Source organism: Oncorhynchus tshawytscha, linkage group LG12 (genome assembly GCF_018296145.1).
Source record: "Oncorhynchus tshawytscha isolate Ot180627B linkage group LG12, Otsh_v2.0, whole genome shotgun sequence".
Classification (NCBI taxonomy): domain Eukaryota; kingdom Metazoa; phylum Chordata; class Actinopteri; order Salmoniformes; family Salmonidae; genus Oncorhynchus; species Oncorhynchus tshawytscha.
Genome location: NC_056440.1, coordinates 47781254 through 47849761, shown reverse-complemented (window position 1 = coordinate 47849761; position 68508 = coordinate 47781254). Strand labels below are relative to the sequence as shown.

Here is a 68508-nt window from a genome sequence, read left to right as displayed (position 1 = left end):
TCGGTGATTGGTCAACAGTAGGGATTCGTCATTAAAGTCTTTGTCATTCAACGAGAGAAGACTCGTTTTCATGTACATTTTTTCATTGAAAAATACTGCACCAAACATCTTAGTTCGTTGTAAAATTGCGTGACTAAGTGAAAGATTTCTTGAGTTATCTTAGGTTAATTCTGTTACGTCCTGACCATAGAGAGCCCTTGTTTCTATGGTGTAGTAGGTTAGGGCGTGACTAGGGGGTGTTCTAGTTTATATTTTCTATGTTGGTGTTTTGTATGGTTCCCAATTAGAGGCAGCTGGAAAATCGCTGTCTCTAATTGGGGATCATATTTAAGTAGACATTTTTCCCACCTGTGTTTGTGGGCCATTGTTTGTGTTTAGTTGCCTGTGCGCACTTCATGACTTCATGTTTCATTATTGGTTTATTGTTTTGTTTGTTTCATGGAGATTAAAACTTCTTGGTGACTAGGGGGCAGTATTGAGAAGCTTGGAGGAATAAGGTGCCCAGAGTAAACCTCCTGCTACTCAGCCATAAAAGCTTGAATATGCATATACATAGTATATTTGGATAGAAAACACTCTGCCGTTTCTACAACTGTTTGAATGATGTCTGTGAGTATAACAGAACTCATATGGCAGGTGAAAACCTGAGAAAGAAATCCAACCAGGAAGTGGGAAATCTGAGGTTGGTCGATTTTCAACTCCGCCCCTATTGAAGATACAGTGGGATATTGGTCATGTTGCACTTCCTAAGGCTTCCACTAGATGTCAACAGTCTTTAGAAACTTGTTTGAGGCTTCTACTGTAAAGGAGGGGCTCATAAGGGCTCTTTGAGTCAGTGGTCTGGCAGAGTGCCACAGGCTCGTGACGTGCGGTCATGTGAGAGGTAGCTGCCTTTCCATTGCATTTCTGAAGACAACGGAATTCCCCGGGTTGGAACATTATTGAAGATTTATGTTAAAAACATCCTAAAGATTGATTCTATACATCGTTTGACATGTTTCTACGGACTGTAGCGGAACTTTTTGACATTTCGTCTGCTCCTAGTGAACGCGCTTTGTGGCTTTGGATTCGTTTACAAAACGTGCTAACAAAAGTAGCTATTTGGACATAAATGATGGACATTATCGAACAAATCAAACATTTATTGTGGAACTGGGATTCCTGGGAGTGCATTCTGATGAAGATCATCAAAGGTAAGTGAATATTTATAATGCTGTTTCTGACTAATGTTGACTACACAATATGGCGGATATCTTTTTGGCTGGTTTGGACTCTGAGCGCCGTACTCAGATTATTGCATGGTTTGCTTTTTCCGTAAAGTTTTTTAAAATCTGACACAGCCGTTGCATTAAGGAGAAGTTTATCTAAATTTCCATGTATAATAGTTGTATCTTTTATCAATGTTTATTATGAATATTTCTGTGAATTGATGTGGCTCTCTGCAAAATCACTGCATGTTTTGGAACTACTGAACATAACAAGCCAATGTAAAATGAGATTTTTGGATATAAATATGCACTTTATCGAACAAAACATACATGTATTGTGTTACATGAAGTCCTATGAGTGTCATCTGTCGAAGATCATCAAAGGTTAGTGATTCATTTTATCTATATTTCTGCTTTTTGTGACTCCACTCTTTGGCTGGAAAAATGGCTGTGTTTTTCTGTGACTTGGTGGTGACCTAACATAATCGTTCGTGGTGCTTTCGCTGTAAAGCCTTTTTGAAATCAGATACTGTGGCTGGATTAACGAGAATTGTATCTTTAAAATTATGTTAAACACTTGTATGCTTGAGGAATTTTAATTATGAGATTTTTGTTGTTTTTAATTTGGCGCCCTGCACTTTCACTGGCTGTTGGCGGGGTGGGATGCTACCGTCCCGAATATCCAGACAGGTTAAAAATATGTGGAACTATACTCATGCTGCACCTTGGTCTGCTCATTACGATGATCGTGACAGAATATTCCACCAACAAAGGACCAAGCAGCATGTGACAGAGGTAAAGGAGTTTTGGACCTGGGAAGATGGGAGGTTGTGAGACCCTTCCTTGGAAGGAGACACCAAGGAAGGTGGAAGGACAGCGACGACGCCGGGACCGCGGCCACAGACGGAGCAGCGGATAGTGGAAGAGCGGGTCATCAGTCCGGTGCCATCTGTGACGGCTCCACGCACCAGATCTCCAGTGCACCTCCCCAGGCCGGTATGTCCTGTGCCGGTTCCTCACACTCGCCATGAGGAGCGTTTCGTCAGTCCGCTGCCAAAGAAACCCCAAGATTCTTTTGGAGGCACATGGAGCTGGCGGCTGGGCCACGGGAAGAGCCAGAGACCGTCAGGGTGGCAATGGAGAAGTTGGGAGAGAGAGAGATGTTGTGCAAGTGTGTTCTGCTCAACATTCGACCAGAAGATCCGGTTAGCAGTCTGGTGTAACCTGTGCCGGCTCCACACATCAGATTTCCAGTCCGGTACACCTGTGCCTCCTCCCCGCACTCGCCCTGAGGTGCATGTCACCAGTGCATGTCACCAGTGCCACTTGTACCGGCTCAACACATCAGATCTCCAGTGCACCTCCCCAGTCCGGTACATCCTCTGCCTCCTCCCCGCACTCGCCCTGAGGTGCATGTCACCAGTCCGGTGCCACTTATACAACTTGAAGTTAATATAATGCCATTGTTAAGTGAGAAAACCACTCTGGAAAAGGGGGCTCCTTCGGATGTGAGCATGAAAAATATTTGAATTCCCTGTCTAGTGATATTAAGAACCCTTTTAAAGTAGAGAAGTGTAGGCTGGAGGTCTCTGATGGGTTTATTAAGAGTCATCCGTTGGAAAGAACTGATTGATTAGCAATCAGGGGCCAATCTCGGGTGCAGAAGCATAGTAAGATGATCAGAACCTGATAAGCTTCTATGTGGTACACTACTATCATCATATTAGGGATATCTAGGTGAAATGTCCAACGTTTTCCTGAAATATCAGGACATGTGTAATTAGGGAAATATATGTGAAATATCAATTTCTCTTGAAAGCAGGACATGTTACTTTTACTTTTTTGTTTCCTTAATCACAAGATTATGAGAATCTACTGTCTGAAGCAATATCTCTTGATCCAAGGACTGTTCTTGAAATGATACAAGATCACCGATGAAGTGTTCAGTAGAAGTCCTTATCAATCAGAGGAACGAAAGAAGAATTCCTCACTAGCGGCAGACTGTCATAACATAATTTCTAATAGTTATCTATGTGGGACGGATACCAGTGTGTAAGAGCTGGCCACTTTTAAAGGACTTGGTGAATGATTACCTTGCCAATAGGATGATTGAATATTATTGTCTTGTAGACAATTCTTTTTTTGTGTGAGTTTCCTACCAAATACAGAATGTGGTAGGAATCGTAAGGGACATCGTCATTACACCTGTTAATACTTGTTTTCTTTAACTTTGTTGGAAATCTATTTCTTATTGTAACATCAAGTTTTTTATAGAAATGCAAGGTGTTTAATGTGAATGATTTTATGCTTACTGCTAATGTTTTTTATTCGGTCAATTTTGTCATGTTTTTTATTGTTTTCTAAAAATACATTTTAAGTATATATATATTTTAAATGGTCTAGGGGGAGTGTAAGAATATTTCCAAGATAAATACACAAAGCAGAGTACGAGAGGTCAAGAGGACAAGAAGTCAATAGAAATAGTTGTTTTTCTGTAATATCAATGGGTCAGAGACAAGGAATTGTAATTGTCAACCACAGGCTAGGACTGAGTTATAAAACTACATCCTATCCCTTTGTTCTGTGGAGAGAATCACTGAGGAGATAATCACCAAGGACAGGGGAGCATGAACATCTACCATCTACCACCCTGCATGATTTGTTCTCTTTGAATAAACCTATTTTCCTCCCCCTGATTTGCTTTGGGGTCTGTGTTATTGAATAATAACATCAACTGCTAACACGTCACGTTAACATTAGCTAAAGTTCACCAAATATGTTTTTACCTAAATCAGGGGTTTCCTCATCGTCTGATTCATTTTCAGAGTCAGAGAAAGTCAGCTTGGCACTAGCTTTGTCGATAGCGCCTGATAAAATCAGGACAGCAATGTTATTGAGAGCAATAGCAACTTATTTGCAGTTCTCCATGACTAATGTTATATCTTATTACTTTTTTTTAGTATAAAGGATTATCTATGCATATCGAGCAACTCATTTTATAGACACAAGATGCTACACCGCAGACCAATCTGAAACTCATCTCTCGGCAGGTCCACCCCACTCATTATCTCAGCCTTTTTCTTATGCTATACCAACTAGGCTCGTAATATAACAACTTTATTCGCATTTACAGACGGCAGAAAAGTTTGTTATTAAGGCACATGAAAGTTGACATGTTCGAGAAGGTATTTTTGCCAAAAAACGCATTTTGATTTAAAAAAAATTGTTTACGTTCAAATGGCTCTCCTGTGAAGTCGTGACTTGCAACATATGCCTAGTTTCCTGAAATGGGTCACATTTGGAGAGTTTCTCCCATTCTTCTCTGCAGATCCTCTCAAGCTGTCAGGTTGGATGGGAAGTGTTGCTGCACAGCTCTTCACGTCTCTCCGGAGATGTTAGATCGAGTTCAAGTCCGGGCTCTGGCTGGGCCACTCAAGGAATTTCAGACTTGTCCGAAAGCCACTTTTGCGTTGTCTTGGCTGTGTGCTAGGGTCGTTGTCCTGTTAGAAGGTCAACCTTCGCCCCAGTCTGAGGTCCTGAGCACGCTGGAGCAGGCATTCAACAAGGATTTCTCTGCACTACTTTTGTGAGGAAGGAAAAAAAATACATGTTTTATTGCATTTCCTACAGCACCCTCATCAGCCCTACTTCCCGCAGCTATTCGAAGGGCACTATGGTAGACGGGGGAAACCCTTTTCATGCAGAAATTACGTCGATACAGAAATGGCTTTTCTGTGGGCGGTTAGGAGAACTTAAGCAGCAGGTTAGGATAATTAACATTGCAGGTTAAAAGAGTGGCCGTGTTCAATACCATCAAAATGACTGCAGATGACTGCCGACCGACTGATCTACAAATCACCTTGCATCATAAATAACTAATCATTTTTATTTGTAGAACAGTCAGTCACAATATACCCATGATATATTGCGGTTTTGATCGTAAATCATCACACATTTGTGGCCAGCTGAAGCAAAATGCTAATTAAAAGCACCACAAATTTCGACCATAGTAGAACATCATGTCGGAGGATAACAACACAGACAAATTAATCAAGTTAAGGGTGATTCATTTGAATACAGAACCATTGTTTGGATATTGGATTTGGTTATTAAAACACCACACATTTTTGGCCAGCTGAAGCCAAATGGTTATTAAAAGCAGCAACGAGGGGGTGCAGTTTTGTTTAAAAGATTTGACCACTTTGCAGAAGTTAGCTGGATTACCACCACTCTCAGATACACAATTCAAGAAATATGTTGATTTTGCTTTTCTAACCAGAGATAGAAATATATTTCTCATTGTCTGAAAGACTGCCAATCAGACGTAGAATCAGTCAGTCTTAACCCACGCTACATTTATTTCCTTTAATTTAAGACAATTCAAGCGTAAACCAAGGATTATATCTGTTTTTTACCCATATATTTTTGTACAGAACATGTTATCTTCAACAAATTAAATTGGGAAACAATTAAGGGCCTGATCAGAGTCAGTGATGTTTGGCACAATCCACCAGACACTCAACCCCAGCTCAGACACAAAATATTGCTAATTAAAATAAAAAAATGTCTATTTGTAACACTGCATGAGTGAGATTTAGGTATCTAAACACCTCTTATGCAGGAAACGGGACAATGGTCACTGAACTCATTAGCAAATATCCCATTGGCTGTACAATTATGAGGAGCATTTGTTAGAATAATATCTAAAAGAGTAGATTTTGTTAGGGTGTTTAAAGTTGGAGCGAGTTGGTTTAGTTATCAGCTGAGATAGATTTAGCTCAGAGGTGGTAATGGATACAGAAACATTTAAATGGCTCTTTATGTCAACTTTGTCATACTAAAAACATTATAATCAGTCAGAGACACACCAGAGTCCGGCATAGACTCCTTTGACCAAGATTCAGTTATAACCAGAATGTCCATGTTGGTACAGAAGAAAGATACAATACAAATTATTTTCCCCAAAGCTGCAGCTGTGGGATTTCAGATCAGACAGTCTCTTTAAAGAACATGCCATGCTCAGCAGGTAGCTATTAGAAAATACCATGGGGTTGGCTTGAATTGGAATAGATACAAGACTGCCTAGAACCAAACTATTAGGCTGAACCACTGAACCCATAATTCCTCCCTGGCTTATTAATTTGTAATTTCAAACAATATATTCAAAGTGCTGCCCACTATATTCCAACTATTGAATTATAATAATCTTTCTATTTCCATGATTCAAACAGTTCACCAATAAACTAGGCCTAGATTGTTTGCCCATATTTACCAGTCAGCTCTACATGGCACAATGTGGAGATGATAACAAAAGTGTAGTAAATGCAGAAATGGATGAAAATGCAGCAAATTACTTTTAGTTGAAGTTATATGGTTTTATTCTGTTCAATCAGAATGTATAAAGCCCCACTGAAATCACTTATAATGTATTTGTTGCCACCCTAGGGTAATTTAGAACTTTTATTATTCAAAAACATAAAATACTGTAAAACTGTCAAAAATGTGATATGATATTTTGGCCATATTGCCCAGCCCTAGGTCAAAGACTCAATCATGTACACTCTTACTTTAGTTGTGGCTGCTTTGTATGATGTATTGTTGTCTCTACCTTCTTAACCTTTGTTTGTGCAATGTTTTGGTGCTGCTACCATGTTCTGTTGCTGCCTTATTTTGATGTCTTAGGTCCCTCTTTATGTAGTGCTGTGTCTCTCTTGTTGTGATGTGTGTTTTGTCCTATATTTATATTGCATTTATTTTTTTCATCCCAGGCCCCCATCCCCGCAGGAGGCCTTTTGCCATTTGGTAGGCTGTCATTGTAAATAATATATTTGTTCTTAACTGACTTGCCTAGTTAAATAAAGGTTAAATAAAATAAAGACATTGCATGTATCAACCAATGGTTGAGTGCCACGTCATCGACTGACAGATTGCTGTAACATAAACTGATAAGTAAAATACCTATCCAGTCGTTGTACGATCTTGCATGCATCAGCAACGTCTGGGCAGAGGAATGCGCCCATAGGTTGCATAGCACATTATCAACTGGGTAATTTACTGACAGAATTCTTTAACATATTTTATTGACCCTGGGTTTATAAGCGCGGATATCGACTCTGCCACTTGAGCATGCTTTTGAGGCACAGTCGATAGCGCACTGGACTTCGGGCTAGAAGGTCGAGGGTTCGAGACTGTTTCATTACAATGTGATGTGGTTAGCTGATGCGTAAAAACCTTACTTTTTTAAATTAACAACAAATCAATACAGGAAGTACATGTGGGAAAGGAAGTATATATTAATAATATACAGGGCTAGGGGTTACATACATACTTATTATTTCAACAGCTTTTTTGTTAGTAGAGTATTTAATTGTCTTAAAATACAGTTCAATTTATTTTTGTAAGGTAATTGTACATTTACATTTGTGAATATGAAATTTGGCCAAAATAATTAAATGAATTACATAAAAATGTTTCAGCTTATTTCTATCGTAGGTAAAGAATCCAAGATGTACATATCTCCACAATTGTGTAAGATCTTCATAAATGTGTTCAATTATAAATCTACTGATGTCTTGCCACAGTTTTCTTGCATAAATACAATGCCAAAGAAGATGCAACACTGTTTCTGGGTGGCCATCACAAAATAAACTATTTGAGTTGATGTTTTCCTTAAACTTCTTTATGCCTAAAATACCTATTCAGGCGTTGTAGAATCTGGTATGCGTCAGAAACGCCTGGGCAACGAATGTGCCCAACACTCAACATCTGGTCTTGTTTGACGTCATTACTGCCGACAGTACAGGCGACTGCCAACTGACTGACCTACAAAGAACACTGCATCATAAATAACTACTCGTTATTATTTGTAGGTCAGGTACAGTCACAATTTACCCTTGATACATTACGGTTTTGATCCTTTCAAACACCGCCAGAGATAGAGCACGGCCTCTTTGTTCTCGAATTGAACAGGATGGACCCCAAGGCCCAACAAATGTCAGTCTTTTTCCTGCCTGTTTTCATAAAAACGGCGCAAATGTGATAAGTGAACCGGGCTCAATCCTACTAATATATTTTACTATGATATTGAAAGGTTTCGTGATGACAATCCTCAAATATTTTGAATTGTAATGTCTTCAAATATGTATAATTTTCATCAGGCTTTCGTTATAGGCCGTTCTTGTTTAGTTAGACACAATTTTTCCTTTGACAAGAACCGTAGCTAGTTTGCTAGGGTTTAAGTCACTATACGATTAATCTTTATTATCGTTTAGCTAAGTGATATATAACCTGGATGACTATTCACTTTTACACTCGCTGGCAAATAATGGTTGGGACGGTTTGCTAGCAAGCCAGGCTCTTTTAGCGAGCTAATTAAGTTAGCGTCGACGAGTTTTGCTACTCGGCGAACCTCCCCCCGCTTCATGTTCACATGAGGTCTCTCAACAACGCATTTCACTTAGCCAGTTTGCTTGCATTTAACAGTAACGAACCCCGAGACGAAGGGTCACGCTAATTAACGTTAGCAGCTCATTAGACCGGTGCATGTCCTGTGGCTATCTTGCTACTGCTGTAGCTAGGCAAGTACAGTAGCTAAGTGCTCAAGCATAGCACTCGATGCTGGCTAAAAATAACCAACTCTTTGTCCCCCATTCAGCACCCCACCAAAAGTGGTGAGCTCGCCTATTAGAGCCCGTCCACGACTTTACATACAACCAGTTGGGACTTTGTCGCTCTACATGGTCGATACAGCCAAGTCAGGACGATCGGAAGAGGTTGGAGGCACTGTATTTTGTGAGACGAACTGGCATGAGGCATCTCTCTCCGGCTGGGTGTCTTCAAGTCGGGTTACCAAAGTAAACGCATTCAACTGGCTTTTTTTGACCGAACATCAAGCGTCATCCATGGCGTTGGCCTGTCACCAGTAGCTTGTTCCCGGCAGGGAAAACATTAGCTATTTAACATTAACAATACTGTTAAAGGACACCCCCTTTGTTCTGATTGTAAACTGTGAAAGAAATCATTTAAAGTTATTCTACCACAGTGGAACATCATGTCGGAGGATAACAACGCAGACAAATTCATCAAGGTACTGTAATGTTGATTCATTTGAATACAGAACAATTGTTTGCATGTTGGATGTGCTGCTAATGTTGTCATAAGGCTAGGGCTGGGAATTGCCAGGGACCTCAGGATACTTAGGTACCGATAAGATATGTATTGCGATTCTCACGATTATAGCTATATGTATTGCGATTCGAGGTTCCAAACATATTGCTGCAGAAGGACACGAGAGGCATGAGAGAACGAGTTTATCAGACATGGAAATAAGTGTTGAAAACAAATTGGCTCCATATTTAAAAGGAACATTTAGAACCAGCTATTAAGGAAAAATACAGAAGTTTTGGTGCAGATAGCTAGCGCAAAAATAATAGGATATTGTCAAAATGATATGATACGATTTATCGTCAGAAATAATATCCGGATATGTAACTTATCAATTCCTCCTGTCACTACATAATGTATTGGAATGTCACTTGATAAGAGTCAGATTGAACTTCAAAGACTAATGTCAGTTGTTTATTTCTATTGCAGACACATTTCGTTCCTCATGGTATGATATTGTTGTTTAAGAAGAAATGTTTCATGCATAACATACTCTTTTCAAATTACACATCTGACATGTTTTGGAAAGTTTACTTTTTCTTTCATCTCACATGAAACTTTCCTGGTTTGGTTTTCCACTTAAAGGAACACTCCACCCAAAAGTATATTTTGGTATTTATTTTATTAGTCCATAGTTGACATAGTCCCAAAATATTTGGATCAAATCTGCAATCAAGTTTTGAAGATATGTAACTTAAAAATACAGAGATCATCCCTGTATGATGCTGCAAAATGCGTCATGACTCTTGCTGTCCCCAGTCCACCTGGCCGTGCTGCTGCTCCAGTTTCAACTGTTCTGCCTACGGCTATGGAACCCTGACCTGTTCACCGGACGTGCTATTTGTCCCAGACCTGCTGTTTTCAACTCTCTAGAGACAGCAGGAGCGGTAGAGATACTCTCAATGATCAGCTATGAAAATTTGACATTTACTCCTGAGGTTCTGACCTGTTGCACCCTCGACAACTACTGTGATTATTATTATTTGACCATGCTGGTCATTTATGAACATTTGAACATCTTGGCCATGTTCTGTTATAATCTCCACCCGGCACAGCCAGAAGAGGACTGGCCACCCCTCATAGCCTTTCTAGGGAGTTTTTCCTAGCCTGCATATTGCTTGCTGTTTGGGGTTTTAGGCTGGGTTTCTGTACAGAACTTTGAGATATCAGCTGATGTAAGAATACATTTGATATGATCATAAGGGTATGATTTCTGTATTTTGAAAGTTACTTTTGGTCATGTAGTGTATGTATCAACCTGCTCGTTGAACATCTCATTCCAAAATCATCAAATCAAATTGTATTTGTCACATGCGCCTAATACAACAGGTGTAGACCTTACAGTGAAATGCTTACTTACAAGCCCTACACCAACATTGCATTTCAAAAATAGAGTTAAGAAAATATTTACTAAATAAGCTAAAGTAAAAAATAAGTTACACAAAATAACAATAACGAGGCTATATACATGGGGTACCTGTACCTGGTCAATGTACAGGTTAGTCAAGGTAATTTGCACATAAAGGTAGGGGTAAAGTTACTATGCATAGATAATAAACCGCGAGTAGCAGCAGTGTAAAAACAAGGGGGGGGGGTGTCAGTCAATGTAAATAGTCCAGGTGGCCATTTTATTAATTGATCAGCAGTTTTATGGCTTGGGGGTAGAAGCTGATAAGGAGCCTTTTGGACCTAGACATGGCGCTCCGGTACTGCTTGCCGTCTGACCATTTTTTGGGCCTAACTCTGACACCACTTGGTATATCGGTCCAGGATGGCAGGAAGCTTGGCTCCAGTGATGTACTGGGCTGTACGCACTACCTTACGGTTAAATGCCGAGCAGTTGCCATACAAGGCGGTGATGCAACCGGTCAGGATGCTCTTGAGGGTGCAGCTGTAGAACTTTTGAGGATCTGGTAACCCATGACAAATCTTTTAATTCTCCTGAGGGGGAAAAGGTGTTTTGTGCCCGGTTCACGACTATCCTGGTGTGTTTGGACCATGATAGTTTGTTGGTGATGTGGACACCAAGGAACTTGAAACTCTTGACCCGCTTCACTACAGACCCATTGATGTTAATGGGGCCCTGTTCTGCCCTCCTTTTCCTGTAGTCCATGATGGAGGGAGAGGTTGTTGTCCTGGCACTACGCTGCCAGGTCTCTGACCTCCTCCCTATAGGCTGTCTTGTCGGTGATAAGGCCTACCACTGTTGTGTTGTCAGCAAACTTAATGATGGTGTTGGAGTCATGCTTGGCCACACAGTCATGGGTTAACAGGGAGTACAGGAAGGGACTAAGCACGCACCCCTGAGGGGTTCCAGTGTTGAGAATCAGCGTGGCAGATGTTGTTGCCTACCCTTACCATCTGAGAGTGGCCCGTCAGGAAGTCCATGATTCAGTTGCAGAGTGAGGTGTTTAGTCCCAGTGTCCTTAGCTTAGTGATGAGCTTTGTGGCCAATATGGTGTTGAGCTGTAGTCATTGAACAGCATTCTCACATAGATATTCCTTTTGTCCATGTGGGAAAAGGCAGCGTGGAGTGCGATTGAGATTGCGTCATCTGTGGATCTGTTGGGACGGTATGCGAATTGGAGTGGGTCTATGGTTTCCGGGATGATGGTGTTGATGTGAGTCATGATCAGCCTTTCAAAGCACTTCATGGCTACCAATGTGAGTGCTACAGGGCGATAGTTATTTTGGCAGGGCATTAATATGGAGTTAATCCCTCCTTTGCTGCTATAACAGCCTTCACTCTTCTGCGAAGGCTTTCCACTAGATATTGGAACATTGCTGCGAGGACTTGCTTCCATTCAGCCACGAGAGCATTAGTGAGGTCGGGCACTGATGTTGGCCAATTAGGCCTGGCTCACAGTTGGCATTCCAATTATCTCAAAGATGTTCAATGGGGTTGAGATCAGGTCTCTGTGCAGGCCAGTCAAGTTCTTCCACACCGATCTAGACCAAACCATTTCTGTATGGACCTCGCTTTATGCATGGGGGCATTGTCATACTGAAACAGGAAAAGGCCATCCCCAAACTGTTGCCACAAAGTTGGAAACACAGAATTGTCTAGAATGTCATTTTATGCTGTAGTGTTAAGATTTCCCTTCACTGGAACTAAGGGGCCTAGCCCATACCATGAAAAACAGCCCCAGACCGTTATTCTTCCTACACCAATTGTACAGTTGACACTATGCAGGGGGGCAGGTAGCGTTCTCTTGGAATCCACCAAACCCAAATTTGTCTGTCGGACTGCCAGATGGTGAACCGTAATTCATTACTCCAGAGAACGCGTTTCCACTTCTCCAAAGTCCAATGGTGGCGAGCTTTACACCACTCCACCGACGCTTGGCATTGCACATGGTGATCTTAGGCTTGTGCACAGCTTCTCGGCCATGTAAGCCTATTTCATGAAGCTCCCGACGAACAATTATTGTGCTGACATTCCTTCCAGGTGCAGTTTGGAACTCGGTAGTGAGTGTTGCAACTAAGGACAGATTATTTTTACGCACTTCAGCCCTCTGTGGTCCAGTTCTGTGAGCTTGTGATGCCTATCACTTCACGGCTGAGCCGTTGTTGCTCCTAGACATTTCCACTTCACTATCATAGGATGACTACCTTTCCAACAAGTCAATTCGTCAAATTTCTGCCATGCTAGAGTTGCCCAGGTCAACTGTAAAATAAAATAATAAAATAAACCGCTTTTACAGTTGACCTGGGCAACTCTAGCATGGCAGAAATTTGACGAATTGACTTGTTGGAAAGGTAGTCATCCTATGATTGTGCCGTGTTGAAAGTCACTGAGCTCTTCAGTAAGGCTATTCTACTGCCAATGTTTGTCTATGGAGATTGCATGGCGGTGTGCTCAAATTTATACACGTCAGCAACGGAATTTGCAGAAATAGCCGAATCCGCTCATTTCAAGGGGTGCCCACAATAACAATAATAATATGCCTGCAATAATAGTTAACATGGTTTTTGAATGACTATTGTCTATTTTTATTTCATTTTATTTCACCTTTATTTAACCAGGCAGGCCATTTGAGAGCAAGTTCTCATTTGCAACTGCGACCTGGCCAAGATAAAGGAAAGCAGTGTGACAGAAACAACAACAGAGTTACACATAAACAAACGTACAGTCAATAACACTAGAAACATCTATGTACAGTGTGTGCAAATGTAGAAGATTAGGGAGGTAAGGCAATAAATAGGCAATGGAGGTGAAATAATTACAAGTGATAGATGTGCAGATGATGATGTGCAAGTACAGATACTGGGGTGCAAAGGAGCAAGAAGATAAATATCAATATGGGGATGAGGTAGTTGAGTGTGCTATTTACAGATTGGCTGTGTACAGGTTAGAGGTCGACCGATTAATCGGATTGGCCGATTTCAAGTTTTCATAACAATCGGAAATCGGTATTTTTGGGCGCCGATTTGCCAATTTACATTTTTTTTTTTGTTATACGTTTATTTTTTCTAGGCAAGTCAGTTAAGAACACATTCTTATTTTCAATGACGGCCTAGGAACGATGGGTTAACTGCCTTGTTCAGGGGCAGAACGACAGATTTTCACCTTGTCGGCTCAGGGGATCCAATCTTGCAACCTTACAGTTAACTAGTCCAATGCAATAACGACCTGCCTCTCTCTCGTTGAGACTGCCTGTTACGCGAATGCAGTAAGCCAAGGTAAGTTGCTAGCTAGCATTTAAACTTATAAAAAACAATCAATCATAATCACTAGTTAACTACACATGGTTGATGATATTACTTGATATCTAGCGTGTCTTGCGTTGCATATAATCTCACTGAGCATACAAGTATCTAAGTATCTGACTGAGCGGTGGTAGGCAGAAGCAGGCACGTAAACATTCATTCAAACAGCACTTTCGTGCATTTTGACAGCAGCTCTTCGTTGTGCGTCAAGCATTGCGCTGTTTATGACCTCAAGCCTATCAACTCCCGAGATGAGACTCGTGTAACCGAAGTGAAATGGCTAGCTAGTTAGCGCGCGCTAATTGTCGTTGAATACGAGAAGGACGGAAGCTATACTGTTACACTGGCAATACTAAAGTGCCTATAAGAACATCCAATAGTCAAAGGTTAATGAAATACAAATGGTATAGAGGGAAATAGTCCTATAATTCCTATAATAACTACAACCTAAAACTTTTTACCTGGGAATATTGAAGACTCATATTAAAAGGACCCACCAGCTTTCATATGTTCTCATGTTCTGAGCAAGGAACTGAAACGTTAGCTTTCTTACATAACACATATTGCACTTTTACTTTCTTCTCCAACACTTTGTTTTTGCATTATTTAAACCAAATTGAACGTTTCATTATTTACTTGAGGCTAAGTTGATTTTATTGATGTATTATATTAAGTTAAAATAAGTGTTCATTCAGTATTGTTGTAATTGTCATTATTACACAAAAAAAAACAACAGCTGATTAATCGGTATCAGCTTTTTTGGTCCTCCAATAATCGGTATCGGCGTTGAAAAATCATAGTCAGTCGACCTCTAGTACAGGTACAGTGCCCTACTCTGACAGCTGATGCTTAAAGTTAGAGATGGAGATACAAGACTCCAGCTTCAGTGCTTTTTGCAATTCTTTCAAATCATTGGCAGCAGAGAACTGGAAGGAAAGGCGGCCAGAGGATGACCAGTGAAATATACCTGCTGGAGCGCATGCTACGGGTGGGTGTTGCTATGATCTGAGATAAGGCGGGGCTTTACCTAGCAAAGACTTATAGATGACCTGGATCCAGTGGGGTTGGTGACGAATATGTAGCGAGGGCCAGCCAATGAGAGCATACAGGTTGCAATGGTGGGTAGCATATGGGGCTTTGGTAACAAAACGGATTTCAACCTGTGCATCCTGATCACGTCTGGTGTGGATGGACAAAATCAACATGCATGCGATTCCGACAATGAATCCACAGATGAAAGGTTAAACAGAGTTTGTTTCTAGTAATCTCTCCTCGCTCGCTTCTTCTTCTTTGGACTTTTATATGGAGGTTGGCAACCAACTTTAAGGTACATTACCGCTACCAACTGGACTGGAGTGTGGACGTCAGTTCATCTTTCAATCACCCACATTGGTAAAAACCAATGAGATGGGAAAGGCGGGACTTTAAGCGTGTCAAGCGTCACAAATATAATTAAAATAAGTTCTAAATATGCCTTCGGGGTAGTTCATGACCCTAAGGTGGCAACACATAAATTAAGGGATTTCAATATGTTTTTTTCCATTTATACTGTTCAGTCCAACTCCAAACAAAACCGTTTTTATCTATTTCTGCATTTACTGCACTTTTATTAATTATATAATTTCCACACTGTACATATTATTAGTTAAAATGATCAGTTAATTGAACTGTTGGAATCATTGAATATAATATAATTCTGTAGTTGGATTATAACGGGCAGCAGTGAGGAATTAATTAAAAAATATATATTTCATCTTTATTTAACCAGGTAGGCTAGTTGAGAACAAGTTCTCATTTGCAACTGCGACCTGGCCAAGATAAAGCATAGCAGTTCGACACATACAACAACACAGAGTTGCACATGAATTGAACAAAACATAGTCATACAATTAGAAAAAAAGAAAACAAAGTCTATATACAGTGAGTGCAAATTAGGTCATAAGGGAGTTAAGGCAATATATAGGCCATGGTGGCGAAGTAATTACAATATGGCAATTAAACACTGGAATGGTAGATGTGCAAAAGATGGATGTGCAAGCAGAGATACTGTGGTGCAAAAGGATCAAAATAAATAAATACAGTATGGGGATGAGGTAAATAGATGGGCTGTATACAGATAGGCTATGTACAGGTGCAGTGATCTGTGAGCTTCTCTGACAGCAGGTTCTTAAAGCTAGTGAGGGAGATGGGAATCTCCAGCTTCAGTGATTTTTTTTTTGCAGTTCGTTCCAGTCAGTGGCAGCAGAGAACTGGAAGGAAAGGCGACCAAAGGAGAAATTCGCTTTAGGGGTGACCAGTGAGATATACCTGCTGGAGCGTGTGCTACGAGTGGGTGCTGCTATGGTGACCATCGAGCTGAGATAGGGTGGGGCTTTACCTAGCAGAGACTTGAAGATAACCTTTAGCCAGTGGGTTTGGCGACGAGTATGAAGCAAGGGCCAGCCAACGAGAGCGTACAGGTCGTAGTGGTGGGTATTATATGGGGCTTTGGTGACAAAACGGATGGCACTGTGATAGACTGCATCCCGTTTGCTGAGTAGAGTGTTGGAGGCTATTTTATAGATGACATCGCCAAAATCAAGGATCGGTAGGATAGTCAGTTTTACAAGGGTATGTTTGGCAGCATGAGGGAAGGAAGCTTTGTTGCGAAATAGGAAGCCGATTCTAGATTTAATTTTTGATTGGAGATGCTTAATGTGAGTCTGGAAGGAGAGTTTACAGTCTAGCCAGACACCTAGGTATTTGTTGTTATCCACGTATTCTAAGTCAGAGCCGTCCAGAGTAGTGATGCTGGATGTGTGGGCAATGAACGGTTGAATAGCATGCATTTAGTTTTATTTGCATTTAAGAGCAGTTGGAGGCCACGGAAGGAGAGTTGTATGGCATTGAAGCTTGTCTGGAGGTTAGTTAACACAGTGTCCGAAGAAGGGCCAGAAGTATACAGAATGGTGTCGTCTGCGTAGAGGTGGATTAGAGAATCACCAGCAGCAAGAGCGACATCATTGATGTATACAGAAAAGAGAGTCTGCCCGAGAATTGAACCCTGTGGCACCCCCATAGAGACTGCCAGAGGTCCGGACAACAGGCCCTTTGATTTGACACACTGAGCTTTATCAGAGAAGTAGTTGGTGAACCAAGCGAGGCAATCATTTGAGAAACCAAGGCTGTTGAGTCTGCCAATAAGAATGTGGTGATTGACAGACTCGAAAGCCTTGGCCAGATCGATGAATACAGCTGCACAGTAATGTCTCTTATCGATGGCGGTTATGATATCGTTAAGGACCTTGAGCGTGGCTGAGGTGCACCCATGACCAGCTCGGAAACCAGATTGCATAGCGGAGAAGGTACGATGTGATTCAAAATGGTCAGTAATCCATTTATTTACTTGGCTTTCGAAGACCTTAGAGATGCAGGGTAGGATAGATATAGGTCTGCAGCAGTTTGGGTCTAGAGTGTCTCCCCCTTTGAAGAGGGGGATGACCGCGGCAGCTTTCCAATGTTTGGGAATCTCAGACGATACGAAAGAGAGGTTGAACAGGCTAGTAATAGGGGTTGCAACAATTTCTGCAGATAATTTTTAGAAAGATTGTCCAGATTGTCTAGCCCGGCTGATTTGTAGGGGGTCCAGATTTTGCAGCTCTTTCAGAACATCAGCTATCTGGATATGGGTGAAGGAGAAATGGTGGGGGCTTGGGCGGGTTGCTGTGGAGGGTGCCGGGCAGTTGACTGGGGTAGGGGTAGCCAGGTGGAAAGCATGGCCAGCCGTAGAGAAATGCTTATTGAAATTCTCAATTATAGTGGATTTGTCGGTTGTAACAGTGTGTCCTAGCCTCAGAGCAATGGGTAGCTGTGATGAGGTGCAATTATTCTCCATGGACTTTAGTGTTCCAGAACTTTTTGGAGTTTACTGCAGGATGCAAATTTCTGTTTAAAAAAGCTAGCCTTAGCTTTCCTAACTGCCTGTGTGTATTGGTTCCTAACTTCCCTGAAAAGTTGCATATCATTGGGGCTATTCGATGCTAATGCAGAACGCTACAGGATGTTTTTGTGCTGGTCAAGGGCAGACAGGTCTGGAGTGAACCAAGGGCTATATCTATTCCTGGTTCTACATTTTTGGAATGGGGCATGCTTATTCAAGATGGTAAGGAAAGCACTTTTAAAGAATTACCAGGCAACCTCTACTGACGGAATGAGGTCAATATCCTTCCAGGATACCCGGGCCAGGTCGATTAGAAAGGCCTGCTCGCTGAATTGTTTTAGGGAGCGTTTGACAGTGATGAGGGTTGGTCTTTTGACCGCATAACCATTACGGACGCAGGCAATGAGGCAGTGATCGCTGAGATCCTGGTTGAAGACAGCAGAGGTGTATTTAGAGGGCAGGTTGGTTAGGATGATATCTATGAGGGTGCCCGTTTTTATAGATTTGGGGTTGTACCTGGTAGGTGCATTGATAATTTCTGTGAGATTGAGGGCATCAAGCTTAGATTGTAGGATGGCCGGGGTGTTAAGCATGTCCCAGTTTAGGTCACATAACAGCACGAGCTCTGAAGATAGATGGGGGGGCAATCAATTCACATATGGTGTCCAGGGCACAGCTGGGGGCAGAAGGTGGTCTATAGCAAGCGGCAGCGGTGAGAGACTTGTTTCCGGAAAGGTGGATTTTTAAAGAAGCTCATTGTTTGGGCACAGACCTGGATAGTAAGACAGAACTCTGCAGGGTCTCTGCAGGTTATCAGTAGATTGCAACTCCGCCCCCTTTGGCAGTTCTATCTTGTCAGAAAATGTTATAGTTAGGGATGGAAATTTCAGGGTTTTTGGTCTTCCTAAGCCAGGATTCAGACACGGCTAGGACATCCGGGTTGGCAGAGCGTTCTAAAGCAGTGAATGAAACAAACTTAGGGAGGAGGCTTCTAATGTTAACATGCATGAAACCAAGGCTTTTATGGTTACAAAAGTCAACAAATGAGAGCTCCTGGGGAATGGGAGTGGAGCTAGCCACTGAAGGGCCTGGATTAACCTCTACACCACCAGAGGAACAGAGGAGAAGTGGGATAAGGGTACAGCTAAAGGATATAAGAACTGGTCGTCTAGTACATTCGGAACAGAGAGTAAACGGAGCAGGTTTCTGTGCATGGTAGAATAGTTAAGGCATAATGTACACACAGGTTTGGTAGGAGGTGAATACAGTGGAGGTAAACCTGTGCATTGAGTGACGATGAGAGATATTGTCTCTAGAAACATAATTTAATCCAGGTGAGGTCACCACGTTTGGAACTAAAGGGTTAGCTAAGGCGTATTGTGCAGGGCTAGAGGCTCTACAGTGAAATAAGGCAATAATCACTAACCAAAACAGTAATGGTCAAGGCATATTGACATTAGGGAGAGGCATGCGTAGCCGAGTGATCATAGGGGTCCAATGAGTAGCTCGGTGGGCTAGAGACACGGCGATTCAGACAGCTAGCGGGACGGGGCTAGCAAGCTAGCAGAAGGTCCTTAGAGGGACGTCGCGACGGAAGAAGTCTGTTGTAGCCCCCTCGTGCTGTTACGTCGGCAGAGTAGTCGTGATGGATCAGCAGGGCTCTGTGTGTTAAAAGGGTCCAGGCTAATTGACAAAATAGGTATAGTGGCCAAAGAATTTGTCCGATGGGCCTCTTCAGCTAACAGTCCGATATGCTCTAGACAGCTAGCGGGCCGCGGCTAGCAGATGGGCATTCAGGGGACGTCATGATGGAGGGGCCAGTTGAAAACCCCCCTCGGGCAGATTACGTCTGTAGTCCAGACGTGATGCATCAGCTGGGCTCAGTGTCGGCAGTGAAGGGGGTCCAGGCCAATTGGCAAAATAGGTATTGTAGCCCAAGAAGTGGCTGATGGACTTCTTCGGCTTTCCGGGAGATGGGCCTAGCAAAGGCTAGCTCCAGGCTAATTGGTTCTTGCTCCGGGACAGAGACGTTAGCCATGAGTGGCCACTCGGATAGCATCTAGCTAGCTGCGATGATCCAGGTGAAAAGGTTCAGAGCTTGCGGTAGGAATCCGGAGATATGGAGAAAAACAAGTCCGATTTGCTCTGGTTTGAGTCGCGCTGTGCAGACTGGAAAGAGTTGTCCGGGCTAAAGGTTAGCTGATGACCGCTAGCTGACTACTAGCTAGTAGTTAGTTAGCTGGCTAGCTTCTGTTGGGGGTTCCGGTTCAAAAGAAAAGAAAATAGCAGATCCATACCACATTGGGTGAGGTGAATTGCAGGAGAGTATGTTGAAGTTGAGGTTAAGAAAAATATAAAAAGATATACACGAGACGGGACAAGAGGAGGACAAAGGTGTCTGACTGCTACGCCATCTTGGATAAAAATTACAGAATAGGAACCAAAGTTTTCGTCAGTGTTTCCAGGTGACCCTAATTAGGTGTTAAGTTACATGTTTGCATACTTCATGTAGCTAGCTAGCCAATATATTCATCCTTATTCCTATCTGATTTGATACTGTTACACAAACATGCTTATCTAGGCCTACGTCAGCACTGGTACTAGGCGGTATTAGATAACTAAGTTTGCTCTGACTCTTAGTACACTTACCAAGCTAGCTAACTAGCGATTAACATTAGCAGCTAACAAATTATTTTAGCAACACCTTGCTAAGACAAACTAGCAAACAGTAGTTTGCAGACAGTAAGATACACAAAGGAATAGTGTAATTATAGAATGCTTGTGGAAAGCAGCATGTCACCAACAATTATGCATCCATCTGACCATGCAGAGTGATCGAGCAACTGCTCTCTCCTTGAGTGTTGGGGGCAGGGTTTGGTGTAGTTGGGGGCAGGGTTTGGTGTAGTTGGGGGCAGGGTTTGGTGTAGCTCGGGTAGGCTAGTGGTTAGAGCGTTGGACTAGTAACCGAAAGGTTGCAAGTTAAAATCCCCTAGCTGACAAGGTAGAAGGTTCTGATTGGAGAGGTGCCGTTTGCATTGCCGAGCAGTGAACAAGAACATATGAAATCCAGATTTTAGATGCTATGTTTTGGTCTGGCTTTGCGCGGACATGTTTCCTCTACTTGGAATCCATTTTCGAAATAATTTTAAAAGGTTCCTAAATTTGGGCTAGGGTATTATAGACTAATTAGCCTACCAGATGCTTTTAGCTGGAAACACTTTAATGTATTAAGGCTATGTACCGCCCTGTGAAGTGTGAACCCCCTTTCCTCTCTCCAGGTTTGTCTTAAATGTTACCCAGCCAGCCTCCCAGTGTGGACCTCTAATAATCCGCAGACAACCCCTCAGCTGCCTGGCCTAGTCTCCCCTGCTCTTCTCCACTACACTTAGTGTGTCATTGGGCATCCATATCAGCCATAATATCTTATCCAAGTGGCCCCTGCTCACACAGCTGGGTTAGAATGTGCTAAGGATGGGAGAGAGGGTGGGTTTTTGAAATAGCGTTTCACCGAGAATTGGAACACAGCTTGAGCCAGACTGCACACCAAAAGCTTCAAGGGCCAGAATGGTCCACTAGACTGAAAAGGAAATGCTTCAAGTGGCAATTGAGTTTACCCTAAGCATTTAGGCTTTTAAAAACAACTCTTCCCTTGCTGTTTGTCAAATATGCTGTAGCTAGCCATAGGATAGAATTGTTAGAAGCAGAGCCCAGAGGTAAGGGATAGGTCTCTGGTCCAAGAAAAGCCTTGAGTAATTGTTATGCGTTACAATTCGGTCCAAGTGTCAACACAACAGGAGCTTGACCTAGCAAAAGAGGGATTAGCCAATATTAACTGTGAACAGGGATGCTGCTGCCTATACTTGTTTAGTGTGTGACATTTTTCCAATATCTATCTCTTGTGTTTGTCCTCCTCCCCCTCTCTTAGGAGACCTCCATCTTGGAAGAGTACAACATTAACTGGACACAGAAGCTCGGGGCAGGGATCAGTGGACCTGTTAGGTGAGCATTCTTCTGAGTTTGCCCTATTTTGCCTAGTTTGCCCAGGGATACTAACTAATTTGTAGGAGATGCATAAATTATTGCATATTAGGCCTGCAGATGAGGTTGAAGAGTGGTCCTCCAGAGGAGTCCAGTGCTCTTAGACTGGATGGGGACTAGTGTTAAAGGTGGTGTCACTCAGTGTGTTTACAGTGCTAGGGCTGGGAATTGCCAGGGACCTCACGATACAATATTGTGCCGATACGATATGTATCGTGATTCTCACGATTCTATATACTCCGATTCAATATTGCAAACTTCTACAGATGCACCATCAATAGCATTCTGTAGGGCTGCCACCTGGTACGCAAACTACACCGCCCACAAGCGCATGACTCTACAGAGGGTGTTCCGGTCTGCCCAACGGATCACCGGGGGTAAACTGTCTGCCCTCCAGGACATCTACAGCACCTGGTGTCATAGGAAGGCCAAGAAGATCATCAAGGACCTGAGCCATGGCCTGTTCACCATGCTACTATTTAGCAGACAGAGACAGTACAGGTGTATCAACGCCGTGACCGAGAAACTAGAAAACAGCTTTGATCTCCAGGCCATCAGTCTGTTGAACAGCCATTACTAGCCAGCCACCGCATGGTACTCTGCCTGGCAACTTAGACTGCTGCCCCATGTATGAAGAGATATTGAACACTGGTCATTTTTACAATGTTGACATACGCACTTAATATGTATACTGAACAAAATTATAAATGCAACAGGTAAAGGTGGTCCCATTTTCATGAGCTGAAATAAGTGTGTGTATGTATATACACTACCGTTCAAAAGTTTGGGGTCACTTAGAAATGTCCTTGTTATTTTGAAGATAAGCAGATTTTTTTTGTCCATTAAAATAACATCAAATTGATCAGAAATACAGTGTAGACATTGTTAATGACTATTGTAGCTGGAAACAGCTGATTTTATAATTTTTTAAAACATTTATTTAATTTTTTTGAAATATCTAGAGGCGTACCAAGGCCCATTATCAGCAACCATCCAATGGCACATTGTGTTCGCTATTATTATTATTTTTTTTTTACCTTTATTTAACTAGGCAAGTCAGTTAAGAACAAATTCTTATTTTCAATGACAGCCTAGGAACAGTGGGTTAACTGCCTGTTCAGGGGCAGAACGCCAGATTTGTACCTTGTCAGCTCGGGGATTTGAACTTGCAACCTTCCAGTTACTAGACCAACGCTCTAACCACTAAGCTACCCTGCCTCCCCTAATCCAAGTTTAACATTTTAAAAGGCTAATTAATCATTAGAAAACCCTTTTGCAATTATGTTGGCACAGATAAACTGTTGTGCTGATTTAAAGAAGCAATTAAACTGGCCTTCTTTAGACTAGTTGAGTATCTGGAGCGTCATCATTTGTGGGTTCTATTACAGGCTCAAAATGGCCAGAAACAAAGAACTTTCTTCTGAAACTCATCAGTCTATTCTTGTTCTGAGAAATGAAGGCTATTCCATGCGAGAAATTGCCAAGAAACTTCGACAGCTGCATCATGCTTGGGTAGCCAGTGCCACATCACCTCCTTATTCAGAGGTCTCCGCAGTGGCTCACACACTTCAGAGAGGCGCGGCATGACCTTGGAGAGAGAGAGTTCACAACATCTATGAACCTCTGCACTGCCTTGTTGTCTTTGGGGTGGGGCATGTCCTGGATTGCCTGATTGTCTCTGGGTCTGGTCTGAGGCCCTCTGCAGACAGGATGTGGCAATGGAAGCGGACCTCTCTGACTTTCTATCACTTTAGCATCATGGTCTCGGATTGCCTCATCTGTTTCTCCACAGATGATGATAAGTTTGTCATCCGCAATAGGCTCATGGTCAATCAGGAGTCCCCCCCCCACAGGTACGCCTGTTTTTGCGTGCTTTTGGCTGCTTGTACAGTACATCATCAAATGTCGGCATTATGTACAGTGCATTCGGAAAGTATTCTTACCCCTTGACTTTTTCTACATTTTGTTACGTTACAGCCTTATTCTAAAATTGATTAAATTGTTTTTTCCCCCTCATCAATCTACGCACAAATACCACATAATATTAAGTCTGTCTGGTAACAGTAATGTTAGTGATTTACCGTTATGTGTTTTGAAGGACTCTGTTGCTATCTATATATGACAACTGAAATGCTGAATTGTTTCAATGAGCACTTTGTATCATCTGGTAGGCTGTTTGATTCAGTGTCCTCTGTCTCTGTACAACCCTGTGTGAATGAACCAGTGAGAGCTGGTCAAACTTTTAGCTTTTTGCCATTCTCAGTGCAGGTGGTACATAATAAAGCCCTGAAATCCTTCGATCAGAGAAAGCCTGCAGGTCCTGATCTTTTGGATCCCTGCTTTTTAAATCTGGCAGCTGATTTCATAGCTGAACCAATTGCATCTCTGTTCAATCTAACCCTGGAATGTCATTACATTCCAAAGATCTGGAAATCAGAATTTGTCCTACCACTTTTAAAAGGGGGAGATCCAACTCTTTAAAATAATTATAGGCCAATCTCAAAAGCTGTCACCCCTGGTGAAAATACTTGAAACCCTTGTAAGTGTACAGCTAAAATAGTTTTTATTTACTAACTCTATTTTATCAATGTACCAATCGGGCTTCAGGAAGAAGCATAGCACAATTACAGCAGCCATGAAGGTTTTAAATGATATCACTGAAGCCCTTGACAAAAAACAGCAGTGTGTCTCACTTTTTATTGATCTCTCAGGCTTTTGATACAGTTGATCATGCTATACTAAGGCAGAGATTGTCGAGTGTAGGTCTTTCGGAGCATGCTGTAGTTTGCAAACTATCTGTCTGATAGAACTCTGTGCACTCAATTTGATGGGCATTTGTCTGTTAAATTGTCAGTCTTGAATGGTGTGCCCCAAGGCGCTGGATTTGGTCCTCTCTTATTCACTATTTATATAAATGATTTAGACACAACTTCAATTTTATGCTGATGATACTGTTATTTACTGTTGTGCCTCGTCTCTTACAAAAGCTTTCCAGATCATGCAAACTTTTTATACTGTTCAACATACCTTGTGTCAATTGAAGTTTATCCTCAATACTGACTAAACTAATGGTGTTTTCTAATGCAAGAAATAGACCTCTGAACCTTTCACCTATTACTACCTGTCAGGGCAAGGAGATTGAGGTTGTAACCTCATATAAATATCTTTTGAATTTTAATTGATGACGGCCTCTTAAATTGCATATTCAACAACTTACAAAAATATTGAAGCTGAAATTGGGATTTTATTTTAGGAATAAGGCCTGTTTTTCGTTTGAAGCCAGAAGGAGGCTAGAATCAGCTACATTTATGCCTTTACTAGACTATGGGGATATTTTATATATGAATGCTTCCGCTCAGTGTTTGAGATCAATTGACACTCTTTACCATGGCACTTAGATTTATTTTAAACTGCAAAATCCTTACGCACCACTGCACTTTGTATACCAGGGTTGGCTGGCCTTCTCTAGTCACTTGTAGGCTCAGTCACTGGTATACTTTTATTTACAAAGCCATTTTGGGTTTACTACCTTTTTTTATTGTTCAGAAATGTGGTGGGTACTCTCTTCGTTCGCTGTACTTTATCCTGCTAACTGTTCCAAATGTCCGAATTGAATTTGGTAAAAGGGCTTTTATGTACTCTGCGCCATCGTCTTGGAAGACCTTACAAAATACTTTTAAACTGGAAGAACTTGTCCCGATTGGTGTTTATAAATCACTGATGAAGGATTTTGAGGCTGATTCCCTGACCTGTCAATGTTTTTAATTTGATGTTTTATACTTTTGTGAGTTCAATGGTTTTTACTAGATTACTTGTAGTTTTTCATGTTGTCTGTCTGTAATTTTTTTTAAATGACTTGGTGCTGCCTATCTTGGCCAGGGCGCTCTTGAAAAATAGATTTTAATCTCAATGAGCCCTTCCTGGTTAAATAAAGGTTAAATAAATAAATGACAAAGCAAAAACGGGTTTTTAGACATTTTTGCAAATGTATAAAAAAATAAATCAACTGACATTTACATAAGTACTGACTCTTTCCTCAGTACTTTGCTGAAGCACCTTGGCAGCGATTACGTCCTTGAGTCTTCTTTGGTATGATGCTACAAGCTTGGCACACTTGTATTTGGGGAGTTTCTCCCATTCTTCTCTGCAGATCCTCTGAAGCTCTGTCAGGTTGGATGGGCAGTGTCGCTGCACAGCTATTTCCAGGTCTCTCAAGAGATGTTCAATCGCCTTTCAAGTCCGGGCTCTGGCTGGGCCACTCAAGGACATTCAGAGACTTGTCCCGAAGCCACTTCTGCTTTGTCTTGGCTGTATGCTTAGGGTCGTTGTTCTGTTGGAAGGTGAACCTTCACCCGAGTCTGAAATCCTGAGCGCTCTGGAGCACGGTTTTCATTAAGGATCTCTCTGTACTTTGCTCCATTCATCTTTCCCTCGATCCTGACTAGTCGCCCAGTCCCTGCCTCTGAAAAACATCCCTACAGCATGATGCTGCCACCATCTTTCCTCCAGACGAGATGCTTAGCATTCAGGCCAAGGAGTTCAATCTTGGGTTCATCAGACCAGAGTATTGTTTCTCATGGTCTGAGAGTCCTAGGATCCGAGGAAACCTTACACCATCCCTACGGTGAAGCGTGGTGGCAGCTGTGGGGATGTTTTTCCAGTGGCATGGACTGGTAGACCAGTCAGGATCTAGAGAAAGATGAACGGAGGAGTGTACCATAAAGGCCTGATTGGTGGAGTGCTGCAGAGATGGTTCTGGAAGGTTCTCCCCTCTCCAGAGGAACTGGGCGGCCAGCTCTAGGAAGAGTCTGGGTGTTTCCAAACCTTTTCCATTTAAGAATGACGGAGGCCACAGTTTTTTGGCGACATTCAATGATGCATACATTTTTTTGTACCCTTCCCCAGATCTGTGCCTCGACACAATCCTGTCTCGGAGCTCTACGGACAGTCCTCATAGTGCATGTCAGAACAAAAACCAAGCTGTCAACTGTGGAAACATTTTGTATAGACAGGTGTGTGCCTTTCCAAATCTTGTCCAATCATTTGAATTTACCACAGGTGGACTCCAATCAATTTGTATAAACACATCAAGAATGATCAATGGAAACAGGATGTACCTGAGCTCAATTTCGAGTCTCATAGCAAAGGGTCTGAATACCTATGTAAATAAGGTATCTGTTTTTATTTGTAATACATGTAATCCATTTTAGATTCTGTTTTTTTGACAATCACCATGTTGCTAATCCAGTCGGTAGGCTCTGTGACAGTGGCTAGGTGGCCATCCCTCTCATGTTTGTCCGCTGCCTTCAGGGCCACAGTCTCATTTCTTGGGGCACACTGCACCGGTGTGATGCTGTTGTCGAGCTCGAAGTGGATGTCACCTTGTAGTGACTATTGAAAATGTCACCCGGTAGTGAGTCGTTGAAAACATCCTGGTATGTAGTAACAAGGTGCTGCTTAGTTAATGTCCCTTAACCTCCCTGTTATACCTTGTGCAGTTCTGCAGGGATAGTGAAGTGTATTAACCCAATTTGCTTGCATGTTGAGCCTTTCTCATTGGCCTCTACAATCTCAGTCAATTCTATGTTTGCTCCCCTGACCACACACACTGTTCTCCACAGTCATACTTAGTTCATTGTCTCACCTGAATATATCTTCAGTTTGGTTTTGCTGAAGATAAGGTTAATCTTGTCCTTTATGCTCATCATGTCACAGGTTGCTCCTGAGTATAATTGACACTGCTTTTCTCCATTGTGCAGTTGTAGGCTGACAATAAAAAAAATTCCCCTGTGCATGCATTGCTCCTGGTTGAATAGATATGTCCATTATTTCCATTCTCCAGTTCCTCTTCCAGGGCTGGGGTATCCACTGTGTTTAGTTGGCATGAGGCTTGTTTCTTCCTGCACATTTTTGCTAATTGATTTACAATTTCACACAGACGTCAAGCCTTACTATAGGCTGGGCATAGCTCCCGTCCTCGTCTGTGATTGTTGCCGCAGTATCTGCATGTCCCAGGGCTTTCCCCTGCTGTACTCAATTGATGTTGGGTTTTTTCTTGCTTAAGTGTAGACCGCCGTCGGGGTCGCCATCCGTTGATGCTGTTGTCCCCTGATCTGTCCTGCGTCATTCTCCTATCTGTCAACACTGCAGCCCGGGCATATCTCAATGGCAGAGGCTGGAGTGAGCACCCTCATCAGCAATCCCAAACACCACTCTGTCCCTTATCAGCTCATCTATTAATTGTCCATAGTCGTAAGAGGCTGCTTTCTCTTAATCGGGTCACAAAAGCATCAATTGACTCACCCTCTTGTCTGCAGGTGCTGAAAATGAAGTGTTCAAAGATAAAAGAAAATATACAAGTTATATACAAGTTGTGTTTGTAGATGGGATGAGACTCACTGCCCATCACTCTTCTCAGTGTTGCTGCCTGCACTTCAGCTGATTTTTCATATAATCCAGAGGCTAGCAGATCGTCTTCAAACTCGGCCATAAAATTAACACAGTTATTGCCTAAATCGTCAGTCATTTTAGTTTCAGCTGGCGGCGGGATGTTGGTAGCCATGCTGACACTGTATGCGAGCTAGTTAACAAGAAACAAATTGCTAGTTAACTAGCTTGCTGCTAATGCTGATGCCAAAACCTTGATATCCTAAGGTACTTACAGCAGCAGTGCACTGCAGACTCCAGCAAAGTGATGTACACTTATTTTGGGTTCAGTTACTTCTGACACCATGTTTGTGTGATAATAATGGCTCAGAGCTTTGAGAATACTTCAGTCATGTTAACATGGAAACCATGGAATGCCGCGACGGCCCAGAATGGAACCATAGTACATAAAGTTCAGTACACCTGAAGGCCAATAGGTGGGGACCTAGTCCCTCTAACAGGTGGACTATTCCTTGTAACATCTGTCTGTCTCTGGTATTTCACTCCTACTGATCTTTGGTTGAAGCAAAATGTACCTCCAGGATAGGCTAGACTTAATTCGTAATGTAATCTGAGTTTAGGAGCAGAGGTTTTGATTGAATATTTTGGTCCTCGTTGGGGACTGTATTTGTTTCTAGGAACAAATTTTATCCTACTAGCCTAGTACTGGTATTAGGCCTACTTTTATTTAAATCTGCAAAATGTAACTTTTTGGGCGACACGACCAAATGCGAGTTATAGATCTGTAATTCTCATTGAAGTCTAAGAAGCAGTAGATCTGTTCAGTGTGCGCCATATCTATGCTTTCCGTTAGGTTTTTGTGTCTTTTACTTTTATTTCCAGCTGGTGTACAAAACTGAAAGTATTTTTTTATTATGAAAAATATCTTACTGCAGTTTAGATGGTAAAATGATTCTCTACACAATGACTGCTTGTTTTTATCACAAACTGAAAGTCGGCAACTATTCCAATTTTACCAAGCAGGAAATGGAGGAGCGATTTCTGCATATTGCACATTTAACTTAATAATAGAGTGGACTACCGTGCACCATGAAAAAATGCCTCAGTATTTTTATATTGAATATATATTAAATGTTTATTTTCCCCTCCAAAGAGTTTGTGTGAAGAAGTCGACTCAGGAACGATTGGCCCTGAAAATCCTAATTGATCGTCCCAAGGCCCGAAATGAGGTTTGAACCATTGTTTTACTTTTCCGATTGTCTTTTGTACGTCCTTGTCTGTTTGTCGTCTGTGCTGTCGGTGTCTGTTTGGTCAGCGTTGAGTCTCCTGTGTCTACGTTCCAAAGGACATCCTATTCCCTATGTAGTGTATTACTTTTAACCAGGGCTCTAGGGCTAAAAATAGTGCACTATATAGGGAATAGTGTTCCATTCGGGGGCATGCACTTTGTCTCGTCTTTCGTCATTGTGTGTCTTGTCTTATCTCCACTCTTCAACTAATACTCAGGGTGGCTGTGTCTGTCACTCACCCACCCAATGTCATCACCAGCCCACGACATACTTCCCTGATAAAGCACCTCCAGTTGATCAGCTGCGTGAGGTGAAGTCGAAACGAGCAATGCAGTCACATGTCACCCTCCCTCCCAAATTGACCCACTACTACTGTTTACTTTGTGCGTCAGGCATCTTACTGAGTCTACCTTTAACTCCCTGTTCTGTCCATGATTCAGGTGCGGCTCCACATGATGTGTGCTACACACCCCAACATTGTGCAGATTATGGAGGTGTACGCCAATAGTGTGCAGTTTCCTCACGAATCCATTCCAAGGTGAGGAGGAGCAAGTCCAATGTACCAGTACATACAGCATGTTATTGACGGGCTCATTTGAAACACATGTGAATGTTTTTATCGAATTGCTACATAGTGTATTTACGTGTTATGCTCCTGCACCTAGTGTTCGTGTATCTGTTTAAATGTAACAACAGGTAACCATGACATTCAGATGTAACAACAAAACAAAAACTTTACCCCAGATTTGAGTAGAGGAAAATGCCTTGATTGCCTTAATTTTCCACTTCCATGTGGCTGCAGAGCGAGGTTACTGATCGTCATGGAGATGATGGAGGGAGGTGAGCTGTTCCACAGGATCAGTCAGCACAGACACTTTACAGAGAAGATGGCTAGCCAGGTCACCAAACAGGTAACCCTAAAATTCCTCTGTGGTATAGTTGGTAGACCAAAGTGCTTGCAACACCAAGGGTCGATTCCTATTGGGGCCACCCATATGGAAAATATATGCACGCATGACTAAGTCACTTTGGATAAAAGTGTTTGCTAAATGGTGTGTATTAGATTTATGCACATTCAAACGTGACAAATTCCTCCTCTCAGGCTTCTAATGCACCCGTGTATTAATAACATAACTTCCTGTGAACGTTGTGTAGCTGAGCCGATGTCTGAGTTTCCTCTGTCCCCCATCAGATCGGCCAGGCCCTGGAATACTGTCACTCACTGAATATTGCACATCGAGACCTGAAACCAGAGAACCTGCTCTTCAAGGATAACTCCCTGGTGAGGGGATAGATGGACTTACGGGGAAATGTGCATGCGCACACACCGAGCTCTTACTACAGCTGTCTAGTAATAGGCTACAACAAGCACGTTGCAAGAGTCCTTTCACCTTTTTAGGAAATATGTTCTGACGTTCTCCCTTTCATGTTCTAGGATGCACCGGTGAAGTTGTGCGATTTTGGATTTGCAAAGATTGACCAGGGGGACTTGATGACCCCACAGTTCACTCCTTACTACGTTGCACCTCAGGTAAGGATGGGTGCTCTGCTCAGTTCTGACACCAGGTTGGGGAGCATTTAACAAAAAAAAAAAAGTCTTTCTTCAATGAGTGTCGTCTTCTCCTCTCACCCTAGGTACTTGAGGCTCAAAGGCGACACCAGAAGGAAAAGTCTGGAATAATACCTACCTCACCCACCCCATACACCTATAACAAGGTGAGCAACTACCCTACCTCAGCCACGACAAACCATTATCCCACAAATGGCAGCATCTATTTGTTTTTAAGAATTTACAAAAACATCTCGCAAGCATCTTCGCATGCTGCAACATATTTCCACTATATGACATCAGTGTTGTTTGCAGGGTTGTGTCAAGTTCTCTTTCTCTATCCCTATGGCCTGGCTCATTCACTTTCCCTTGCTGTGCGTACAGAGCTGTGACCTGTGGTCCATGGGGGTGATCATCTACGTGATGCTGTGTGGCTACCCTCCCTTCTACTCCAAGCACCACAGCCGCACCATCCCCAAGGATATGCGCAAAAAGATCATGACGGCCAGCTTTGACTTCCCCGAGGACGAGTGGAGCCAGATCTCTGAAATGGCTAAGGACATTGTCCGCAAGTACGTCCCTACAGCAGGTCTTACTGTGTATGCGCCAAGGATATTGTCCTTAAATACCTCCCCAACATGGATTGTGGGTGTCTCAAAACAGATGGCATGGTTCATCAGTGATATTTTAGGCAAAACCAATTTGGACCGCAACCAGTGTTTTAGTGCTGTATTGTTTGGATTGAGTAGGAACAGTCTAGTTCACTAATATTACTCTCCCTCTGTAGGCTGCTGAAGGTGAAGCCTGAGGAGAGGCTGACCATTGAGGGTGTACTGGAACACCCCTGGCTCAACTGCACAGAGGCCCTGGACAACGTGCTGCCCTCCGCACAGATGATGATGGACAAGGTGGGCCTGGATGGATGGACAGAGATAGAGCTATATAAATGCTCTCTGTCTCAAAGCATTACTTAGGCCCAGTCATATGTCATACAGGGCTGTGAGACTCTGGGGTCCAAACTTTTGCTGACTGCCTTAAAAACTTCAATGTTCATGGTGTAACACTTTGCCTTGTGACCCTTCCTGTCTCCCGCCAACTCTTTCCCTCTGCCAGGCAATGGTAGCAGGGATCCAGCAGGCCCATGCTGAACAGCTGGCTAACATGAGAATACAGGACCTCAACATCAGCCTCAAGCCACTCAACTCCGTCAATAACCCCATCCTGAGGAAAAGGAAACTCCTAGGGTCCGTTGGTCTCTCTGTCTGCCTGCCTGTCTTGTTACATGCCTCTCTGCCTCTTTTGTAGTTGGTTAGGATCTGCTTCACATTGTCTAACTGTAGAGCCCGTAGTGAGGAGTGACTTTCAACAGCACTGCTAAACTAAACATGTGTGTGTGGTTGGTGTCTGGTATATGTATATCCTAACTGTGTGTTTTGTGGTACAGCAGCAAGCAGAGGGATGGCTTCTTCATCCACGATCCAGAGAACGGCGGCGAGGACGCCAATGTGGCCCTGGAGAAACTCAGAGACGTCATCGCTCAGTGTATCCTCCCACAGGCTGGTCAGTCTCCCCCACGCACACACACACACACACACACACAAACGCTTCACGTCAACCAATACAGGTGTACATCTCCTATTGACAAGCACAGACAAACAGACATGTTTGCACTTACACATTTACTTGGTATACAGCACAGACAATTGACACTTAACTGTGTGTATGTGGCAGGGGAGAATGAGGACGAGAAACTGAATGAGGTGATGCATGATGCGTGGCGTTTCAACCGAGACTGCAAACTACTGCGAGACGGGCTGCAGGGCCTCAGCTGGGATGGTAGGCACAACACGGCACTATATATGGCATACAGTGTGCAATGTCAGCTTATACATTTGAAGTCAGGAGTTTACATACACTTAGACTGGAGTCATTAACTTATTTTTCAACCACTCCACAAATGTTCAAACATTTGTTTACAGACTATCACAATTCCAGTGGGTCAGAAGTTTACATGCACTAAGTTGACTGTGCCTTAAACAGCTGGAAAATTCAAGAAAATGATGTCATGGCTTTAGAAGCTTCTGATAGGCTAATTTACATTATTTGAGTCAATTGGAGGTGTCCCTGTGAAGGTAGGCCTTGAAATACATCCAAACTCAGTGCCTCTTCACAAAATCAAAATAAATCAGGCAAGACCTCAGAAAAAACAATTGTAGACATCCAGAAGCCTCGTTCATCCTTGGGAGCAATTTCCAAATGCCTGAAGTACCACGTTCATCTGTACAAACAATAGTATGCAAGTATAAACACCATGGGACCATGAGACCATACCACTCAGGAAGGAGACGCGTTCTGTCTCCTAGAGATGAACGTACTTTGGTGCGAAAAGTGGAAATCAATCCCAGAACAACCGCAAAGGACCTTGTGAAGATGCTGGAGGAAATAGGTACAAAGTATCTATATCCACAGTAAAACGAGTCATATATCGACATAACCTGAAAGGTCGCTCAGCAAGGAAGAAGCCACTGCTCTAAAACCGCCATTAAAAAAAGCCAGATTACGGTTTGCAACTGCACATGGACAAAGATCACACTTTTTTGGATGAATGTCCACTGGTCTGATGAAACAAAAATAGAACTGTTTGGCCATAATGACCATCGCTATGTTTGGAGGAAAAAAGGGGGAGACTTGCAAGCCCGAAGAACACCATCCCAACCGTGAAGCACGGGGTTGGCAGCATTATGTGGGGGTGCTTTGCTGCAGGAGGGACTGGTGCACTTCACAAAATAGATGGCATCATGAAGAGGGAAAATTATGTGGATATATTGAAGCAACATCTCAAGACATCAGTCAGGAAGTTAAAGCTTGGTTGCAAATGGGTCTTCCAACTGGACAATGACCCCAAGCATACTTCCAAAGTTGTGGCAAAATGGCTTAAGGACAACAAAGTCAAGGTATTGGAGTGGCCATCACAAAGCCCTGACCTCAATCCTATAGAATATTTGTGGGCAGAACTGAAAAAGCGTGTGCAAGCAAGGAGGCCTACAAACCTGACTCAGCTCTGTCAGGAGGAATGGGCCAAAATTCACCCAATTTATTGTGGGAAGCTTGTGAAAGGCTACCTGAAATGTTTGACCCAAGTTAAACAATTTATAGATAATGCTACACTCAATTAGTATTTGGTATGTGAACTTCTGACCCACTGGGAATGTTACGAATGAAATAAAAGCTGATTTTAAATTCTCTACTATTAATCTGACATTTCACATTCTTAAAATAAAGTGGTGATCTTAATTGACCTAAGACAGGACATTCTTGCTAGTATTAAATATCAGGAATTGTGAGACAGAGTTTAAATGTATAAGGTGTATGTAAACTTCCAACTTCAACTGTATACAGTATTCAGACCCCTTGACTTTCCACAGTTTGTTTACAGCCTTATTCTAAAATTGATTCAATAGTTTTTTTCACCTCATTAATCTACACACAATACACCATGTTTGCAAATGTATACAACAAACTTAAATCACGTTTACCTAAGTATTCAGACCCTTTACTCAGTACTTTGTTGAAGCGCCTTTGGCAGCGTTTGCAGCCTTGAGTCTTCTTGGGTATGATGCTACAAGCTTGGCACTCCGGTATTTGGGGAGTTTCTCCCATTTTTCTCTGCCGATCTTCTCAAGCTCTGTCAGGTTGGATGGGGAGCGTTGCTGCACAGCTATTTTCAGGTCTCTCCAGAGATGTTCAATCGGGTTCATATCTGGGCTCTGGCTGGGCCACTCAAGGACATTCAGAGACTTGTCCCAAAGGCACTCCTGCGTTGTCTTGGCTGTGTGCTTAGGGTCGTTGTCCTGTTGGAAGGTGAACCTTTGCCCCAGTCTGAGGTCCTCTGCACTCTGTAGCAGGTTTTCATCAAGGATGTCTCTGTACTTTGCTCCATTTCTTCTTTCTCTCGATCCTGACTAGTCTCCCAGTCACTACCGTTGAAAAACATCCCCACAGAATGATGCTGCCACCACCATGCTTCACCATAGGGATGGAGCCAGGTTTCTTCCAGACATGACGCTTGGCATTCATGCCAAAGAGTTCAATCTTTGTTGTTTATCATGGTCTGAGGGTCTTTAGTTCCTTTTGGAAAACTCCAAGCAGGCTCTCATGTGCCTTTTACTGAGGAGTAGCTTCCGTCTGGCCGCGCTACCATAAAGGCCTGATTGGTGGATTGCTGCAGAGATGGTTGTCCTTCTGCAAGGTTCTCCAATCTCCACAGAGGAACTCTAGAGGTCTGTCAGTGACCATCGGGTTCTTGGTCACCTCCCTGACCAAGGCCCTTCGCCCTCGATTGCTCAGTTTGCCGGGCGGCCAGCTCTATGAAGAGTCTTGGTGGTTCCAAATTTTTTCATTTTTAAGAATGACGGAGGCCACTGTTTTCTTGGGGACCTTCAAATGGTGCAGATATTTTTTGGTACCCGTCCCCAGATCTGTGCCTCGACACAATCCTGTCTCGGAGCTCTACGGACTGTGGGACCTTTATATAGACCGGTGTGTGCCTTTCCAAATCATGTCCAATCAATTGAATTTACCACAGGTGGACTCCAATTAAGTTGTTGAAACATCTTAAGGATGAGCAATGGAAACAGGATGCACCTGAGCTCAATTTCAAGTCTCATAGCAAAGGGTCTGATACTTAAGTAAATAAAGAATTTCTGGTCAAACATTTGAACATTTTTCTTTAAAAAAAAATCCGTTTTTGAATAGGCCTGTAATGTAACAAAGTGGAAAATGTCTAGGGGCCTGAATCCTTTCCGAAGGCACTGCACTAATTTCTGTGGAGGAAATCCCCATAATTAAATGCTTTTTTCAGCATAAAATTCTAATTCTTCAGTTAGTAACCTTTACCTGCTCACATCACATGATGCACAGCAGATGATGGCATCAGTGTCTCCGGATGATGTCATCGGTAAACACTTATCTTCAATCGGTTTGATAACAAAATATAGAAAAACAAAGTTTTGAAATGTGTTGATGTTGGATGGTGCTGCAGATGAAAATTATTTTGAAAAAGAGTGGAATTTCCCTAAAATCTGGTTCCAGTCAACATTTCTTTCTTTGGTCTCCATTGTAGGACGGGCCTTCTCTGACAAAGTGGACCGCTTGAAGTTGGCTGAAATAGTGAAACAGGCCATAGAGGAAAAGACACATTTACAAGACTCTCAGTAGCAAGTGATTTATTTATATCTCCTTTTGTATCGTTTATTCTAACATTTTTTTAAGCCAATAACTGTAGAGGCATTTTTATGTAAATTAACACGCTAAAACTATAGGATTTTTTAAAAAGAATTAACTTGCAAGACTATTGTACTGTAGATATATTGAAAAGAGGCCTTGTTGGCACTATATATATTTTTTATGAATGACTGCAAAGAATAAACAAATCCTTATATTTTCGTAAAAAAGAAGAGGAAAATCACAAAAATAATATTTTCTGTAACCCACTGGAGGGAATTTTTACAAGCTGCTTGTCCTGGATGTCCACGGTGATGTTTTAATCTCACTCGTTTTTATTTAATTGGATTCTTATTCCTTTACCTTTTTAACAATGCTACAAATTGTATTTATTTCACAAAGAAACCCTTATTTCTGACCATGAAGACTGATGTTTGATCATTCTGTCAGTTGAACAATATGGGTCTCTAAAGCAGACAGAGGAACTAGGCTTAAACTTGGATTGTTCACCCATTGGGTGGTAAGTGGTCCAGGGGGTAGGGAGAGGGACCAAGGTGGAAGTGTGAGGGTTTCCTGTTTAGCTCCATTAGTTCGCTGAGATTACTGCTGTTGTACCTTGAAGCTGCTCTGCTTCAATCTAGATATCAGCAACAGTCAACTTTATTACGTAATGTTTAATAGTAATTTAAAGCATGTGCATAATTTGTACATAGGTTCAATATACATACATGTTGTAAAATACACTAAATGCTCAAAAGTATGTGCACGCCTGCTCGTTGAACATCTCATTACAAAATCATGGGCATCAATATGGAGTTGGTCCAAATAGCCTGTCCTCAGTTGCAACACTCAATACTGAGTTCCAAACTACCCCTGGATGCAAAGTCAGCACAAGAACTGTTTGTCAGGAGCTTCATGAAATGGGTTTCCATGGCCTAGCAGCCGCACACAAGCCTAAGATCGCCATGTGCGTTGCCAAGCGATTGGCTGGAGTGGTCTAAAGCTCGCCACTATTGGACACTGGAGATGTGTTCTCTGGAGTGATGAATCATGCTTCACCATCTGGCAGTCTGATGGATGAATCTGGGTTTGGCGGATGCCAGGAAAGCACTAACTTCCAGAATGCATAGTGCCAACTGTAAAGTTTGTTGGAGGCGGAATAATGGTCTGGGGCTGTTTTTCACGGTTCGGGTTAGGCCCCTTAGTTCCAGTGAAGGGAAGTCTTAACGCTACAGCATGTAATGACATTCTGGAGGATTCTGTGCTTTGAAATGGTTTGTTGAAATCGGTGTGGAAGAACTTGAATGGCTTGCACAGAGCCCTGACCTCAACCCCATCAAACACTTTCTGGGATGAATTGGAACACTGACTGCGAGCCAGACATCAGTTCCGGACCTCACTAATGCTCTTGTAGCTTAATGGGAAGCAAATCTCTACAGCAATGTTCCAACATCTAGTGGAAAGCCTTCCTAGAAGAGTGGATGCTGTTATAGCAGCAAAGGGGGGACCAACTCCATTTTAATGCTGATGATTTTGGAATGAGATGTTTGACAAGCAGGTGTTCACATACTTTTGATCTAGTAGTGTATATTTCTGTATGTAAAGTCTTATTTATGGCTAACATGGACTCCCTGCTGTGGTCAAGAGCTTAGAGAACACTAAACAAGACTGGTAAAAAGATGCAATGTAGGTTTACTACAGTACTTGATTATTTGTTACTTGTATATATGGTATAATATCTTAAGATGTTTAAACATTTTCAAATGTACAGTACCATAAAAAGTTTGGACACCTACTCATTCAAGGGTTTTTATTTTTTACTATTTTCAACATTGTAGAATACTAGTGAAGACCTCAACTATTAAATAACACATATGGAATCATGTAGTAACCAACTTTTGAAAAACAAATGATAGTCCCACTAAGTGCACAACAGATGGGATGGCGTATCGCTGAAGAATGCTGTGGTAGCCATGCTGGTTAAGTGTATCTTGATTTCTAAATAAATCACTGACAGTGTCACCAGCAAAGCACCATCACAACACCTCCTCCATGCTTCACGGTGGGAACTACCTATGCGGAGATCATCCGTTCATCTACTCTACGTCTCACAAAAATACGGCGGTTGGATCCAAACATATCACATTTCGACTCATCAAACCAAAGGACAGATTTCCACCGGTCTAAATGTCCATTGCTAGTGTTTCTTGGCCCAAGCAAGTCTTCTTATTGGTGGCCTTTAGTAGTGGTTTCTTTGCAGCAATTTGACCATGAAGGCCTGCTTCACGCAGTCTCCTCTGAACAGTTGATGTGTCTGTTACTTGAACTCTGATGCATTTATTTGGGCTGCAATTTCTAAGGCTGGTAACTCCAATGAACTTATCCTCTGCAGCAGAGTTAACTCTGGGTCTTCCTTTCCTGTGGTGGTCCTCATGATAGCCAGTTTCATCATAGCGCTTGATGGTTTTTGCGACTGCACTTGAAGAAACTTTCAAAGTGCTTGAAATGTTCCTGAATGATTGATCTTCATGTTTTAAAGTACTGATGGACTGTCATTTCTCTTTGCTTATTGGAGCTGTTCTTGCCATAATATGGACTTGATCTTTTACCAAATAGGGTTAACTTCTGTATACCACCCCTACCATGTCACAACACAACTGATAGGCTCAAACACATTAAGATAGAAAGAAATACCACAAATTAACTTTGAACAAGGCACACTTATGAATTAAAATGCATTCCAGATTACTATGAAGCTGGTTGAGAGCATGCCAAGATTGTGCAAAGCTGTCCTCAAGGATAATGGTGGCTACTTTGAAGAATCTCAAATATAAAATATATTTTGATTTGTTTAACACTTTTTTGGGGGGGGGTAATACATGACTATATGTGTTATTTCATAGTTTTGATGTCTCCATTGTGATTCTACAGTGTAGAAAATGGTAAAAATGAAGATAAACCCTTGAATGAGTGTGTCCAAACTTTTGACTGGTACTGTATACAGTTGAAGTCGGAAGTTTACATACACCTTAGCCAAATACATTTAAACTCAGTTTTTCACAATTCCTGGTATTTAATCCTAGCAAAAATCCGCTGTCTTAGTTCAGTTAGGATCACCACTTTATTTTAAGAATGTGAAATGTCAGATTAATAGTAGAGATTTATTTCAGCTTTTATTTCCTTCATCACATTCCCGTTGGGTCAGAAGATTACATGCACTAAATTAGTATTTGGTAGCATTGCCTTTAAATTGTTTAACTTGGGCCAAACGTTTTGGGTAGCCTTCCACAAACTTCCCACAATAAGTTGGGTGAATTTTGACCCATTCCTCCTGACAGAGCTGGTGTAACTGAGTCAGGTTTGTATGCCTCCTTGCTCGCACACACTTTTTCAGTTCTGCCTACAAATGTTCTATAGGATTGAGGTCAGGGCTTTCTGATGGCCACTCCAATACCTGGACTTTGTTGTGGCAAAATGGCTTAAGGACAACTTTGGAAGTATGCTTGGGGTCATTATCCATTTGGAAGACCCGTTTGCGAGGAAGCTTTAACTTAATGATTGATGTCTTGAGATGTTGCTTCACTATATCCACATAATTTTCCTCCTTCATGATGCCATCTATTTTGCGAAATGCACCAGTCCTTCCTGCAGCAAAGAACCCCCACAACATGATGCTGCCACCCCTGTGCTTCACTGTTGGAATGGTGTACTTTGGCTTGCAAGCCTCCCCCTTTTTCCTCATAACATATAGATGGTCAAACAGTTCTATTTTTGTTTCATCAGACCAGAGGACATTTCTCCAAAAAGTATGATCTTTGTCCCCATGTGTGGTTGCAAACCGTAGTCTGGCTTTTTTATGGCGGTTTTGGAGCAGTGGCTTCTTCCTTGCCGGGCAGCCTTTCCGGTTATGTCGGTATAGGACTCGTTTTACTGTGGATATAGATACTTTTGTACCCGTTTCCTCCAGCATTTTCACACAGTCCTTTGCTGCTGTTCTGGGATTGATTTTCACTTTTTGCATCAAAGTATGTTCATCTCTAGGAGACAGAACACGTCTTCTTCCTGAGCGGTATGACGGCTGCGTGGTCCCATGGTGTTTATACTTGAGTACTATTGTTTGTACAGATGAACGTTGTACCTAAAGGCGTTTGGAAATTGCCCCCAAGGATGAACCAGACTTGTGGAGCTTGACAATTATTTTTCTGTCTTGGCTGATTTATTTAGGTTTTCCCATTAATGTCAAGCAAAGAGGCACTGAGTTTGAAGGTAGGCCTTAAAATACATCCACAGGTACACCTCCAATTGACTCAAATGATGTCAATTAGCCTATCAGAAGCTTCTAAAGTCATGACATCCTTTTCTGTAATTTTCCAAGCTGTTTAAAGGCACAATCAACTTTGTGTATGTAAACTTCTGACCCACTGGAATTGTGATACAGTGAAATAATCTGTCTGTAAACAATTGTTGGAAAAATGACTTGTCGTAACCGAATTGCCAAAACTATAGTTTAACAAGAAATTTGTGGAGTGGTTTAAAAAGGAGTTTTAATGACTCCAACCTGAGTGTACGTAAACTTCCGACTTCAACTGTACATTTGAACCTTCCTATGGACTTAAGTCTTAGCCTTATTTGCGCATTGTGCCCCTTGCAGGAACTTACACTGAGGTGAATAACATTAGGAAATAAATCATTTAGATTTTCTCCTTAATTGATATGCTGAATGTGTTGACTCCCTGTTTGGCCATGTAAATACGTCCTCTTACATTCAAGTGTATTGAGCAAGGGTTGGTTGCAATGTAAATGCATATTGTCAGACTTTTCCTCAATTCATATTTGATCAAAGCAATGACTGCAAGTGTGTGTATGTGTGTTTGAGGCATATGAATCAATGCTGATGTTGTATCCCAAACTGCTGCCTACCCCTGCAATAACCTGTTGTGCATGGGAACAGCTGGAAGAGAGAGGCTAGTGATGTGTAGCCGAAGTAAGAAGCTAGATATTAGGCCATTCAGGCTAAATAGTTACCATGCAAGAAAAAATTGAACAGATTATGAAATGGCAGATCCAGATCCATCCTGTGCTCTGTGGTCGCCGGGCATGCAAAGCTCCGCTATTGATTAGGCCTACGTTTTTAGACAAGACAATTATTATACCTGGGCTACAACAGTGAAAATCAAGTGAGTACACAATTGTCCATAGACTGTAAACTGTAGTAGGACAACGACCCCAAACACACACAAAAAGCAGACTGGACTTTTCTTGAGTGGCCAGTGACGAGTCCAGATCTAAATCACATCCATAACCTATGGTGAAAGCTGAAAACAGCAGTTGGCGGTGGGCACCCTTCAAACATTGAAGTATTAGAGGAGTTTGCAGAGTAGGCCAAATTGTCATTAGAAAGATGCAGCAAGATCATTGATGGCTACAATAAGTATTTGTTGGCAGTTATCTTGGCCGAAGGCTGTGCAACCAAGTACTAGCTCCGGGGTGCCAATTTTGTCCATGCCATTTGTTTTTATTTTCTCAGTTAAAATTGTAAACTTAAGTTCACAAAAATATATTTGGTTGTGCAATGCTGAAAATCCAATAGTGTGGAGACAGTTTTTTTTCATTTTCAACTTATTTGAGAAGAAATGGGGAATTATTTAAAAGTGCAAGGGTGTCAATATATTTGTCTGCAACTGTACATATCTGCTGTAGATCCACAGATGCAGGCAGCCCCTATAGGCCTACATGTTGACCTCCTAGCTATACTGTATCTGTGTCTCAAATGGCACCCTATTCCCTACAGTTTAAGTCGGAAGTTTACATTCACTTAGGTTGGAATCACTGAAACTCGTTTTTCAACCACTCCACACATTGTCAACAAAACATCTATTGTTTTGGCAAGTCGGTTAGGACATCTATTTTGTGCATGACACAAGTACTTTTTCCAACAATTGTTTACAGACAGATTATTTCATTTATAATTCACTCTGACAATTCCAGTGGGTCAGAAGTTTACATACAATAAGTTGACTATGCCTCAAACAGCTTGGAAAATTCCAGAAGATGTCATGGCTTTAGAAGCTTCTGATTGGCTAATTTAAATAATTTGAGTCAATTGGAGATGTACCTGTGGATGTATGTCAAGACCTACCTTCAAACTCATTGCCTCTGCTTGGCATCATGGGAAAATCAAAAGAAATCAGCGTAGACCTCCACAAGTCTGGTTCATCCTTGGGGGCAATTTCCAAATGCCTGAAGGTACCACGTTTATCTGTACAAACAATAGTACGCAAGTATAAACACCATGGGACCACGCAGCCATCATACCACTCATGAAGGAGATGTGTTCTGACTCCTAGAGATGAATGTACTTTGGTGCGAAAAGTGCAAATCAATTCCAGAACAACAGCAAAGGACCTTGTGAAGATGCTGGAGGAAACAAGTACAAAAGTATCTGTATCCACAGTAAAACGAGTCCTATATCAACATAACCTGAATGACCACTCAGCAAGGAAGAAACCGCCATAAAAAAGCTAGACTACGGTTTGCAACTGCACATGGGGACAAAGATTGTACTCTTTGGAGAAAGGTCTGATGAAACAAAAATAGAAATGTTTCGCCATAATGACCATTATGTTTGGAGGAAAAGGGGGAGGTTTGCAAGCCGAAGAACACGGTCGCAACCGTGAAGTACGGGGGTGGCAGCATCATGCTGTGGGAGTGCTTTGCTGCAGGAGGGACTGGTGCACTTCACAAAATAGATGGCATTATGCGGATATATTGAAGCAACATCTCAAGACATCAGTCAGGAAGTTAAAGCTTGGTCGCAAATGGCTCATCCAAATGGACAATGACCCCAAGCATACTTCCAAAGTTGTGGTAAAATGGCTTAAGAACAACAGTCAAGTTATTGGAGTGGCCATCACAAAGCCCTGACCTCAATCATATAGAACATTTGTGGGCAGAACTGAAAAAGTGTGTGCGAGCAAGGAGGCCTACAAAACTGACTCAGTTACACCAGCTCTGTCAGGGGGAATGGGCCAAAATTCACCCAACTTATTGTGGAAGGCTACCCAAAACGTTTGCCCCAAGTTAAACAATTTAAAGGCAATGCTACACTCAATTAGCATTTGGTATTTAAACTTCTGACCCACTGGGAATGTGATGAAATAAATAAATGCTGAAATAAATCACTCTACTATTATTCTGACATTTCATTCTTAAAATAAAGTGGTGAGCCTAACTGACCTAAGAGGGAATTTTTACGAGGATTAAATATCAGGATTTGTGAAAAACTGAGTTTAAATGTATTTGGCTAAGGTGTATGTAAAATTCCTGACTTCAACTGTATATAGTGCACTACTTTTGACTAGGGGCCTCATTTTATAAAGGTTGCATACTCACAAAATATGCCCCAAAATTAGCATTTGGCATTTATAAAAACTGTACTTGTCATGAGAATGTGTTTTAATCTCCCGTAAACTTTAGACATTCGTACAGTTTCTAGTCGTTGAAGTATAGTATTGCAATAAGGCAAAAGTACCCTAATAGCCCTGTGCAAATGGGAAATATGACTTACTCATAACAAAAAACCTGTAGCTAAAATATAATAACTTGCAATACTTTGCTGTTAGTGAGAAGAGCGAAAATCATTTTTCTTTGTATTCTATAATAATTAGACATTTATTTCTTATTCATTTCATTCCCATGATCATTGCAGAATAAATTCCTCACCTTTTCTGACTGATGGTTTTATACTTTTGAAATAGCCTATTGGCCTACAACAAGTCAGTATAAGATACCATTCGTCCCATCTCATTTAATTGGACCCACCTCACAGCAGTAAATCGATAAGCTACCAGTATTTTGCCCTGTGCGATCCGATCCAAGCACATGTTAACCGTAGAACAGACGGTTCAGCTTTTCCATTGACGTTTGAAGGCTACGTCTGAATACTGTAATGTAAAACTTGAGTAGCCTAGACAATATTTTAATTTAGAAACATAATACATATATCATAACCATTGCACCTTTTCTGACCATGAGTTAATATTCCTGAAGTAGCGATACAACAAATTAACATGCACATCTCTTATTTCATTGGGACTATTAGATGTGCATCCGAAAGGGAGTGCGGTTTATAACATACAGGTGAACAGACAGTTGATGATTTGTGTTGAAGTGTGTAGGCTACCACTGTAAGTAGACCTACTGTAGTTGGGGGGGAAAATCAGAGTAGACAGTGTTTCGAATTCGCGGGCAGTGCAGCATATTTAGGTTTGGTGAAAAAGTAAATGCAAAACATTGAATTCAAACGATCCAAAACAATTTGCAATTTTTTTTGTGTTTCAGAAACAGTCAAATACAGCAAATGTCACAAAAATATTTAACAATGCCAACACCAAAGACATTTGATCAAGTTTGCCTTTGATATTTCCTTTAGTTATACTGTCTTGGCCTAATTCCAATACTTCCAAAGTATACAGAAAACAATTGCATTATTGCCACTGTAAAATGTGAATAATGGGCGTTATCCGGCAGAGTTATAATGCTTGTAAACGCGCGGTTTTCAGACCGTCTCATTTATAAATGGAAACGTGTGTGTGACGTGCGTCAAATTTATGAATCTAAATGTTTTTGTACTTGCGCAGTATTTTCAGAAATAGCGCACGCAGATATCTAGGGTAAAATTTCACGCAACGGTTATAAATGAGACCCCAGAGGCGGATGGCCCTGTTAAAAAATAGTGCATTTTATAGGGAATAGGGTGCCATGTGAGAAACACTGTATATACAGTATCTCTCCCCTAATGAATTCAGCAGAGAAGGGCTATGGCTCTACCAAAACAATACCTTGCCTGTATTATTTATAATTAATCCTGACACCATGTTTTATTTTTTTGGTTTTCTCCTATGTGGCACTTACATGAATCCATTATGGAAGACCTGTTTCAATTCGTATTCTTCGTATTCTTCTTTTCCTTTCTTTGTCCTCTGCCCTCTTGGGCATGTCATGAACATGCTGACTGACTACTTGTATTAAATTAATTATTTGCAACGATAAGATATGTGTGTGATATTCAGGTCTCAGTGTTGCAATAGTGCATATATACAGTGCCTTCAGAAAGATATTCACACCCCTTGACTTTTTCCACATTTAGTTGTGTTACAGCCTGAATTTAAAATGGATTATATTCAGATTTGTCCTCACTGGCCTCTACACAATACTCCATAATGTCAAAGTGGAATTATGTTTAGAAATGTTTACTAATTAATTAAGCATGGACTCACTCCGTATGCAATAATAGCGTTTACAAATATTACAAAACATGCATCATGTTTGCAACAAGGCACTAAAGTAATACTGCAAAGAATGTGGCAAAGCAATTAACACTTTGTATTCAGGAGAAAAAGTTATGTTTGGTGCAAATCCAATACAACACATTACTGAGTATCACTCTCCATATTTTCAAGCATAATGGTGGCAGCATCATGTTATGGGTATGCTTGTAATCGTTAAGGATTTAAAAAATGGAATGGAGCTAAGCACAGCCAAAATCCTAGAGGAAAATGTGGTTCAGTCTGCTTTCCACCAAAAACTGGGAGATTAATTCACCTTTCAGCAGGACAATAACCCAAAACACAAACCCATATCTACCCAGGGGTTGCTTACCAAAAAGACAGTGAATGTTCCTGAGTGGCCAAGTTACAGTTTTGACTTAAATCTACTTGACAATCTATGGCCTGAAGATGGTTGTCTAGCAATGATCAATAGCTCATTAGATTTATTTTTAAGAATGGGAAAAGTTGCACAATCCAGGTGTGGAAAGCTCTTAGCACCTTACCCAGAAAGACTCACTTATACAGTATATGGTAATTTTCAAATTTTCATAAATTCGTAGAATGTTTGGGAATTACGTAGAGTAGCCCAAGGCATTTATGAAAATTCTATAGCAATGTAGTGGGAAAGCGGCCGTGCGTTTTGACAATTAAGACACTGCAGCAAAAAAAATTCTCTCTCTCATCAAGTAAGGGCATTACACAGATGGGTGTGCCATCGCCAATCAGGGCTACAGTAGGCATTTATGCAAATAAGCCATTTGCCACAGGGGCCTGCCATCATTCACGTTGAACTGGACTGTGTTTACAGACATTTGCAATAGTACAATTTTTGAACATTAGAACGCATTCTCCAAAAGCCACAAAATCTACCTGAATGGATTTCTGGAAATATGTCAATACCATCTGAGTTCTATTACATTTGGGAACTTTATAGACCTATTGATCAAACAAACATGAAAAAGGAAACCGCACACTGCTCTTGGTAGTATCACTGATATTTAATAAGCTTACGTATTGAACAAACATGAACAGGTAAGCTGTCTCTCGCTCAGTTATGCACGTCAACAAGATCAACAACTAATGCTAGCCAGAGCGAGATGAGCTAAAATCTAACGAGGGAACATTAAATAAATCCTCTCAAACCTTTTCAGCTAGTTGGCTATCAAAATTGCACTGATAAACGATGGGGAATACTATGGTGTCAACTCCGATTCAAAAGTTGAACGGGCTAGAGTGAGCCAACACTTGAGTCGAGAGAGATGTGGTCGAGCGAGCAGAGGACCGTCTGTCAAGACTCAAATGACTGCACGCATCCCGACTCCACACACAGTCTTTTCTCTCTCACACCAATTTTCCAGTTTGCTCTCCAAAATCAATTTTGTTCTCGCAATCGCTTACCATAATTGTATAACGGGGACATTCTAGCCAATGAACATAGCCTATAGCAGTCTACTGAAATGCAATTGGTCAGATTTTTGGACCAATCACAGCTTGACTGCTCTCTAACCTGATTTTTTTTTAACAGCGAGATGAAAGGGGATGGTGAACGATGTCTGACAATAATAAAAAGTTAAGTTCAATAGTTTTTCAGTAGAAACTAACCAACTAGCAAGCTAATCAAATATGTCAATATTGAAGTAAGTAGTTATTTGTTTCTTCTCTTATTAAAGCAGGCTATAGAGGCATGCTAGGTTAACGTCAGCTAGCTAGCTAACTAACTAACATTTAGCAAATGTTTAACTATTTGGTTTAACCAAAGCCAAATGGGTTTCGTTTTCTATACGGTCTTTGGTTTAATTAAGAGCTTTGTACTTAAGTCGAGGAGGGGTTTAGTAGAGGAGGATGACTTGAAAGACCAGCATGACTGTGACAGAAGAGGGGGGAAATGCAGGGTGAGAACAGACAGGGAAGACCCTCACTGGGGAAGAGAGGTCAGGCTCTGAACCAAATAATAGCCAATATTGTAAACTGCTAACCATACTTTGAGATACAATCTGATTGCAATAAAGATGTGATAAGTTTTAGTCTGTCAGTTTTTGAAGTTACAATAAATGTGAATGACTGCCTTGTTCAGGGGCAGAACGACTGATTGTTTTACCTTGTCAGCTTGGGGATTCAATCTAGCAACCTTTTGGTTACTGGTCCAACGCTCAAACCACTAGGCTAAGCTGCGGTAGTGCGTGGGCGCGAAGAAATTAAATTCAATTTCCACGTTAGTTAACACTTTACTGTGGGAATTGTGATTGAATCAATGCAATATTAGCCACTTTCAACTCCTCAACTGGCTGCTTCATTAAATAGTACCCGCAAAACACCAGTCTCAATGTCAACAGTGAAGAGGTGATTCCGTTATGCTGGCCTTTGAGGCAGAGTTCCTCTGTCCAGTGTCAGTGTTATTTTGCCCATCTTAATCTCTTATTTTTATTGGCCAGTCTGCGATATGGCTTTTTCTTTGCAACTCTGCCTAAAAGGCCAGCATCCCGGAGTTGCCTCTTCACTGTTGACTTTGAGACTGGTGTTTTGCTGGTCCTATTTAATGAAGCTGCCAGTTGAGGACTTGAGGCATCTGTTTCTCAAACTAGACACTAATGTACTTGTCCTCTTGCTCAGTTGTGCACCGGGGCCTCCCACTCCTCTTTCTATTCTGGTTAGAGACAGTTTGTGCTGTTCTGTGAAGGGAGTAGTACACAGCGTTGTATGAGATCTTCAGTTTCTTGACAATTTCTCGCATGGAATAGCCTTAATTTTTCAGAACAAGAATAGACTGAAGAGTTCCAGAAGAAAGGTCTTTGTTTCTGGCCATTTTGAGCATGTAATCGAACCCATAAATGCTGATGCTCCAGATACTCAACTAGTCCAAAGAAGGCCAGTTTTATTGCTTCTTTAAATGAGCACAATAGTTTTCAGCTGTGCTAACATAATTGCAAAAGGGTTTTCTAATGATCAATTAGCCTTTTAAAATTATAAACTTGGATTAGCTAACACAATGTGCCATTGGAACACAGGAGTGATGGTTGCTGATAATGGGCCTCTGTACGCCTATGTAGATATTCCATTAAACATCAGCCGTTTCCAGCTACAATAGTAATTTACAACATTAACAATGCATTTCTGATCAATTTGATGTTATTTTAATGGACAAAAAAATCTGCTTTCAAAAACAAGGACATTTCTAAGTGACCCCAAACTTTTGAACAGTAGTGTATATAGGACACATGAAGCTGAGTTGAGATGATGGTTTTAGCAGTATTCGAGAAGTATGATCAGCAGAGGAGGTCTTATCATTGTATACCGTTGCGCTCATTCTTGCCTCTTATTTGAAGGACAAATAATGATAAATTCCTGACACAAGTTTGAGACTTATTAGACTAATGATCTTAATCGGAGGTGATCATTTCAGAAATATCTAAGTATGAGCCATAAAGGAGTGCTCTACATTGTATGTGCAACGTCTCCTCCATGTCTCATGTATTTCTCTTATAATTACTACAGAAGCTATACATGAACTTGATTAATGAGATATGAGACACAATTGAGAATTTCATTTGTTAGCATTAATTTGCCATATTATTAATTATGATTACCTGTTAAACAATAAGAATAAACTGATACAGTTCAACAAATGTATTCAACAGTGCTTATTATATTAACAATGCATCTCACTTTTCATTCCCAACACAGATTGGGTTCCATTGAATGTAAGAACGTAAATAAAATTAATATACAGCATGTGCTCTTGTACCTGATTTAAAACATTAGGTAAACCCAAAAATAATATTGTAGAGATGAAAATAGCCAGTTGTCACCCACCAGATGTAGTGAACAAAAAGTCGAACCTACATGTGACACCAGTAAGCCCATAACAGTATGTTCTTAAATTAACCTTATTGCAAATATGAACATTGCACATTGTACACAAACAAAAATATTTTAGTAGTCACTACTCTGTATGTCCTGCTCTGGACCTTCACTTGTTGATGAATGCCTTCAGTTTTGCTTCATCGATTCCGGTCCAACCATCCAAGGTAGCACAACGCAAAATGTAGGCTGGAATAAAGTATGTAAAACATTTCATGAATATTTTGACAAATAACACATGACAATTCTACTGAATGACTCAGTATGCAAAACAGACACACATTAAAAGGACATTGGGGAATTTGGTTTGTTTTAGGTGTATTTAACTTGATTTGTTCTGTTATAATCTCTAAACGGCACAACCAGAAGAAGACTGGCCACCCCTCATAGCCTGGTTCCTCTCTAGGTTTCTTCCTAGGTTTTGGCCTTTCTAGGGAGTTTTTCCTAGCCAACGTGCTTCAACACCTGCATTGCTTGCTGTTTGGGGTTTTAGGCTGGGTTTCTGTACAGCACTTTGAGATATCAGCTGATGTACGAAGGGCTATATAAATACATTTGATTTGACTTGATTGCAGTGACGAATTAGCAAATAATATACGTAAATCCTTTTCACCGAGAATCAATCCTATTTTGCTGTAAGCAGTTAAGTAACAATGTAACCTAGCTTTGAGAAAATACTTACTTAGAATTCCGCTGACCTTTTTCCAGTTCGAGGACTAGTTTCCCTTCGGGGATCTTGCCATGGCGTCCAAAGGCAACTGAATTGACACATTCTTCCACTGAGACAAAATGGTCAAAAAGAAAATGAACAGACGCAAGCAATCTTGCTTAGATGCCTGATGGATGGCAGAATGATGAGAGGAACATGCCACTGTCAGGAAACAACTCTTGCTCGCCGGATGGCACCGATGGCCTTCTCTCCTGTAGCTAACAGTGTTTCTCCAATGATGTCAATGAGAGCGTGCAGCTCTCGGATCTGGACTGGGTCTGAGAGGAGACAATAGCACATACAGTACATTCATGATTATGTGTTCAAGGCCCAATCACTCTTCCAAAGGTAAACAAAACAGAAATGGGGTTGGAGAAGTTTTTTTAAATGATTTACAATTCAACTTCACAAAATGTAAGTTTGATAGGTGACAAGATATTAATTACTTACCTATTCTCAAAATTACTTCCTCCATCCTTCCCTTGTCACGGAGGATTTGTTCGACCTCGTCCCTACAACCATCACATGGCTGCCATGCGGCTGGTGCGTGCCATCATACTGGAGCTGGTGCGTTCCATCCAGTGAGGGCTGGTGCGTGCTGTCCAACTGGGACTGGTGTGTTCCATCCAGTGAGGGCTGGTGCGTGCACTTAGATTGGGAGTAGTGCCTTTCCTCAGCTACAGGGTGTTCTATCTCACAACTCGATGAAATCTTCACTCTTGCACAGACATTTAGAAACAAAACATGCCAATTTGAAAAATTTGCCCCAGGTGTTTTTTGAGCAAGAATTGAAATGAATTTTGAGTAGTAAGACATGTATAAAAGCAACAGATACCATTAATAAGAAGGGGCTAGAAGTGTCTTATATGATGAGCTACCGAGTGGCTAGGACAGGCAGGCCACATACTATTGTGGAGGACTTCATTCTTCCTGCTGCCGCAGATATGGCTGGGGGAAAGGCCCAAAAAGACTATACAGACAATTACTTCATCAAACAACATTGTTTCACGACTCATCAGTGACATGGCAGGAGATGTTTTAAAACAATTACTGCTTCGCATACAAGCCAGTGAATTCTATGCGTTCCACCTGGATGAGTCAACAGAAACAGACATGGAGGGCCTGGCACAGCTCTTGGTATATTTATCCGTTATGTTTATGAGGGGTCAATTAAGGAAGACATCCTCTTCTGCAAACCACTGGAAACCAGGACAACAGCTGAGGATATTTTTAAACTACTGGACAGCTTTAAGACATAAAATGGACTTTGGTGGTCAAGATGTGTTGGTGTCTGTACTGATGGCGCAAAAGCCATGACAGGGAGACATAGTGGAGTGGTAACACTGCAGCAACTGCTTGCATGCGCGGGTACACTGCAGTATCCCCGAGAAGCTCTTGCTGTTGAAGGAATGCCTGACAGCTTGAAAGACGTTTTGGACACTACAGTGAAAATGGTTAACTTTGTTAAAGAAAGCCCCCTGAACTCTCGTATTTTCTGCACTATGCAATGATATGGGCAACGACCATGTAACGCTTTTACAACATACAGAAGTGCACTGGTTATCAAGGGGCAAAGTATTGACATGTTTTTCTTATTTTATTGAGAGACAAGCTTAAAGTTTTCTTTACTGACAATTTTCACTTGTCTGACCGCTTGCATGATGACGAGTTTCTCACATGACTGGCCTATCTGGGTGTTGTTTTTTTCTTGCCTGAATGATCTGAATCTAGGATTACAGGGACTCTCCGCAATTATTTTCAATGTTCGGGATGGAATTGAGGCTATGATTAAGAAGCTGGAGCTCTTCTCTGTCTGCATTAACAAGGACAACACGCAGGTCTTTCCATCATTGTATGACTTTTTTGTGTGCAAATGAACTCAAGAATACAGACAACGTCAAATGTGATATAGCGAAGCACCTGAGTGAGTTGGGTGCGCAATTACACAGGTACTTTCCTGAAACGGATGACAAACAACTGGATTTGTTATCCCTTTCATGCCCTGCCTCCAGTCCACTTACCGATATCTGAACAAGATAGACTCATCGAAATTGCAACTAGCGGTTCTGTGAAAATTGAATTTAAATCAGAAGCCACTGCCAGATTCTGGATTGGGCTGTGCTCAGAGTAGCCTGCCGGGGCAAATTGCACTGGACACTGATGCCCTTTGCAACCATGTACCTATGTGAGAGTTGATTCTGGCCCTCACTAGCATGAAAACTAAATACAGGCACAGACTGTGGAAAAGGATTTAAGACAGACTCTCCAATACAACCCAACATTGCAATGTTATGAGCATCATTTAAAGCACACCCTTTTCAGTAACCTGTGGTGCATTATTCACAATTTTCGATGAACAAATAAGGTTTTATATGTAAGATGGTTAAGCAAAATTCCCGAAATTCCTGGGCTTAACTTCCCATGTAAAATTTCCGGAAAAATTCCAGAAATGTACCAGAAAGTTGCAGTCCCTTTGCCACCCTATTCCCGTACCCCTTAAAACATTCAACCTCCAGCTGCGTACCCAGTCTAGCACCAGGGTCAGCACACTCTCAAATGCTTTTTGCCATCATTGTAAGCCTGCCACACACTCACTATACAATGCACACTATACGAAACATACTATACATTTATTAAACATAAGAATGAGTGTGAGTTGTCGTCTCAACCCGGCTAGTGGGAAGTGACAAAGAGGTCTTATATGACCAGGGCACAAATCATTATTATTATTTATTTAAATTCATCAAAAAGAGTTAGCTTATAACAGTGAACCATTTTTTGTGGGATATAAATAAGGCAATTTTAGGTCTTGTGGCATAGTTTGGTTAAACTATCCCCAATTCAATGGAATTCTAACCCTCTGATTGCACAGTGAATTCTTCCATCCCATGTGTATGTAGTGCACTCTTCCATCACATGTACAGCTGATTCTCAAGATCTTGCACACTAATGAGATGCTATTGAGCCCACACTACTACACTGTCTGAGCCAAGGACTACATGCTTTCTGATATGTTTTGATTACAGTACTGGGTGGGGTGAATATATTTTATATGACACACATTATTTTTTGTTTACTAGTAAATAGTAGCCTACATCAAAGTGTGTTTTAAATTATTTCTAACTTGTTAACAATTTCTGCTAGTTAGTTTTTGCTACCATGTGGGTTTTAGCTTGCTTGAGGAGTGTTAATTCACCTGTTTCTGTACATGTTTCATTTTAAAACATTTATCTTACAAATGAGTTGTTTAATCTAACTTCTTAACTATTTATCTCTATATGGAATTATTATTTGTTGTTTCTTTACACATATTTTTTCTAATCTTTACAGGAAAATGCCAATGGTACTATCTGATGTGTGGAGACATTTCACTGCAGCTAATGTAGAAGGAAAAGCTGTATACATTTGCAAATACTGTGTCAAATCATATGTAAAGAATGCAACAAGGATGCAGAATCATCTGGCCAAGTGCATAAAGTTCCCTCAGCGCTCACAACAAGCAACCTCTGACAAAAGTCCCTCTACCTCTAATCGAGGTGAAAATGATGAATCAGATACATTATAGATAGCAACAGCTCATGGTCCTCCTGGAATCAGAAGTTTTTTTTGACTCAATGGAGGAATGTAGTCAGAGAAATGCTGATGAATGTCTTCCTCGAGCTGTGTATGCAACTGGTTCACCTCTGATGCTCACAGGCAATGTGTATTGGAAGAGATTTCTGAATGTTCTTTGCCCAGCATATACCCCTCCAACCAGACATGCTTTATCTACTCAATTGCTGGATGCAGATTTCAACAGAGTTCAAGCAAATCATAGAGAAAGCAGACTGTATTGCAATCATCTCTGATGGGTGGTCGAATGTTCGTGGGCAAGGAATAATTAACTACATCATCTCTACCCCTCAACCAGTATTCTACAAGAGCACAGACACAAGGGACAACATACACACCGGTCTCTACATTGTAGATGAGCTGAAGGCAGTCATCAATGACCTTGGACCACAGAAGGTAATTTTTCAACCCTTGTATTGGTCAGCCTGTTGCGTGCTTTGGTGTTTGTGTCCCCAAACAAGGACCAGTTGCACTCTGAAGCGGCTGAATTCTGGAGATATACAGTGGAGAGAACAAGTATTTGATACACTGCCGATTTTGCAGGTTTTCCTACATACAAAGCCTGTAGAGGTCTGTAATTTTTATCATAGGTACACTTCAACTGTGAGAGATGGAATCTAAAACAAAAATCCAGAAAATCACATTGTATGATTTTTAAGTAATTAATTTGCATTTTATTGCATGACGTAAGTATTTGATCACCTACCAACCAGTAAGAATTCCGGCTCTCACAGACCTAGTCTGTTAGTTTTTCTTTAAGAAGCCCTCTTGTTCTCCACTCATTACCTGTATTAACTGCACCTGTTTGAACTATTTACCTGTATAAAAGACACCTGTCCACACACTCAATCAAAGACTCCAACCTCTCCACAATGGCCAAGACCAGAGAGCTGTGTAAGGACATCAGGGATAAAATTGTAGACCTGCACAAGGCTGGAATGAGCTACAGGACAATAGGCAAGCAGCTTGGTGAGAAGGCAACAACCACAATTATTAGAAAATGGAAGAAGTTCAAGATGACGGTCAATCACCCTCGGTGTGGGGCTCCATGCAAGATCTCACCTCGTGGGGCATCAATGATCATGAGGAAGGTGAGGGATCAGCCCAGAACTACACGGCAGGACCTGGTCAATGACCTGAAGAGAGCTGGGACCACAGTCTCAAAGAGAACCATTTTTAACACATTACGCCGTCATGGATTAAAATCCTGCAGCGCACGCAAGTTCCCCCTGCTCAAGCCAGCGCATGTCCAGGCCCGTCTGAAGTTTGGCAATGACCATCTGGATGATCCAGAGGAGGAATGGGAGAAGGTCATGTGGTCTGATGAGACAAAAATAGAGCTTTTTGGTCTAAACTCCACTCGCAGTGTTTGGAGGAAGAAGAAGGATTTGTAGAACCCCAAGAACACCATCCCAACCGTGAAGCATGGAGGTGGAAACATCATTCTTTCGGGATGCTTTTCTGCAAAGGGGACAGGACGACTGCACTGTATTGAGGGGAGGATGGATGGGGCCATGTATCGCGAGATCTTGGCCAACAACCTCCTTCCCTCAGTAAGAGCATTGAAGATGGGTCTTGGCTGGGTCTTCCAGCATGACAATGAACAGAAACACACAGCCAGGGCAACTAAGGAGTGGCTCCGTAAGAAGCATCTCAAGGTCCTGGAGTGGCCTAGCCAGTCTCCAGACCTGATCCCATTAGAAAATCTTTGGAAGGAGCTGAAAGTCCATATTGCCCAGCGACAGCATCGAAACCTGAAGGATCTGGAGAAGGTCTGTATGGAGGAGTGGGCCAAAATCCCTGCTGCAGTGGGTGCAAACCTGGTCAAGAACTACAGGAAACGTATGATCTCTGTATTGCAAACACAGGTTTCTGTACCAAATATTAAGTTCTGCATTTCTGATGTATCAAATACTTATGTCTTGCAATAAAATGCATATTAATAACTTAAAAATCATATCTGATTTTCTGGATTTTTGTTTCAGATTCCGTCTCTCACAGTTGAAGTGTACCTATGATAAAAATTACAGACCTCTACATGCTTTGTAAGTAGGAAACACTGCTGATTTTGCAATTGACCAATTAATATAAATAACAATTCAAACCCATCAATCACTCATGATATAATGATAACTACAATCATTGCTTTATCTAAATTCAGTTAATTTAGTAAGGAGATAAAAATGATTGGATCATATGGACGGAAGTTAGAGATGATACATTCTGGGGCCAGATTCACAAAATGTTACTTACTTTTTTTTTGTACGTTTCTTAAGGAAAAAAATAAGGAGTTCATAAGAGTGCAATTCCTCAAAATGTTCTTAGGTATTCATAGTTTTCTCAGGAACATTGTAAATATATTTCCTAAGCACAGTTAATATCTTCTTATGTGGCATTGACATTAGTGACGCGCTTGTTGTAATATATATTTTTTTAACCTTTATTTAACTTGTAAAAAGCTAGCTATCTGATAGACGCAAACAATGTTCTTCCCCAAAGACATAGCAAAACAAAATAATCTGTTTCAGTAGCTAGCTAAGTGTAACCCAGTCCCGTCAAGTCATAGCAGCCAGATGAAGCCAGCTGGCTGCTTCAACGTTAGTTTTGGGCAACAGGGTTAAGTACTTACTCACATGGATTCCAAAATCATTGCTAAGAATATTGAAAATGACTGCAGTTTCTACTGGTCATTGTTTTCAGGCTGGTTGGATTGGCACTAACTAGGTACCAAGCTAAAGCTAGCTAGATACCCCAGAAGTTTCTAATAACATATGTATCAAAGATATTTGCAAACATTTTTGATCTTGCTTGTTTGATCCTAATCTAATTTAAAATGCTCACACAGACGTTTTCCCATTCGGTCGAACAAATAATGCCTTATTACCAACGCAGTATTGTACAGCTTTGACAGTGATCGTAATGGTGGCACTTGGCTTGCACGTGCAAATTCAGAACACAAAACATTCTATAAATGCTTATTTGACGTGTCAAATAGTGTTATTTTTGATGTGTATCTTTTTTTGGCACACAAAGACCCAAACGGCGTTCCATAGTCCTAAAGTTAAGTATATTTCCAAGAAGAAATCCTAACATTATCTTCAAGAATCCCATTTCTTGTTAACATTTTTATTAGGAAGAAACATATGAAAAATATTAAGAACATTTTCAATAACTTTATTGAGAATGGCAACTTAGTTAAAAACATTCTTCATATGTCTATAGTTAAGGAAAAAATGGCAGTTAAGAAGACATTTCTTAAGGTCTTGTTGAATCCGGCCCCTGGTAGCTAGCTAGCTGTAGCTAATGTTGGAAAATATAGCCCTGAAACTGATATATTATTATTTCACCTTGGGTATGGTAATTTGATCGTTCAGTGTATTCAGTTGATTATGATTCTTACCTTCTTTACATATATCAAATTCAAACTATCTGCCGGTGAGGGCCCATGTGGATCACTCATCAGCATCAGCAAAGCAATGATCTCAATCCAATCTCCAACTTTCATTCCTGCCTGTCTTTGACTGGCGTCCAATTACATTAGGAAATTAATTATATGTTCTTTGAAATAAACGCAAAACAGTATATACCCGGGTTGATTAGCTAGTTGCCATGGAGCAAATAGACTTTATATGGTTTTGCCAGGGAGCTCTCCTTACAAACTCATGGGTAAAAGTTGCATCAGTGTTTGCATGAGCTAATGAAGTAAAATAGCTTTATCTGTTTGTATTTGTAATGCAAGTTTATCACATAACATACTTCAGTCGAAGCCCCATGCATATTCCATTCCAATATAACATTCGCCTAGATGGTAGCCTTATGCATATCAAAAACAAAGTAATGTGTTTATGCACAACAACACCCGTAGTATTTCAGCATATGTGTGTACTGTTTAAGGGAAAAATTCTTAACAATTTTATTTGGTAATGCACATTAGTATTGCATCTTGAATCTTTATAAGATGTGTTAGGCCTAACCCGGATGTCCTAGCCGTGTCTGAATCCTGGCTTAGGAAGGCACCAAAAATCCAGAAATCTCCATCCCTAACTATAACATTTTCCGACAAGATAGTTGCAATCTACTGCAGAGAGCGCCTGCAGAGTTCTGTCAAACTCTCCAGGTATGTGCCCAAACAGTTCAAGCTTTTACTTCTAAAAATCCACCTTTCCAGAAACAAGTCTTTCACCGTTGCCGCATGTTATAGACCAAAACAAAGTAAAAATACGTTTGATGTCTTCTGTGCCCATATGAATAACCCCTATGATGTAACTGGAATGATGAGATAGATGTTCTTCTTCTATGTTTTTGTTTTATTATTTCACTGCCATACTGTGATTGATCTTGTCTAGCCATCTTGTGTCGAGGACCACAATGGAAATAAGTCCCAGACTTTATTGTATGTTATCCTCGATGATTTTATTAATGTGCATGTATGGCTTTTAAGTTTTGTGTGCTTGTTTTTTTAAATGGTCGAATTAATAAACTAAACTAAACCTTCTGTACCCTGGAAACTATATGTGAATTGATTGCCCCCCATGTTTCTTCAGAGCTCGTACTGTTAGGTGACCTAAACTGGGACATGCTTAACACTCCGGCCTTCCTACAATCTAAGTTATATGCCCTCAATCTCACACAAATTATCAATGAACCTACTAGGTACAACCACAAATCCGTAAACACGGGCACCCTCATAGATATCATCCTGACCAACCAGGTCATCAACCAGGATCTCAGCAATCACTGCCTCATTGCCTGCGTCCGTAATAGGTATGTGGTCAAACGCTCACCCCTCATCACTGTCAAACGCTCCCTAAAACACTTCAGCGAGCAGGCCTTTTTAATCAACCTGGCCCGGGTATCCTGGAAGGATATTGACCTCATTCTGTCAGTAGAGGATGCCTGGTTATTCTTTAAAAGTGCTTTTCTCACCATCTTAAATAAGCATGCCACATTCAAAACATTTAGAACCAGGAACAGATATAGCCCTCGTTTCACTCCAGACTTGATTGCCCTTGACCAGCACAAAAACATCCCATGGCGTACTGCTTTAGCATCGAATAGCCCTCGCAATATGCAACTTTTCAGGGAAGTTAGGAACCAATATACACAGAGAAATTTGCATCCTGTAGCACAAACTCCAAAACCTCTGGGACACTGTAAAGTCCATGGAGAATAAGAGCACCTCCTCCCAGCTGCCCACTGCACTGACGTTAGGAAACACTGTCACCATCGATAAATCCACGATAATTTCAATAAGCATCTTTCTACGACTGGCCATGCTTTCCACCTGGTTACCCCTACCCCAGTCAACTGCCCGGCACCCCCCACAGCAACTTGCCCAAACCTCCCCCATTTCTCCTTCACCCAAATCCAGATAGCTGATGTTTTGAAAGAGTTGCAAAATCTTGACCCCTACAAATCAGCTGGGCTAGACAATCTGGACCCTCTCTTTCTACAATTATGCGCCGCAATGGTTGCAACCCCTATTACTAGCCTGTTCAACCTCTTTTGTATCGTCTGAGATCCACAAAGATTGGAAGGCTTCCACGGTCATCCGTCTCTTCAAAGGGGAGACACTCTAGACCCAAACTGTTACAGACCTATATCTATCCTACCCTGCCTTTCTAAGCTCTTCAAACGCCAAGTTAACAAACAGATCACAGACCTTTTCGAATCCCACCATACCTTCTCTGCTATGCAATCTGGTTTCCTAGCTGGTCATGGGTGCACCTCAGCCACGCTCAAGGTCCTAAATGATATCAGAACCGCCATCGATAAAAGATAATACTGTGCAGCCGAATTCATTGACCTGGCCAAGGCTTTTGACTCCATCAATCACTACATTCTTATCGGCAGACTCAACAGCCTTGGTTTCTCAAATGACTGCCTCGCCTGGTTCACCAACTACTTCTCAGACAGAGTGTAGTGTGTCAAATCGGAGGGCCTGTTTTCCGGACCTTTGGCAGTCTCTATGGGGGTGCCACAGGGTTCAATTCTCGGGTCGACTCTTTTCTCTGTATACATCAATGATGTCGCTCTTGCTGCTGGTGATTCTCTGATCCACCTCTACGCAGACGACACCATTCTGTATACTTCTGGCCCTCCTTTGGACACTGTATTAACTAACCTCCAGACGGGCTTCAATGCCATACAACTCTCCTTCCGTGGCCTCTAACTGCTCTTAAATGCAAGTAAAACTAAATGAATACTCTTCAACCGGTCGCCTCCCACACCTTCCCGCCTGTCCAGCATCACCAAACCCACTGGCTCCAGGTCATCTATAAGTTTTTGCTAGATAAAGCCCCGCCTTATCTCAGCACACTGGTTACCATAGCAGCACCCACCCGTAGCACGTGCTCCAGCAGGTATATTTCACTGGTCACCCCCGAAGCCTATTCCTCCTTTGGCTGCCTTTCCTTCCAGTTCTCTGCTGCCAATGACTGGAACTAATTGCAAAAATCACTGAAGCTGGACACTCATATCTCCCTCACTAACTTTAAGCATCAGCTGTCAGAGCAGCTCACAGATGATTACACCTGTACATAGCCCATCTGTAAATCACCCATCTAACTACCTTATTCCCATATTGTTATTTTATTTATTTTTTCTCCTTTGCACCCCAGTATGTCTACTTGCACATTCTTCTTCTGCACATCTATCACTCCAGTGTTTAATTGCTAAATTGTAATTACTTCACCACTACGGCCTATTTATTGCCTTACCTCCCTATCTTACCTCATTTGCGCACACTGTATATAGATTTTTTTTCTATTGTGTTATTGACTGTACGTTTGTTTATTCCATGTGTAACTTTGTTTTGTTGATTGTGTCGCACTGCTTTGCTTTATCTTGGCCAGGTCGCAGTTGTAAATGAGAACTTGTTCTCAACTGGCCTACCTGGTTAAATAAAGGTGAAATAAAATTAAAAATGTTTTATCCTGACGATAATTGAGTGAGCGATCTGTATTGAATAATATTGGAGACTGAAAATGACAAGACCAGAGCCTGGAAGCCGATGGAGAAGAACAATGAATAAAGACAATGCTGGGCCATTTAAACGACCAAGAAGGACTGCACATTTGGTGAGTGGCATGGTATTGCTCTGCCATATTTTAACATAGCAGACACCATTAAAAAATATATATATATTTTACCCCCTGCAGCCTGCCCGAATGAATGGAACCCAACCACCCCATCAGGAAGGATCGACGCACCCGTCCCATCAGGACAGAACACACCCGCCCGGTCAGGACAGCACGTAGGATGAACAATATTTAAGTAAGTTATACATTCTTATTCCACTTTCTATGTTTTATAGTAGTACCCTCTTGTACTAGAAACATATTTGCATAAACATCTAATTTGCTTTGTGTGTGTTATTTTCCCAAGTTTATTTGAGACCCATGTGTACACTCACAGTGATGGTGGAACACAATGTTTTACCATTAATACATGTGGTCTAAACATACTATTAAACTGTTGTTTTATTATTTTATGTTTCAACGATTGACTTTACCATTGAAAACGAAGAGCGAACCTCAGATCAGCCAGCCGAGATACTCCTGATGTCCTAACAACTGTATGTGACAATACTGATCAGTATGATCTACCTGAATATTTTGAGGAAGTGATTCCTGATTTCATGAATTGTCCCTATGATGATAACTTTATCTTCAGTGAGGGATTTGAAAAGGTGTCTAGTGAGTAGGGTGCACAGTCAACATCCAACGACACAACAAAACAGGCAAACCATTATATGACAATGCATCCATAACCGTTGGAGAGTGCCTTTTGGTAATTATGGCTTACGCAAACTGTCATAAAGTAACTGGCAATGCCCTTAGTGATTAGCTTAAATTAACAACATTGCTTTGTCCAGATAGTCTCAACACAGACTGCTTGAGCAGTGTACAGAAGTTCAGAGACCTTTTCCCCCGACTCTGCATCTTCCCCTTTTGGGATGCATAAGTATTGCAGCACATGTTTTGAGTCAGTAGTGTGTGAACAATGTCTGACCTGTGGTACCAGCATGACAGAAGAAGGATCAGCATCATCCTTCATGGATGTTCAAATTGATGCTCAAATAAGATCATTGTTTCTCAAGCCTGGTTTTCAGGAAAAGCTTAACTTTAGATTTTGTAGGAAGAAGAAAGATCCTGACATAGAAGTAATGTATGATGCAGAAGTTTACAGACAGCATGCAGATGGGGGTGGTCCTCTTAGTGATCCTAGAAACATCTCACTTACATGGAACACAGATGGGGTACCTATTTTTAAATTATCTACATTTTCAGTGTGGCCTTTTTATTGTACAGTGCCTTGCGAAAGTATTCGGCCCCCTTGAACTTTGCGACCTTTTGCCACATTTCATGCTTCAAACATAAAGATATAAAACTGTATTTTTTGTGAAGAATCAACAACAAGTGGGACACAATCATGAAGTGGAACGACATTTATTGGATATTTCAAACTTTTTTAACAAATTAAAAACTGAAAAATTGGGCGTGCAAAATTATTCAACCCCTTTACTTTCAGTGCAGCGAACTCTCTCCAGAAGTTCAGTGAGGATCTCTGAATGATCCAATGTTGACCTAAATGACTAATGATGATAAATACAATCCACCTGTGTGTAATCAAGTCTCCGTATAAATGCACCTGCACTGTGATAGGTCGCAAAGTTCAAGGGGGCCGAATACTTTCGCAAGGCACTGTACCTATGCAAATGGTCCATGCAGTCAAACTAGTGCAGTCTATCCCTGCTATTTCGCAAATCATAAAGCCAGAAAATGCCATAGCTGACTTTTACGCACGGATGACCAATGACCATAGTTTTTTGTGACAAAGTCACATAAGTCGAGAACAAACATAATTGGAGCATCAAGTGAACTTCAACTGGAGGCAAGGCACCTCTCAGCAATAGAAAAACATGCTGGTCGCCACATTAATTCACCGCATTCAGTGAAGGCATTTCACAGGGCACAAGTTAAGAGAACTCGTCTCACATCAAGGCATTATGGGAAAGGAAAAATAACTAACTATTTTTGTTTTATTCTTCTAATGTACAGTAGCACAACTAAAGTATGGACAGATTTGAATTCTTCTTTACCTCTGAGGACTCAGGTGACAAATGGGCACTTATTAGCGAATGTTTTTCTTTGCTGCAAGATACTGTAACACATGGTATCTGCTTTCATGTTGTGACCCTATTGGAAACCCCTGTCAACACAGTTGTAATTGCACTTGAGCATGTTTTGGGCAAAGTTGTTTTCCTTGACTTGACAGCTATGCCCGGTATTGTGTTTCCAACTCATTTCCCAAACACACTTGAGAAGGACTAGGTATACTTAACAAATGACTTGTGTTGGAACATTATGAATGTATATTGAATGATGAATTAATGGAAATAAATCATATCTGTTCCACTTTTGTGATTATTTTACACTTTAGCACCTCTTTGAGATCATGTAGAGATGTCTCTAAGATGACATTTGCATGAATTGATCAGACCTGTAATAATTAATTTCATATTACAGTTGAAGTCGGAAGTTTACATACACCTTAGCCAAATACATTTAAACTCAGTTTTTCACAATTCCTGACATTTAATTCTAGTATGAATTCCCTGTTAGGATCACCACTTTATTTTAAGAATGTGAATGTCAGAATAATAGTGAATGATTTATTTCAGCTTTTATTTATTTTATCACATTCCCAGTGGGTCAGAAGTTTACATACACTCAATTAGTATTTGGTAGCATTGCCTTTAAATTGTCAAATGTTTTGGGTAGCTTTCCACAAGCTTCCAACAATAAGTTGGGTGAATTTTGGCCCATTCCTCCTGACAGAGCTGGTGAAACTGAGTCAGGTATGTAGGCCTCCTTGCTCACACACACTTTTTCAGTTCTGCTCACAAATTTTCTATAGGATTGAGGTCAGGGCTTTGTGATGGCCACTCTAATACCTTGACTTTGTTGTCCTTAAGCCATTTTGCCACAACTTTGGAAGTATGCTTGGGGTCATTGTCCACTTGGAAGAGCCATTTGCGACCAAGCTTTAACCTGTAGTGACACCCCATCCCGTGAACGGGACCGTTGTCATCATCTGACACTAATTAGCATAATGCAACGGACATAAATCTTCCTAGAAAATCTTCCTATTCATGAAAATCACAAGTGAAATATATTGCAACACAGCTTAGCCTTTTGTTAATCACCCTGTCATCTCAGATTTTCAAAATATGCTTTACAGCCAACGCTAGACAAGCATTTGTGTAAGTTTATCATAGCCTAGCATAGCATTATGCCTTGCTAGCAGCAGGCAACCTTGTCACGGAAATCAGAAAAGCAATCAAATTAAATCGTTTACCTTTGATGAACTTCGGATGTTTTCACTCACGAGACTCCCAGGTAGACAGCCAAAGTTCATTTTTTCCCAAAATATTATTTTTAGGTGAAATAGCTCCATTTGTTCTTCACGTTTGGCTGAGAAATCGGCCGGAAATTGCGGTCACCACAACGCCGAAAAATATTCCAAATTAGCTCCATAATATCGACAGAAACATGGCAAACGTTGTTTAGAATCCATCCTCAAGGTGTTTTTCTAATATCTATTCGATAATATATCCGTCGGGACAATTTGTTTTTCACTAGGACCGATTGGAGTAATGGCTATCTCTGTATTTTACACGAGAATCTCTCTCGGAGCCACCATGTGACCACTTACGCAATGTGACCGCCTACGGCTATTCTTCAACAGAAATGTGTAAAACTAAGTCACAATGCTGTAGACACCTTGGGGAATACGTAGAAAGTGTAAGCTCGTTGATGGTACATTGACAGCTGAATAGGGAGTCATTGGAACGCAGCGCTTTCAAAACCTAGGGCACTTCCGGATTGGATTTTTCTCAGGCTTTTCGCCTGCAACATCAGTTCTGTTATACTCACAGACAATATCTTTACAGTTTTGTAAACGTTAGTGTGTTTACTATCCAAAGCTGTCAATTATATGCATATTCTAGCATCTTTTCCTGACAAAATATCCAGTTTAAAATGGGAACGTTTTTTTTTCAAAAATGAAAATACTGCCCCCTAACACCAAGAGGTTTTAACTTCCTGAATGATGTCTTGAGATGTTGCTTTAATATATCCACATAATTTGACTTTCTCATGATGCCATCTATCCTGCGTCACGGTTGGGATGGTGTTCTTCGGCTTGCAAGCCTCCCCTTTTTCCTCCAAACATAGCGATGGTCATTATTGCCAAACAGTTCTATTTTTGTTTCATCAGACCAGAGGACATTTCTGCAAAAAAGTAAGATCTTTGTGCCCATGTGCATTTGCAAACCGTAGTCTGGCTTTTTTATGGTGGTTTTGGAGCAGTGGCTTCTTCCTTTATGTCGACATAGGACTCGTTTTACTGTGGATATAAATACTTTTGTACTCGTTTCCTCCAGCATCTTCACAAGGTCCTTTGCTGTTGTTCTGGGATTGATTTGAACTTTTTGCACCAAAGTACATTCCTCTCTAGGAGACAGAACGCGTATCCTTCCTGAGCGGTATGACATCTGTGTGGTCCCGTGGTGTTTATACTTGCGTACTATTGTTTTTACAGATGAACGTGATACCTTCAGGCGTTTGGAAATTGCTCCCAAGGATGAACCAGACTTGTGAAGGTGTACAAATTTTTTTTCTGAGGTCTTGGCTGATTTCTTTTGATTTTCCCATGATGTCAAGCAAAGAGGCACTGAGTTTAAAGGTAGGCCTTGAAATACAGCCACAGGTACACCTTAAATTGACTCAAATTATTTTAATTGGCCCATCAGAAGCTTCTAAAGCCATGACATCATTTTCTGGAATTTTCCAAGCTGTTTAAAGGCCCAGTCAACTTAGTGTATATAAACTTCTGACCCACTGGAATTGTGATGCAGTGAATTATAAGTGAAATAATCTGTCTGTAAACAATTGTTGGAAAAATGACTTGTGTCATGCACACAATAGAGGTCCTAACCGACTTGCCAAAACTATAGTTTGTTAACAAGAAATTTGTGGAGTGGTTGAAAAACGAGTTTTAATGACTCCAACCTAAGTGTATGTAAACTTCCGACTTCAACTGTATATATTTGTAGGCCTTTTTGGTGAGGGGGGGTTCCAAATTCTTTCGCAAACCCATTTTCATATCAGACGACCTAGTTTGGGAACCGCTGGGGTAGGGTTTTGATTGATTAACACACACTCAATTGAAATAGCTAGCAAGCTAATGCACAATCACATAGTAGCCTATAGTAAATTTAGATAATAAAACAATATATATATTTAACTAGGAAAATCAGTTTAGAACTAATACTTATTTACAATGATGGCCTACCCCGGACGACGCCGGGCCAATTGTGTGCCACCCTATGGGACTCGCAATCACGGCCGGGTGTGATACAGCCTGGATTTGAACCAGGTGACGCCTCTTGCACTGAGATGCAGTGCCTTAGACCACTGCGCTACTCGGGATGCTTAATGTATCTTGAAGTTAGCATGCCAATAGAATGAACTCAACCACAACTGAAGTTGGCTTGAACTACCTGGCTACCTAGCATTAGCTGGCTAACGTTCCTGCTGACTAGCTAGCAGGCCCTACCTGGCTCAACCTGCTACAAGATGCAGTGGCCCAGCCAGAGGTACCTGCTGCAGAAAGGAGACTGTTGCTTATTGACAAAGTAGGCTAATGATGAACTGCAGTTACTGTAAATGGTTAACTGTTTGGACCTTTGCGTAGCTATTTGTTACATTCAATACAACAATATCTACTTAAGCTACAGTCAATGCTGATAGTGTGTGTGTGTGTTCAGAATGTGCCCGCAGGAGAAGGGCACAGTACGGCATCTGAGCAGATCATCATGAACTTCATCCAGTTACTTACAGTAAGTTAAAATCAGCCTTTTTATTGGTGTGGGTATAATTCACAAACCTCCTTTCCTGCTTACTTAAAGGCAGATGTAGAAAAGGCATAATGGTGAGGATGCTACATGACAATTGGCCGGCCTACTTTTCTGAATGTATACCTACCATCTTTCAGGGGAGCTGATGATCAATGATACGGAGAAAGTCTGATATTACTTGATTACTGATTTCCCCCCACACACTCTCTCTCTCATTCACAGGACCAAGTCCAGTCACTCAACCCTATCCAGAAGCTCTCAAGGTCCTACACTACTTCCTGCTACAACAAGCTGATTAGAAGCAAAAAGCCTGGACCCCATGATGGTAAGTTTGCATATTTCTGCTGTACCCTACCGTGCTAAGACAATCTGACTCTAGAAGAGTATTAAGCTATTTTTAAATGGAATCCTCAAGTCATTACTATCAGTAGTAACATAATAATAACAGGAATGGGAATTACATAGAATACTGCTACTCTACATACTGCAAAGATAACAACAGCCACAACAACTTACTTTGTATTCACGCATCCCATGCACATATGTCCACCCACATTTACAGACTGGAATAACACTGTTGAGTTGCAGGCAATATTTACTCCCTAAAACGTGGGTCAGGCTGGCTAGCCAATCAGGACCTGGATAGAAAGCATAGCTATTGTCTGATTGGCTGAAGCCATGAGCTGGAGGAGATACTGATCTCTCAGGTGAGGGGGAGAAAGGGTGTGGATGGGTGAGTGCGGCTCCAGAAAGCAAATAAACAAATGCTCACACAAACCGAATGTAAGAGTGGTAATGAAATGAATTACAGCAGCAGTATTTTTATGATCCAGCAGATGACAGCAATCCAACTTCAATTACTGAGCAGCCCAAATGAGTACAGGCAGGGGTGCAGGAGGTTTAGGTTTGAGATCAGCTGTGTAGTGTTAGGGCAAAAACCAAAACGTGGGGTCCGGAGGACAGAGTTCGGGAATGCTACTACAATCCAAATTGAGCAGCTTGAGTCACTCATTAAACACTGTTCAATGGTGCTCATTTAGTCAATTTAGATCAAAGCTGAATCAATGTCTTGCAAGATCACATATAAAATACAAATTCATTGTTATAACAGAACCGAATAGCATAGCAGGTCTATAACAATACTGTTACACCAAAAACCCCTATTTCTAATGAGATTTTAGGATGGTTAGCGGAAGCTGAATAGTGAAAGAAATCATATTGTAAGATTAAGTGTTTTTTCTTTCTAAACCCTATCACATGTTTCATATCTTTCCATATAAAGTTGAATTGAGATTTATTGTACTGCACAACTGGCATGTGATAAATACAATGTGCTCTGTCAACCACTGGAGGGCACTGTTGCCTTTTCTTCTTTTTTCTGTTGACTATTGCGAGAAAATGGAACATTCAGGAGGAGCCATTGAAATATGTGTGAACCTGGAGCAGGGATATATAGAATAGAACATACAAATGGTTATCAAGCAATTTCTAAAGTAACCAACTGCTTTGGGAAACTCATTAATACTGTACTTTTTTTTGTTTTGAATCAGCATATTCATTCATTCAGGTTAATGAAGTGAAATGGAAAA

The 68508-nt window shown here is 41.3% G+C and overlaps 1 protein-coding gene and 1 long non-coding RNA gene across 3 annotated transcripts; one reads left to right on the top strand and one right to left on the bottom strand.

Annotated features, from left to right (window-relative positions):
- Window positions 1–8280: 8280 nt before the first annotated feature.
- LOC112263426 (MAP kinase-activated protein kinase 5) lies at window positions 8281–38339 on the top strand. Of its 2 annotated transcripts, none has more exons than XM_042330724.1 (14): window positions 8281–9294; window positions 21926–21999; window positions 29579–29654; window positions 30155–30252; window positions 30517–30625; window positions 30907–30996; window positions 31150–31245; window positions 31350–31430; window positions 31648–31835; window positions 32051–32171; window positions 32377–32507; window positions 32708–32823; window positions 32995–33099; window positions 36386–38339. In XM_042330724.1, the coding sequence occupies exons 1-14, from the start codon at window positions 9259–9261 to the stop codon at window positions 36478–36480; spliced, it is 1416 nt and encodes a 471-aa protein (XP_042186658.1). In that variant the 5' UTR covers window positions 8281–9258; the 3' UTR covers window positions 36481–38339. The 2 variants fall into 2 exon arrangements, with proteins under 2 accessions (XP_042186658.1, XP_042186659.1); XM_042330725.1 differs by having other exon boundaries at window positions 8282–9294; window positions 32711–32823.
- Window positions 38340–48950: 10611 nt separating this feature from the next.
- LOC112264028 lies at window positions 48951–51798 on the bottom strand. The gene is made up of 3 exons (XR_002955585.2): window positions 50833–51798; window positions 50356–50660; window positions 48951–49862 (listed from the first exon to the last, which is right to left on the bottom strand). It is a non-coding gene; the product is annotated as an uncharacterized LOC112264028 (long non-coding RNA).
- Between the last annotated feature and the right edge of the window lie 16710 nt (window positions 51799–68508).

Bases quoted from the DNA above. Each gene is read 5' to 3' on its own strand.
- LOC112263426 (XM_042330724.1), top strand. From the start codon at position 9,259: ATGTCGGAGGATAACAACGCAGACAAATTCATCAAG. The intron at 9,295-21,925 runs GTACTGTAATGT...CCCCTCTCTTAG, and splicing joins ACGCAGACAAATTCATCAAG to GAGACCTCCATCTTGGAAGA. The intron at 30,626-30,906 runs GTAACCCTAAAA...GTCCCCCATCAG, and splicing joins CTAGCCAGGTCACCAAACAG to ATCGGCCAGGCCCTGGAATA.